We start from the raw sequence: 72,089 nt of genomic DNA, 5'->3' as shown, positions 1-72,089 counted from the left end.
ATATGCAGGTTCAAGTGCTGGAGAGGATTTTAAGTATGACTGTCACCTTATTCTAGGCGAGTCCAGGAGCAACCCAGCTAGAGGAAATAAGGTGAAATTGAAGTGCTAAGTGCAGGGGTGTGTGCCAAATCATCTTTTCAGAGTTTGGAGGGGTCCATGGAGTTGGGCAAGAGTTGTCTATTGTTAGTGAATAGATTTGTCCTTCTAAAATAACTATACAAATAAACTCAAAATACCTAGAATGAAGGACAAAAAGAACTAACAGTTGGATAGATTATTATTGAAGTGATAATCTTCCTCTGAATTGAGAGGTACAACTCCCTCTTAGAAGATTTACAAGGAATTAAATTGTTGATATGCTTTTAACCAGAAAGAAATAAAGGAAAATAACATTCATCCATAGCCATGAAAATGAATGCCAAAGATTTACAAAACAGATATAAATGAAGACCATTAAATCAAAGTTTAATTGTTTGCACTTATGGATAGAATTTGGACTAAAAACTAACAGAGAATGTTGTTGCTCCAATATGGCTTAATTTCAAGCACACAAACTTGTAATAAATCCACATACACAATTGATTATAGTAAAAAAGACATTAATAAACAACTGCAAAGGCTCAAAGTCCAGCTACAGTCATGAGAAGAATATCGACAACAAAAGATTGAAGATATCATCTGCATTCTATTCATGTCTGAAAATCAACTCAAAGATTGATATTTTCTGTACAAAATATTGCTTAGAAAAGATTCAACTCCTCCCTTACAAATAAAAATCTACTCCCTCTCACCCACAGGCTGCTGGAAGAAAAGAAAAGAAGAAGAACCCCAGCTCCCTCAATCCCCCCGCAATAAATAGCTACATGAGATCTTTATTCAGTTTTATAACTGAATCTTGAAAAACCTTTTAACTTATGCTTTTCACTTTCCCCATTACTCTTATTTATAACATCAAATATTTATAAACATTATAAATATAATTCTCTAAAGTTTATAAGAATATTCAGACAGGTGGCACTTGAATATTTTAACTCAAAATGAAAATATTCATTATGCTGGGCGGACTGAAAATATTTGTGACAGTCAAAATCTGTCTCGGTGCGGGGGCCATAACTTTTGTTTTCACCATTGGATCTTTCTCAATTTTGGATATGTTGGTTTTAACCTAGTTTTATGCAATCAGACTGGAGCGATTTTAAAAATAATTTCTGAGTAAAAATATATGTGCTACTGTGTGCGGGTCCATATAACTGTCATAAAATCAGACTTGTCAAAATAATGTTCTCAGTGATTTTCACATCTTCTGCTCTCAAACACACTGATTTCTTTGAAATTAGAATCAACCTTCTATAGATTCTAATAATTATAGATATAGTCGAGATGAACAATGATAATTTATATGGGATTTAAATCCATCTGAAGTATTTGAGTTGTCTTATCGTGACAACTTTTGAACCTGGCCCTGTCGAACCATCTGTACTTGGGGAACAATTGAACTGCTTGAACTTTGAACCTGCAGAGCTTGAACCTTGAACCTTGAACCTGCAAGGTTCAAAAACACAAACTGCACCCATATGCTTCATTGATTGCTTTGCCTTTCCATTTTGGTTGCACGTTGAACCTTTGAATTTCATTGAACATTTTGAACATCATTGAACTATTTGAACTAGGTTCAAACGGTTCATAGTTTGGAGAAAGAGTATATGAAACATCATCCGCGACCGTGAAATAGAGCTGCTGCAAAACACTTGATATGAATGTTAGCCTGAAAATGTCTTAGACACAACTTAGAACCTGCGGTACCTAGATGAACACTATGAACTCTTTTCAAGATAGTTCGAGGGGTTCATGAGGTTCAAATAGACCATTGAAACATAATGCCAAGGATTTAGAAATGATTTACAGGCGGATTAGGGATTGAACCAACGAATTTTTAACAAGATAAGGACTCAACTAAAAATTTTGCAAGGTGACTCACTCTTGTTATGAGGGACAAATGACAAGGTAACATCTATGTAGGGAGAAGCTTTGACAAAGCCTTTTGATACCAAAACCCCAATTTGTTCATTCACTGTCGGTTAAAGACCTGGTAAACCCTTCAAAACCCTCATTTTGGGATTCATACATTGTACGGTTAAACCATGGGCCAAAACCACAAAAATCCTTTAGGGATAGGTGTATATTTGAGGAAAATCCAAACTTATTTGGGGGTCCTTTGAATCATTTTCCCTCAAGCCCTAGAAAACCAGATTTGGAGGCCTAATTGGGGCTCATTCCTTGTAGCCCTTGTCTAGGCAAGATTTTGGAATCGGTAAGAAACCTAATAATTGCAAGCCACTAATGGACCCCAAATGCATAAAAAACATGTTATTATACACCTTGACACCTCTTCATCACCTCACAATAGCAGGAGGTCAGTTTGACAAGTTGAAGCCAAGAAGCCATAATTGAGCACTTGAGAAGCATTGGGAATTGGTAGGGTTCCTAACCAAAACACCTAAAGCATACACCTTAGAAAGGTCAAGAATCAATCCCTAGAAGATATTGAGAAGGACTTGGAGGTCTAGAGTGCAACTAGGTCTGGTGAGTTGGTGGAATTGAGCAACACCAGCTAGGTGAAATGTTGAGCAGGCTAGGTAAACCCCATCAGGAATTGATCTACAAAGACCCTTCTGACATAGTTAGACAACAGTTTAGGATCCTGATTGAAAGGTATGGTAAAGGTTTTACCCTAATGCAAAAGATGGGCTATGATGGCCATAGTGCATTGGGATTCCACAAGCAAGGTGTACAAGAGCCATTGCAACCCTTGTTACAACCACAAGATACAATTGGACTCGGATTCAACCCTAGTTCAGGTAGCTCTTCTAAGCTAAGGATTCCAAGAAAACATAAGAGGACCACTTCAAAGATCACCCCTTTTAGAAGCAGGACAATATCTATTTCCAATCAACCTCCCGGGTCTAAATTTTTAAGTTACAAAAATACTCCTCAATTTACTGTAAGTAAGAAAAGGAGTTATATTGCCCACCAAACTATCATTCCTGGGATAAGACTCTTGTCTACTTCAGACACCCAAGAAACATCAACAACCCTATCAGATAAAACCCCTACAACAACTACTGACAAACCTTTCACATCCGAACATCCCTATAACATATAGTGACAGAGTTCTACGGTGTGATTCCGAGACAAATTCACATGAATACAAATGGGATTCTTCATTTTCACAATCATCTGATGGGGACACTTTTGAGGTTAAGAAGGCTGAAGGAGATGCATCTATTAAAGCCTTTTGGGACCTAGTTAATGAGGATACTTCAAATAGGTCACCTCCCGAGCCTGGTTACGAAGAGGATAGTACTGACGGTGACCTTGGTTCCTTCGTACTTACCATAATTGATGCATCCTATGAACTTAACCTGATTGATGAAGCAATGCCAATTATTCACCTCGAACTCATTGAGTGGAACCCGCAAGATCCTCCACACCTTGACACCTTCCAAAACGATGACGTGATCATAGAGTTTCTAGAATTATGGGATGACATACCAAGCGGGGATCACAAATATTGATATGCTATCGAACTTAACAACGCGACTTACTTTGGAGAGAATGCCACACCTTTCAGTCGCAAAAATATTACAATCAAAATAGGATCCTCAAGTGAAAACTACACTATGTGGAAACAAAAAAGAGTAAAAACAAAAGATGTATTCAATCGTGAAAACCTCTCCAAGGCACCTGAGGATGGAAGGTGTGTCATTCTCCCCTTTAGCACTAATCACGAGAGATCCTCTATTCTCATAGAAGAAACAAAGGAGGTCAATTTGGGGACACCTGAAAATTTACACATACTACATCTAGCAGGATCATTGACTCCAGCAGAAGATCATGATTTCACAGAGTTCTTTCGCAAGAAACAAATCAATTTTGTGTGGTCCTATGCAGACATGCCAGGACTCGATCCAGAACTAGTAATGCATCACTTAACAGTAGCAGAAGGAGCCAGACCAGTAAAACAAAAGATTAGAAAGATGCATCCTCAGATTGCACTATTAGTAAAAGTTGAACTCAAAAAGCTATTAGATGTGGGTTTCATAAGACCCATTGACTATGCAGAATGGATCTCAAAGCTGGTACCAGTGGAAAAACAAACTGGGGGCATTCGTATCTATATAGATTTTAGAGATCTAAACAAAGCATGTCCTAAGGACGACTTCCCTCTTCCAAACATTGATATGATCATGGACCTCACAACAAGACATGCAATGCTATCACTCATGGATGGCTTTTCAAGATACAACCAAATTGAGATTGCCCCAGAGGATCAACACAAAACAACTTTTACATGCTCATGGGGTACATAATGTTGGAATGTAATGCCACTCGGTCTCAAGAATGCTGGTGCCACATATCAAAGGGCAATGACTACTATCTTCCACGATATGATGCATACATTGATAGAAGACTATGTGGATAATTTACTAGCTAAATCATTAACCAGTGAGGGTCACCTCGCTATACTGGACAAAATCTTCAACAGACTGGAGCAATAAAATGTACGCCTAAATCCAAAGAAGTGTGTCTTTGGGGCAACCTCTAGGAAGCTCCTGGGATATATTGTCTCAAACAAAGGAATTGAGGTTGATCTCGCAAAGGTCAAAGCAATTATGGAAATGCCACCTCTTAGGAACATCAATCAACTAAGAACATTACAAGGAAGGCTACAATCAATTCGACAGTTCATTGCACAATTGGTCGACAAATTTCATCCCTTCACACATTTGCTTCAAAAGAATGTTCATTTCAAATGGGAAGAGAATTGCCAACAAGCATTCCAGCAGCTAAAGGACTACCTAATGATGCCACCATCTCCAAACAAGCCCTTATTGTTATACATATTAGCTACAACTATGGCCTTAGGCGTCTTACTCACACAACGTAATGCAGAAGGCAAAGAATGTGCAGTATACTACATTTCCAGAACATTAGTAGGGTATGAACTTAATTATACCCCTATTGAATGAGCTTGTCTAGCAGTAATTTTGGTAGACACCAAATTGAGGCACTACATGTTGACACACAAGATACAACTCATTGCCAAGATAGATCCACTCAAGTATCTACTCAGTAAAGCAACACTAACCGATCGTTTGGCAAAGTGGGTTATGCTCGTCAGTGAATTTGACGTAGAATATGTGGAACACAAAGCCATCAAATGATAAGTCATTACAGATTAGCTAGCTGAAGCATCGCTCACAGGCGACCATCCTCTCATTTCTAATTTTCCAGATGAGGATATTTTCATAGTTATGCCAACACGACAATGGAAGATATATTTTGATGGTTCATACACCAGACATGGTTTAAGAGCTAGTATTCTCTTCATCACACCTCAAGGTGATAGCATTCCAAAATCATATCGGCTTACATTCCCATGCACCAACAACATAGCATAATATGAAGCCTTGATCACATGACTACACATGGTCATGCAGTGGAACTTAAAAGAGCTACAGGTCTATGGTGATTCACAACTGGTAATCTGACAGGTCAACGATGAATACCAAACTAAGGATGATAAGCTCATGCCTTACAAGAAAATGGTTGATAGCTTCAAAGAACTATTCACAACTATCACTTTTGAGCAGATTCCTCAAGACCAGAACAGAGCTGTAGATGCAATGGCTACAATAGCCTCTCTCCTTGATCTTCCACAAAACTCCACACGCTACAAGTTCTTAGTTGAACAACTTTGGATCTTCGCTTATGATATCCTAGAATTTGAGATAGTCTGTCAACTCATCGGTCCTGATTCCCCATGGTATGGTAAATTTATGCCTATCTACGTGATCAAATACTTCCCCCTAACCGATCCACCAATCAATGAAAAATATTCATACGCCAATCCTCTCGATACACCATCATTGCTGAAACCCTAACTGATGGGGTCTTGATGGTACTCTCCTTCTTTGTCTAGAGCAAGGTGAGGTGACCACAATGTTAAAAGAAGTACATGAAGGTATCTGTGGAGCTCATTCAAGTGGCCCCTCATTGGCTAAAAAGATCATGCGGGCAGGATACTATTGGCCCTCCATGAAAAAGGACTCCTACTACTTTGTCAGAAAGTGAAGGAAGTGCCAAGTTCACAGAGATCTGATACATGCCCCAACGCAAGAATTATAACCTATCACAACACCATGGCCCTTTTGTCAGTGGGGACTTTACCTTGTGGGTAAAATCCATCCATCTTCATCCAACGGTCATAAATTTATCATTACCACCACAAATTACTTCACCAAGTGGATCGAAGTCGTTCCACTCACCCAAGTCACCGACAAGCAGATTGCCTCATTCATCCTCAATTACATCATCTGCTAGTATGGTGTACCCATGTCCATCATCATAGATAACGGGCTCCCTTTGAAAAATCAAGATGTTTGTGAACTATGTGAGAAGTTTCATATCCAACATCGTTTTTCCACCCCATATTACCCACAAGGCAATGGTCAAGAAGAAGCATCAAATAAGAATATATTGAGGATCCTCAAAAAGCCAGTCAATGATGATGGGCGTGATTGACACATTCGTTTGAATTCAGCACTATAGGCATATCGAACTAGCATTCGAACCCCTACAGGCGCAACCCCCTACTCATTGGTTTATGGAGAAGAAGCCATCTTGCCTATTGAGGTTGAATTACCATCTCTACGGGTCTCCTTGCACAATCTAATAAATGATGAAGAATACCGAGTCTCACGTCTTCAGGACTTGGAACTGCTTGATGAAAAGCGACAAGCTGCCTACAATCACCTAAAAGCCTATCAACAACGCATGAGAAGAAGCTACAATCATAGGGTCAAACCTCACGCATTTGAAGTAGGAGATCTTGTTCTCAGAGAGAATCCTCGCAATCAACCAAATAGAGAACACCGAGGCAAATTTGAATCCAATTGGTTGGGTCCATATGTCATCACTATCGTCTTTGGGTCTAGGGCATATCAGTTAGCAACTTCAGAAGGAGAACCACTGGCAGATCCAATCAACAACATGCATCTCAAAAAGTTTCATACATAAGTTGTGCAGAGCATCAGGCTCATCTAATATCATAAAATACCAAAAAACTTCAGAAAAAAGTTCTGGACAAAATACAAAAAAATCAAAAAAATCAAGAAAATTGTAAAGAAAAATCATTCATCCAAACGGTGAAAACCACTATAGTGGCACCTTGGGTAAGTACGATGGGGAAAACCTGGTAAAAAGGCATCATTTGTAAAGGCTATGGCTCCATTGTCTTTTAGACTTGTTGCGATCACATCCATTGCATCCATTCATCCATAATTTATACCATGGCTTGTTATTGATCTACAATCAGAGTTATTGCCTCATGTGTCCCATGTCACGCTTTCATACCGACACTTAACTGGGGGCAATGTTCTTAACCTAATGATGGGAGTGGATTCTCCATGCTTGTAATTAGTTGAGTTACTCATTCAAAACGTCCTGAAATAATACCAAAAACATTCATAAAATCTCAGAAAATACCAAAAACATTTGAAAAATGTCCTAAAGAAAACACAAAAAAACATTCACAACATTCAAAAATCCAAAAACATGACAAAACTATCCAAAACAATAAAAAACATTGTAAATTTTTTTTTGTTCCTTGTACATAAACATCGCAAAAGACACAAAACAATATTTTGAGCTACTCAAACGATGACCACCTATTAAATCAACCAACAAATCAAACATCTGAGCACAACTGTCTTAACAAGGATTCATCCTTCCTTACAAATAAGACATTGTAACATCTTTCTTTGATAAGAAAATTATGTTTGGCTAATAGGCACTTGATCAATTTTTTTGCATTTATATCAGGTTCCTACGCTACTCTAGGATATCCACAAGTGATTAGAGTGGGTGGGATGGTTGATGATATCTTTTTTCTTTGTTTTTCTGTCTGTCGATTGTTCCAATGAAGTTCAGGGGCATGTACTAATGGTGTCTACGTGGGAAGTTCACTAAGCTACGCGATCCTATGCAAAAATATAGTCATGGATCACTATGGCTTACTGACTACAATGTATAGCTCGACCATTTGTATAGGAACTAGAATGGAAGGGAGCTTTCCTTGTCTATGATGTTTGCTTATAGGTGAAACACTCAACCTTGGTTTCTGATGCCTCAGCCAAGATTAGTACTACCATGCTCGATGAGGAAATAAAGCATTATGAATAAGCCATGGATCACCATTTCACCTCATCTGTTTATATTGCATTCTGTTGCATATCACTCTGTAATGGTGGGAAAATGATGAGTGATAGATCAAGAGGAAAACTACCCTTTCCCTCAAAGAGTGATGAGAGTTTCACTATTGATTATCCTTCAAGCACTTTTCACCATTACATTAGGAAGAAGAGGATGAGATAATTCACTAGATTCAATCTCTCCACGCAAAGATGATAGATTGAATTCTAAATGAATTGAGAATGTTAGGATGATCTCCCTTTTCCTAGTTTGAAATGGATAGGAAATTGATTGAATTATGTAGTGAAAAAGTGACAAAGAATCGATTATAGCTTGAGATCGGAATATGGGATGAAGTTGTGCTCCTAGATCTGGTAATAAAATGTCAAGACAAAGTCGTCTTGCGAATTTGAGGAAAAGTTGTCGGACTGTGGTGGGAATGTACATAGTCCTCTGAAAAATCCATGAAACGAAAAGGGTTTTTTCCGCCTCTGCAAATGAAGTCTGAATCCGAAAGTGCAGCTGCGCACCTATAACCTACACACAGAAAAGAGAGGAAAATGGGTTGGGATTGGGGTTTCGCCTTTAGGTCAAACCCTGGTTTTGGAATTAACCAAGTAATGAAAGAAAGTACTTGCAAGTAGATGTAAATGAACTGAATTGTAAATCACCTCAAGGGAGGTTGTAGTAGCAATGTTGATAGAAATGCTTGTGTAGAATTGTATGTTGAAATCAATCTCCTCTTCAATGGTTCAATCCTTGACTTGAATGCAACACCTAGCCTTGAAGGGAGACTTGAGAATGCTCAATGTTGGAAAAGAATGCTTGAATGCTTGATCACTTATGCAACATGACCTTATCGAAATTCCACTTATTGAACTTATGCAAATGAGAGAGAGAATTCCCCTAAAATACATGTTGGTGGATTTGAATTTCGTCATGGACCAACATCGAGGGAGTTTCCTACCTGAGGCACAACCCACAATGCATGCTCTAGGAAGGATCCTGCTCCAAAATAGGACAGGGACAGGCATGCCACACCCCTATCCAAGGGGGGACAGTGGTGCCACACCCCTGTCCTACCCCTTTTTCCAAGGCTGAATGCAGACAGGGTGATGCAGAGGCCAAGGAAGAAGTTGTTTTCGCAAGCTGAGCAATCTTTGATCTCCGATCAGGCTAGAGGATTTGAGTTTGCATGCATGAGGACCCTAATGCAGTCGAAAATTGCTAGGGTCACATTTTTATGACACTACATTTAGCCCCCACTTTAGAGGGAGTATAAGTGTACACAAATACTGTCAGTAAAGTACAAGGAAACAAGATTGAAAGACTTTTACCACGTCAAGGAGGCAAGATGCGCCAAGCCCCTAGTGGACTTAGGATCTTACAACTTCGATTGAAAAAGTAAAAGGGAGGATCGAGAAGGGGAGAACCATAACTTCAAGTACCAAAGTTCCCTTCACTATGAGTCATGAAAGCAAGGATACAAAAGATTACCAAGCAAAACAAAGTTCACTAGGTAATTCTAAGTATCACAAGAAGGAAAGTATGTGCGGAGTGTATGCCCCCATGTTAAAGCGATCACACGCGCCTTATCAGGAGTGATTGCTTTAAGGTAGGATATACCCAAGAGAGAGAAGGAAGGGAGCACATTATTGCAAGGATTTAGCCCCCAATCAAGGTATAAACCCAAGGATAATGAACACAAAACACGAGGTAGTGGTGCTTTCCTCGGGGTCAGTATGCTGTATGATAACTCATATATATATCATGTATGTATATGCATATAATAATCTTCATTCCCCAAAGAAGGACACTACCTTAGAAGAAAGGGAAGAAAGGATGTCTTTTGAGTCAACATGAAAAGAGACCAAGAAAAGATCTCAATGCTTTGCATCGTCCCCAAGTAGACATTAAGGGAACAATAGAAGAACAAGGATACACATAGAAGAATGGTCACAAAAGAGAAAGAACTAAGAGAGAGAAGATCTACAGTGCTAGTATTGCTAATCTAGCACGACATCCGCCTCCTGATCTTGCTGATCACTATTTCGGGAAGGCGAGCAACATGCCAGAGGAGAGATATCGAGCACAACAAGGATAAAGTTGTCGAAGTAATTGCCCCCTTGTGTCACACTGATTGGTTGATGAATAATATGAATACTCATGGAAGTCATAGGTAACAATGGAGGATTAGATTTAGAAGATGGATTGCCCCCATGACCTATGGTTGTAGGAATGACATTTTGAGTTGAAGTAGCCATGATGTTAGATGTGAAAGTAGGAATACTAGCCATGGGATTAGTCAAAGAAATAGAGGAATTGACTTGTGTTGAAGGTTGTGAATAACCTAGGGTTTAGACACAACTCTTGATAGGCATGACATTAGAAACATTAGTATGGGCAATGCCACACAATATATCAATTCCATTCTTATCACTTTGAAGCATGCACTTAAGACCTTCAATTAATGGAAGAGCTTCACTATTAGGGTATTCTTGGGACATCCATTGTTGAAAGCTATCAAATTGATTGTCCAATGTAGAAAGTTGATCTAAAAAAACCCTAGTTAAAGCTTCTTCTTCATCATGAGATCCATCAATAGGCACATGATTAGGATGGGAAAAATTGACACGATCCTCATTAAAGAAGTCACCCAAATTAGGCTTCATCTCCTCGGTAATTAAACCTTGGGAAGCCTTAATTCTAATACTTTGTCTAACGAGGATAGGATAGGTAGGACTAGTAATAGTTGTAAAACTCATGCACTAGAGGGAAAATTTTGAATTTTGAATTGTAGAACAAAGCTTACAAAATTGAGTAATGCAAAATGTAAGAAAATAATGATTACAAAATTTGAATTTTGTTGGGGGAAGAGGATGACACAATTTCCAAAAATGAAAGGAAATTGAAATTTTAAAATTAGGGCCAAGGGAATACCACTTAATTTTAAAATTATAATTATTAAAATCAGGGTAGACAATTATTAACCTCTTAATTTTTAAAAAAATTCTTGAAAGTTGAAATGTTGAATTTTGAAGGTATTTCCGATTCTAGAGGGATAAAAAATTGATAAAATCAGCCAATCTTCCGGATTTAGGCTATTAAATACAGTCATAACAGTCTCCCAAAATTTCGGGAAAAAAGTCGAGGACCGTGGCGGGAACGCACATGGTCCGACCAAATTTTTTCAAAATTTTTCAGGGATGGATATTACAATGATTTTAAAGCTAACCCCAAAAATTGGCGAATTTTACAATCTCTAGATGGACGAAATGAAAGCACAAAGGTGAAAATAGGACCCTATTAGGGTTTTGAAAAAAAGAAGAGGAATTCAATTGTAATTTAGGGACACCTTGGAAAATGTTTAGAAATCTGAATATAAATGAAATTGATTTGAAATTCACACAAAATTTAATTAATTTAAAAAAAATAGGGTTTGATGACCTAACTACTTAATTTTGAAATTTGAATTGTAAGATTGAAGACAAATCTGAGAACAATTAGAAATTTGAAAAAATGGAAATCCAATTTTTGCACAAGTTCAAGATGATTTTTGAAAATTAGGGTTTTAACAAGTAACCTCTTAATTTTGTAAATTTTAATTGCAAATTGAACAAGACAAAGAGGAAATTGAATTTGATAAACAAAGCAATTTTCAGATCTAAGATAACCACAAGAAATTTTTACAAATCACAATTTTAATTTTAAATTTAAAAATTAGGGTTTTAATTGATTTAACCACTAAGTTTGTAGAAAGTTGAAACTTGTAAATGAAAAACATGCAATGTTGTTCAAAGGAAAGCATGCAAGATGTCGAGTTCACCAAAATGTAATGGTGGGAAAATGATGAGTGATAGATCAAGAGGAAAACTATCCTTTCCCTCAAAGAGAGATGAGAGTTTCACTATTGATTATCCTTCAAGCACTTTTCACCATTACATTAGGAAGAAGGGGATGAGATAATTCACTAGATTCAATCTCTCCACACAAAGATGATAGATTGAATTCTGAATTAACTAAGAATGTTAGGATGATCCCCCTTTTCCTAGTTTGAAATGGAAAGGAATTGATTGAATTATGTAGTGCAAAAGTGACAAAGAATCAATTATAGCTTGAGATCGAAATATGGGATAAAGTTGTGCACCTGGATCTGGTAATAAAATGTCGAGACAAAGTCATCTTGCGAATTTGAACCGTGGCGGGAATGTACACGGTCCTCCAAAAAATCAGCGAAACAAAAAGGGTTTTTTCGTCTTTGCAAATGAAGCCCGAATCCAAAAGTACAGTTGCACACCTGCAGCCTACACACAGAAAAGAGAGGAAAATGGGTTGGGATTGGGGGTTTGCCTTTAGGTCAAACCCCAGTTTTGGAATTAACCAAGTGATGAAAGAAAGTACTTGCAAGTAGATGTAAATGAAAGACTGAATTGTAAATCACCTCAAGGGAGGTTGTATTAGCAATGTTGATAGAAATGCTTGTGTGGAATTGTATGTTGAAATCAATCTCCTCTTCAATGGTTGAGTCCTTGACTTGAATGCAACACCTAGCCTTTAAGGGAGACTTGAGAATGCTCAATGCTGGAAAAGAATGCTTGAATGCTTGATCTCTTATGCAATATGACCTTATCAAAATTTCACTTATTGAACTTATGCAAATGAGACAATGAATGCCCCTTAAATACATGTTGGTGGGTTTGAATTTCGTTTGGGCCGACATCGGGGGAGTTTCTCACCTGAGGCACAACCCACAATGCATGCTCTAGGAAGGGTCTTACCACAAAATAGGACAGGGACAGGGGTGCCACGCCCCTGTCCAGGGAGGACAAGGGCTCCACACCCCTATCCAAGGGGGGACACTAGTGCCACACCCCTGTCCTACCCCTTTCTCTAGGGTAGAATGCAGACGGGGTGATGCAGAGGCCAAAGAAGAAGTTGTTTTAGCAAGTTGAGAAATCTCCGATCTTCGATTAGGCTAGAGGATTCAAGTTCGCATGCATGAGGACCCTATTGCAATCAAAAATTTCTAGGGTTGCAATTTTATGACACTACACACTTATACATATGTTCATTCATACATTGTAAATATTTTGTATGCATGCATACACAAGGAATAAGGTTGCTATGAGAAAGCTATGTGTGAAGGACTATCCCTAAAATCATGACTGAGTACAATGATACACACCCCATTCATGTCAACGGATAACTCTATTTTGATCCTCTTCCATAGGAATGAGTCCTAGGTCCTCCATACCTTCTATCTAAAATTGACTTCCTCACCTCACCCTCCCCATCTCGATTATCAACATCACATACCCTACATCGTGTCTCATCAAACCAATCAAGCCACATTCATCACCGTCCATATCTAAATGAAGGGGCTGCGTAACCTATGTTACCTAGGTCATCCTACAAGCAAAGCAAGTTACTATGTGTACACAGGTACATCGACTCACGCACACCTAGACTACAACATGCATTTACATCAATTACCTAGTCTCAATAGGTACACTAAGTCCAATAAACGCCACAAACAACCTAAAATGCAAATACTCTCAATTGATCAACCAATCAAACACAATCAAAACTGACAATTACATCAATTATCTAAGTCTCAATGAGTAATTTGCCTCAAAAACCTTGACTTCATCAGGCAATTCAAGCAATTGTCTAAGTCACAACAGGTCACTTTAACTCAATTACTCAGACTTTATCTTGTTTGAGAGAACAAATGACATCAACTGTCACACTTTCACTAAAACTGGGGCAATTCAACCAATTGCACCAGACTGTCCACACAATATTGATCAATTGAACATCATCAATCAAATGCACCACAATACCGCATTTGCATCGTATCTCCTACATGACCTAAGGGTACTTACGGACTTCCCATTATTCGCTACTACTCATCATTCACTCGCATTCATTCCAAAACCCTCCATTCTATCCATGCGTAATTTTCTTAAATTTTTCGAGAGATTGCTCGAATTTTTGAAATTTCGTCTCATCTCTTGAGGGGGCATACCTAACCACCAACTTGGTGCATGCTGGGGCATGTACCATGCTACTTGTTTTTCTTTGAAACGATGTGATAAATCGCATCATCTTAAAGAGGGGCAAATGTAGACACCCAAATATGTCCACTTAATTAAATGAATACTTAGTATTTATTTGATTATTTAACCATCAATCAACAATTAATTTTCATCTTAACCCTCTTCTCCTATTAATTAAATAAATTCTTCAATTTATTTAATTTAATTCATTAAAACATATTTGACAATTAATTAAATAAATAAAGCATATTTGTTTAATTAACCCCTCTCCACATTTAAATAAATCAACATTTATTTAAATCCCTAAAATCCTCTCTCTCACATTTAAATAAATAAATATTTATTTAAAATCCCTAAAACCCTCCTATTTGCATTCTCCTACAAATGCAAGTTGCATAATTTTAGTTGAAATAAATGAATTTTATTTTAATTAAAATCCCCTTTTATCCTCACCCACTTGCTCACTAACTTCTTTCTAGATTCTTCTAAACCCTTCTAATTAGCCTAATCCCCCTCCTAATCATTTGCACATTCCTTAAGAAAAAGGCCACTTCTCAAAACATGAAAAGTCTTCGCAAACCATTAAAGGCTTTGTGTCTCCAACAATTTGCCCTCCAAAGTCTTCAATAACCATTTATGGTTAACTCAAACTCAACCCTTGGTTAGAGACTTTCTCTCTAACTCAACCATCCCTTTAACTCACGAGTCTCTTCAAGCATTCATTGCTTTGACCATGGTTACCCCTTTAACTCTCACACAAGAGTTTATCAATTGGATAAAAGAATTACCCTTGGATAAAAGCTTTATCCACTAACTCAAGCCTAACCAAACCCTCCTAGGGTAACCCTCATGTCATCTCAAGCATTTAATGCTTCTTCCCTCTCCTCTCAAGGCCTCTCATAGTGACACTTGTCATCACTACATTGGGTTGAAAACCATCACATGGATCACAAACCCATCAATCCTAGCCCTTCACAAGTTCACACAATCTTGACCACTCAATCAACATTTTTTCCTATAAAAGGACCTCATTCCTCAAGAAAAAAGGGAGGAAGCATTAGAGTATTGTTATTATACTTGCATAGCATTACTAAGTTTCTCATAACAACTCTAGTTTGTACCTTTACATAAGTCATAGAGGTACATTCTCAATCACACTCAATACTCCATTTGCCATCCATGATTTTATGCTAGAAGCTAAGAGCTACAATCAAGCAAGGCTTTTTGGATCTTGGAGAGGAGAGGAACAAGGAAGATCCAACATCATCAAGCATAGGGAGGAGCATTAGAGTTGTCTAGTTCTTTATTTTCCTATTTGCTTTGTTACTAATCTTTCTTGATATGCTTTTGAAATAGATTCATCTTCATGTTATGCTTATGGTTGAAAGTTTACTAACATGATTTCCTCGTGATTGTCCACTAATCCCATTTTCATTGCATCCGGAATGATAACATTGATAGTGCTATATTAATTATTTATCCATTCAAGCATTATTATGTGATGAGTGAATCATAATATAGTTTATGCAATATCACGTATCTAGCACTTTGTGATTAACAAAGTTTGTTGACTATTCTTGATGTCATTGCCATTAGATATGTCTTTTATGTTTGATTGTCTTTCTACAGTTTTGTTGTTCGATTGATGATCACTTGATTTTTTTCAATGCTTATATAAATTTGATCTATTGGCTATACTCAAAATATATATTTGTGTATATCAAATATATTTCCCATATCCCCCCTTTATGACAAATTCCTCTTACTTATATACCTCATCACATTCCTAAAGAGAGGCATCTCTTTGAAGAGTGGTCTCCCTTTGAAAGGTCATGACCTTTCGTTAAGAAACTAGACTTACTGAAACTTTAAGTGTTGTCTTTTCTAAGCATACTTTCTACCTTTGAACCTTTACTTGATCGTTGCTTATGAAGTGCCCACTGATAAACTTAAACATTGTTTTAACAAAATCTCTACATTGTAAACTTAAGCACTGCCTTTTATGAAATACGATCGTTGCTAAATGTTTTCCTTAATCACTCTTTTATTAATTATTAATAACATTTGCTCAACTTTAATTCATTCCTTAAACTTTTTATATATTTACTGCCCATAAATGATGTGTTATTTGTATATTATTTGGATGATTTAAATATGTATTGTCTTCATAAGGAAGTTGGCCAATATTTTATCTTTCATAATGCAAAAGGTCTTCAAAGGAAGTCAATCGGCATTAGGCATAAACTTTGTCTTGAACACCAAAGACTGGGGTCAGTCCAAATATGATTTGAATGTAATTTCCATAAAACTTTACCAGGTCTGCCCTTACCTTGTACACCACCATCATTATTTATAGAGGTTGCAATATGAGTCAGAGACATGACAATGTTGGATATGTGTCACATTAGGTCAAGTTTTAGTTCATTTGCCTTTGTAGTAGTACTAGTGAAGAAAAGGGATAGTACCATGAGGATTTGTATTGACTAACAAGCATTAAATAAAAAAACAATCAATAATAGATATCTTATACCGAGGATTGATGAACTAATAAATGAGTTGTATACTTCTCAAAGATTGATTTCTGCTTTGGATACCATCAAATCAAAATTAGGGATGATGTTCAAAAGATTTCTTTGAAGTGTCATTATACACACTTCGATTTCTAGTCATATCCTTTGGCTTGATTAATGCTCCAACAACATGAACAAGATATTCAATAAGCAATTAAGAAATTTTGCCCTAGTTTTCTTGGATGACATTTTGATACATAATAAAACTTGGGAGGAGCTCTTGAAGCATTTGAATGAAGTCTTGAGCATATTGGAGCAACACTCGTTCTTTTCCAAATAGTTTAAGCGTGAGTTTCAACTTAGAGAGTATTTGGAACATGTCATCAATGAACAAGGAATCCAAGCGAACCAACAGAAGATCCAATCCATTTGGAATTGGTCACTATAAGATTTAGTTGAAAAGTCACCCGAGAACGCAAATAAATAAAGGAAAGCAAAAACAAAAATCAAATATGAGCTAAATAAAGTATATTCAACTTAAGATAATGCAAAGCATATAATAAATGAGAATACCCATATGAGAGCAATAGGTGATTATATATAAGACTTACCACCAAAAGACTTAAAACACTAGCAATGTGGAATGGAATAAAGTGAAAAAGTCCCAAGTAAACGAGACAGAGACTTATAATATTCATGAGACTTATAGTATTCAAAATTCTAAAAGCGAGATTAACAGTAGCATTTGTTTATTTGGAGGCCCGTTAAAATTTGTAAAGGTACGTGAGAGCAAACATAAAACGTTTACATAGACGTTAATTTTAAACCGTGACATGAAGCAACTGTCTGCACTAAAGTATGGTCGACAATTAAGCTGGAAACAGTAGAGAAGTTAGTCCAAGGGCGTACGTTCGAATCCCGATACGAGACGAAACTTATATATAACTTGAAACCAGAGAAAATGAAAGCAGCTCTGCCAAGTTCCATTCATAATACATGGAATGGCATCCTCCGCCATTCTGCATTTACTCCATGCACACAGATCCTTTGTAAAATTCTCAGTAATCCTACTTTTTTTCATAGTCTCTCCACCACTTTATGCTGAAAGAAAACCCTATAACTCAATCTACAGTCGAAGGGCACTGGTAGAAGAGCACCAGACAAATGCCGCCGCCGCAACAAGCTCCGGTGCCAATTCCTCACAATGCGGCGGCAACGGTACCCGGGGGCCGCTCTTCAATTACGCTGCGCTGCACTACTGCTACCTCAAGGACTTTACGTCATTGTCAGTGACGATCCTGGTAGGTATCGTGGTTCTGCAGTTCTATGTTTTGGCTGCGGCCGCGGAGCTCCATTTCTCGCGCGTGGTGTCGCGCTTGGCCGCGCTGTTGCGGCTGTCGCCGAGCATGGGCGGCGTGACGGTGCTGGCCCTGGGCAACGGCGCTCCGGATCTTTTTGCTTCCATGGCGGCGCTGCGCTCCGACAATGCACGCATCGGGCTGGGGGCCATTCTTAGTGCTGGTGCCTTTGTCTCCGCCTTCGTCGTTGGCAATGTTGCGCTAACCGCCGCGCCGTTCTCCGTCAAGCCCTTCCCATTTGTCAGAGATGTGTTCTTCTACTTGACGGCCGCCACTACGCTGTTTTATGTCTACCTCACTGGTGTCATTTTCCTCTGGCAGGCCGTCGGGCTAGTTCTCTTCTATTTCTTCTTTGTTGCCGTGGTTTTCTGGACGGATCGCGTGGAGGAAATCGGGGGTGTCGGCGATTCTGTGGCGTATATTAGTGGCGGAGGGTTTGACTGTGCAACTAGGGTTAATGAGGGTTTAGACAAGCCACCGAATTGGAAGAAGGCGATGGCAAATGCGATTTCGTTTCAGGTGGATTCGGCAGAAGAGACGAAGGCCGGAACTCACAGCTCTTGTTGGATTTGCGGCAACGTGGCAAAGGTATGGTTTTGTGGAAAAGGAATTAAAATATCAGCACTGATTTTTCTAGATTTAAGTAGTCAAGTTTGTTTTGGTCTGCATTTTTAAAGCAATTTTCTTTCTGATTTAGTCATCTCAAACAAGTCCTACGTGCTTGACTCAATTATAGTAATTTATAATTTTGAGTGTTGATATTGTCAAGCAATTTTCTTTCAGCTTTGAAGAAACTGACGAAATGTAACCAAAAGTCCTTAACTATAAATTAAAATAAACCGACCAAATGGAATTTTACGGATTGACTTTCACAAGGTGATCCGAATTATGGATTCGGACGACAACACTCAAGTGAGAACCTGCGGTATTGTGGATGAACAAGATAGCACAATATTGAAGCAAGCCAAAAAGTGATCTATTCCATTCGAAAATCCAACACATAGTAGTTCATGAGATTCCAAGGGTCACAAAAACCCCTTGAGAATTGAAACCCAACAGCCACATTTGTTTATTACATAATAAAATCTAGAACTACGAAAATTTCAAAAAAGTATATGAAATTTTGTTCTAACTTTAACTAGGCATAACTTTCCGCTCGGGACTCGAAATTATGAGTCGTTTAACTCGTTGGAAAGGTCTCCAAGAGTTAGAAGCGAAGTCATGAAAGAACATGCCTATGGCAATGTTATAAAGTGTTAAATTCATGCCTTAGATCAATAATCAGATTTGTAACATTTAATCATGCCCTAGTTTATTAATCAGATTTGTAACATTTGATTATGCCCTAGTTTATTAATCAGATTTGTAATTTAGTAAACTATAATCAAGTAAATTCAAGAATGAAACAAGGAACCAAGAGACAAACACAAATACCCTGGGAAAACCTCCAAGGAGGAAAAATCGAGCATTAAAGACCCACAGGTCAGATTATGTATTCACTTCAGATTATGTATTCACTCTTTTGCACAAATACAATACTTAGCTTGCTTTTTTGAATCTGATCTTTATACATCAGATCTGCCCCTTTTGCATGCTTCAAGACTGCACCAAAATGCCCTATATCCTCTTGAATAAGTTCGCCCAATCCTTGGACAAGTTCGCACAATCCTTGGATAAATTCACACAACCTTCTTTAGTGATTTCGCACCTCTTGTTTGCAGAGCTAATTCGCTGATTTCATGGATGACTAAATTGTATTTGCAAGATGACTTTATTTATATGAGTCCTTAGCCATTATTAAATCCAAGTCGGCCTCCCTCTTTTGGCGCCAATTTATTTATTGTGGCGTGGAGGTATAGGGCTGGGCTCAATTTGGGGGTATGTTACCCTTTTAGGATAGGACCCAATCCTATATGAGTTTGGATGTTGCCTTAAGGCAATCCGAACCCATCTTTACCTAGTTACAAACAACATAAAGGACAGGTCAAACTTTCAAGGGCTGAAAATGCCTCGAAGACTTTCAAAAATGACAATTACTAACATATAGAAAAACTAAAAAAAATATATAAAAATATTTCAAATTTTCTTCTGATCATTACTCCCCCCTTGAAGAGCAATGGGCTCCATTGCATCAACACTCTGAATAAGATGAGGGAAACGGAGCTGAAGCTGCTCCTTGGTAAACCACTTTCCTTGTTGAGCGATCTGCCTTGCTCGAACCACTTTGTATAGATAGATCTGTTGTTGTTTGAGTGTTTTCACCATGGTGTCCACAATCTGATCACATTGGAATGGAGAAGCTGCACCTGGATTCAATTCTGTAGTGGAAATTGTTTCTGCTACATTTGCAACATCTAATAGTGGAGGAAAATATGGCTTCAAGAGTTCCACATCGAAGACTGGTTGAAGACCCAGAAATGGGGGTAAATTAAGCTCAAAAGCATTATCACCAACTTGCTTGATGATTGTGTATGGCCCATAACGCAGAGGGCGAAGCTTCCTATTGGCACCCTGCAATCGTTCCTTCTGAATATGCAGCCACACCTTGTCCCCAACTTGAAAATTATGAGGAGTACGATGCTCATCATGTCTCTCCTTATATTTCTTATTGGTATGCTCCAAGATTTCATGGACTTGTTGTTGCAGATGATGAATTCTATCAATGAACTGGGCTGCCTTATCTTCCTCCTTACCAACACGTGGAACCAGATCGGGTTGAATAAGTGGTATGGCAACATCCATGGGTGCAAGTGGCTGATAACCAAGACAAACCTCAAATGGACTATGACCAGTGGAACTGTGAATTGCCTTGTTGTAGCTATGTTGAACGTATGGAAGACTTTCATCCCATGTGCGGGGATGTTTTGAGTGATACATGCATAGGATGTGAATGATCATCCGGTTCACTACCTCTGTCTGGCCATTTGTTTGAGGATGGAAAGCAGTAGACTTTGTTAATTTTGTGTCCATCTTTTCTCATAATGTGGACCAGAACTTACTAAGAAACCTGTTGTCCCTATCTGAAATGATGGTATTCGACAAACCAAAATGAACCCAAATGTGTTCAAAGAAAAGCTTTGCAGTGTCCTCTGCAGAAATTGTTTTTGTACAAGCCACTATTACTGCCATTTTTGAGAACCTATCTACCACAACATGCACACAATCGTGGCCTCTTTTGGTGGTAGGAAGACCAGACATGAAGTCCATAGAAACTGAATGCCAAGGTTTTTCAGGAACAGGAAGTGGTGAATACAATCCAAGTTTACGATTGGCAAGCTTAGCAATAGCACATGCGGTACAAGCTCGAATATATGAAATGACATCATTTCTCAACTTTGGCCAATAAAAATACCTCTGAAGTATAGCAGTGTTCTTACCTATGCCAAAGTGACCAGCAACCTTACTATAGTGAGCTTCCCATATCAACTTTTTGCGTTCTGCATTGGGCACACAGATTTGGCCAAGGTGACAAAGCATTCCATCCTGCAAATAGAAATCATTCACTTGATGTCCCTTCACCAATTGATTATAAACATCTACAAATTCAACATCATTCTCATACAAGCAAGCCCGGGCTTCAGTTTGATGACCACATGAGTCCAATACCATACTGATAACTGCAATCAGAGGCTTGCTCAAATAGTCTGCTACTTTGTTAGTGCTTCCCTGGCGAATATTGAGATGAAATTGTTGAAGATAGGTTGACCATCGTTGATGTCGATCATTCTGCAACTTCCCTTGTGTTTGCAAGAATTGAAGAGGTTTGTGATATGTGTGGATGACAGTTTCCTTACCCAAAATATAATGTTTCCACTGCTTACAGGCTTCAACAATAGCATACAGTTCCTTGTCGTAAGTGGCATACCGACGCATTGTATCAGAAAAAGTTTGACTATGATATGCAACTGGGTGACCATGTTGCATAAGGACAACAAGGCATATTCTGATGCATCAGTTTGTATTTCAAATGACTGTTGCAGGTCAGGAAGAGATAAAACTGGTGCAGAACATAATCTTCGTTTTAACTCCTCGAATGCTTCCTGTTGAGCACCTATCCATTTAAACTTTGCCTGTGTTCCTCCCCGCAATGACTAATTTAGAGGCCAAGACCAATGGGAAAATCCCAACACAAATCTGCGATAAAAGTTTGCCAATCCAAGGAAACTTCGTAACTCTGTGAGATTTCTAGGAGATGGCTAATCCTTAATTACTTGTATCTTCTCCGGGTCAACATGGACACCCTCACTGTCAATAACATATCCTAAATATCTGATACTCTGCATACCAAAGGAGCACTTTCTTTGTTTGCATAAAGCCCATGATCTTGTAAAGTTGAGAGAATTTTTTCCACATGTTGCAAATGTTCATCCCAAGTTTTGCTGAAGATGAGTATGTCATCCAGAGATACCACCACGAAAGAATCAGTGAATGGCTTGAGTACATCATTCATCATTCTCATGAATGTCGCTGGGGCGTTTGTTAGACCGAAAGGCATCACTAGCCACTCAAACAATCCCTCTTTAGATTTGAAAGCTGTCTTCCACACATCAATTGAGTCAATTGGTACTTGATGGTATCCCGATTTCAAATCAATTTTTGTGAAGAATCGGGCCCCTCTGAGCTGGTCCAAGAGGTCATCTATTCGGGGAAGTGGATACCTATTTTTGACTGAAATTTTGTTCAAGGCCCTATAGTCAATACAAAGTCTCCAAGTTCCATCCTTTTTCTTTGCCAGAACAATGGGACTGCTACGAGGTGATGCACTTGGACGAATATGTCCTTTCTAAATCAATTCTTGTATTTGCTTCTTAATTTCATCATTTGCCACGAGGTGATGCACTTGGACGAATATGTCCTTTCTCAATCAATTCTTGTATTTGCTTCTTAATTTCATCATTTTCTAATACTGATCTACGATAGATTGGTTCATTAGGCAATGGAGTTCCTGGTATCAAATCAATAGTGTGTCTTACTCGACAGTGTGTAGGTACCCCAGTTGGCAACTTAAACAAATTCTCATATTTTATCAAAATTTGGCCCATTGATCTTTTCTGCTGTGTTGTGGTGTTTGTGATGGCATTGGAATTATATATAGACTTCCTTTCTTCTTTAGAACGAATCATTAATAATATGAATATTCCTGTTTTGGCAACCAACCTCCTACATTGTTTAGCACTAATCAAAGAGGTAGTGTATGCATGGCTTACCTCTGGTATTCGGTATTTCTGCTCACCTAATTTGATTGTCACGCTGCAAGGTCTGGACTCATAGACACCATGGCACTGGTACATATATGGTTGTCCCAACAAAACATCACAAACATCTAAAGGAGCCACATCACAGGTTACTTCATATTTGAAAGACTTTATAGAGTAGGAAATGTGACACTGCTGGTGCACTTGGATATCTCTCCCTTGACTTACCCATCCCATAGAATAGGGTTGCAGATGTGCTGTTGTTTTCAGATTCAATCTTTTCACAGTCTCTGCTGATATTAGGTTCTTTTGATTTCCACTATCAACAATAAAGTGCAGGGCTTTTCCGCTGACCCACATCTGTGAGTGAAACAATCTCTCCTCATCCTTCCGAGGCAATATCTTTGTAGTAGCTACCGTTGCATATGGATCGGCCTCAATAACTTGTTCATGACTTTCTTTTGGGCAAGATTCTGCCACTTGAGGTTCTTTTTATGGTTCTCCATCATTAAACTTTTTATAGTTCTGCAATCTTTTGTGTTGTGAGAGGGAGTCTTATGGAATTCACACCACATATTGTTCTCTTGTGTCTTCTTCATACCCCATGCCTTTTTCGTTGGTGAATTGGGAGAAGATTCCTTGGAGGTTTGTTTCCACGTAGTTTTGCTACCTTCACTCTTCCATCTGTTATTTGCGAAGTTATCCCTCCTTCCTTTTTGTTTGAATTTCTCCTCAATTTTGGTAGCAAATTTATATGCACTAGGTAAAGTCTCTATATTCAGGAATTCCATTTCAGTTTGAATATACCTATGGAGTCCACTCTGATATTTTAAAACTCGGTGCTTCTCACAATCTTTGATGCCAAGTTTTGCTGTTAAAGCATGAAACAGATTAGTAAATTCTTGAACAGTTTGGTCTTTTTTCTGTCGAAGCAATTGCCATTGCATATATTTCTGTTCATATGTATCTACAGGAAAATATTCTTCCTTTATGTGCTCCATGAATTCTCCCCATGTGGGTTTTTGATCAAAGATGAACGTAGTGCCAGTTTCTGCTGCCTTGGTTGCTAACTTCACTTCCCAAGAATCTTTCACATGATTTTCAGCTTTGAGAAGAGCGAAAGTTATTTTCTCTTCATCTGAGAACTGGTTGACAAAGAAATACCTTTCCAGTTTTGAAACCCAATCATCAACGGCATCTGCATCAATCTTTCCTTGAAATGTGGGTATATCGAAATTCACTTGCACCTTGAATGGTGTATACCCTGTGAATGGTGGGTTTGCAAGTGACCCACAACTTTCCAACATTTGCTTGAACTGCTCCATCATTTCTTCTCGTTGTTTTGTTAATGCATCTACAACCAACACTTTAATGTCATTGTCGGTCTGCAACTTAGCCACCTGCGATCTTGTGCGTCTCAAAGGAAGGTAGTATGAAGGATTCCTTGTTTCCAACCCCAATCTTTGATATGTTGATTGCGTGTGATATGACATACAAGAGCGAACTTGCTCTGATACCACTGATCTGAATTATGGATTCAGACGACAACACCTAAGTGAGAACCTGTGGTATTGTGGATGAACAAGATAGCACAGAATTGAAGCAAGCCAAAAAGTGATCTATTCTATTCGAAAATCCAACATATAGTATTTCATGAGATTCCAAGGGTCACAAAAACCCCTTGAGAATTGAAACTCAACAGTCACATTTGTTTATTACACAATAAAATCTGAAACTACGAAAATTTCAAAAAAACTATATGGAATTTTGTCCTAACTTTAACTAGGCATAACTTTCTGCTCAGGACTCGAAATTATGAGCCGTTTAACTTGTTGGAAAGGTCTCCAAGAGTTAGAAGCGAAGTCCTGAAAGAACCTGCTCTACGACAACGTTCTAAAGGACAGGCCAAACTTTCAAGGGCTAAAAATGCCCTGAAGGCCTTCAAAAATGACAATTACTAACATATAGAAAAACTAAAAAAAATATATAAAAATATTTCAAATTTTCTTCCGATCACAGGGTTCAAATCAGTTGGTAAGAAAGCTGCATTCTCAGAGAGCCCACCATGGTTCAATATGTGCTGCGTATAATTACGTTTGGATTTGATTCCGAAGTGGCTCTGACAAAACAGATTTGTTCCCATTGCAGCCACGCAGCAAAACAGGGAATGAAACATTGCAATCACCCTGTATGATGCCCCTTAATGAAAATATGTAGGACCACCAGCCTAATCGTATTTGGATTTTCCCTCTATTAGTCCTGGCAAGAAATTCACACCTTTCTGCCAATTTGGCTTCATCGAAGGAAGGCCATCAAATATTTAATCTTCACAAGAAATTCCTCTTCCTCCTCTCTTCAAAGAGGGCTGTAAAGAGGTCTGCCAGCATGTTGTCAGCATGTTTGGTGCAGAGATATATCTACGGAAACAGTGCAGTTTTACAGTTGAACATCTCTTTCTCAAAAAAGGAACTTTTGAGATTGCTGCTCACCAGTCCCGATCTCACATATTTGAGCTAGTTCTTAACTGAGTTTTCAACATTTTTTGCTTTCCACTTCATTTCTGCTCCTATGTGTGTGCTTTGTGTCTCATGTGGGGTTAAAAATTTATAGATATGATATTCTTTCCTCTTTGTTAGGCTGAATCTTCCTCACATACCTTTGATTTTTGTTATGAGAGGATTGAATTGAGTTTAATCCATTTCAACTCCATGGAAAGTCACACTTAAATCTATATCTATCCTAACAATATTTCTTAAAATTTTACGAAAAATTGGCAAAAAGGATATTGCAAAAATGTTATAATTTCCAATCAAATTGAGGGCCTAGTTGTACACTGCCCCAGTTTGGTCAAGTCTAACAGCTGATTCCTGGCCAATCCCTGGCAAGGTTATCTCATGTCCAACTCATCCTGTGGGCTTGTGACCACGTTGATAGGAAAGAAGAAAAGAAAACACATTTAAAGAAAATACAAAAGTGACAGTGTGGAATAGAAGATGAAATGAAGCGATTGTTGATAGTAGATTGCCAGAATGAAAGCCTTGTCTTCTTGGATTTATAGGGTCCAGTCTTGGAATATTGGTTGCGTTTTATACATCTTTGAGAATTGAGAGGAAAGTAAATTGTCAATGAGAACTAGTGGCATATGGAAACGAGAGCAGATTTTTTAGAAATTACTCAGAAAGAAAGAAAGTAGATAATTTCTGTTAAAACAAGCAAAGCGCTTTAGGACAACAAGAAAGAAGTATGCTTGGAGATCTTTGTGATCTTGAAAGACATGCTTTGAGATGCAAAAAAATTCTTGGTCTTGGAGGATGCAGAAATCTTTTTGTGCAGCAGGTTCCCAGAATGAAAGCCTTGTCTTCTTGTATTTATATGGTCCAGTCTTAGAATATTGGTTGAATTCTATACAATGTCTTTTAGAGGAAAGTAAATTGCAAATGAGAGCTTGTGGCAAATGGAAAGAGTAGATTTCTTAGAAGTTCATAGAAAGAAAGAAAGTAGATAATTTCTGACAAAACAAGGAAAGCAGCTTTAGGATAAGTTTCTTATAACAAGTAAGAAGTATGCTTGGAGATCTTCATGATCTTGAAAGACATGCTTTGAGATGCAAAAATTTCATGTTCTTGGAGGAATGCAAGAATTATTTTTGTTCCTCATGCTTGTTGGTCTTTAGTTTCTCTTTCTTTGCTAGTTTCCCTTTTTTCATCTACCTAAAATTATCTAAGTTACTGGGTTCTTTGTTTACCCTTGTGTATTGTAGGAATATGGTTTTGGTTTTGGTTTAGGGTTTAGGGTTTGGCCCAAGCATCATGGATCCCTTGTGGGTCCAAACTGCATGGAATAAACAATTTTGTCACCAAAAACTGTTGTGGGTAGTGGTGTCAATTTTTTCTTGGACATTTTGCCTTGCTCACATGATAAGCTGCGAAGTGCTGATTTCTTGGAACAACTTGGCATTGGCACTTGACATTTATTGCTTAAAATATTGTAGGATTTGGTGTGCCCTTATGAGGTTGTAAATATTGCTGGTGTTTGACATCAACGGTTATATGGAGGAAGGATGAATTGTCAAGGATATTGGAGTGATGATGGTGAATGTCTATCAAAGATGATGATGTTGAGTAGCTTTGTGAACTGCTTGGGTAAAGAGCTAGCAAAGTTGCTACAACGACCTTGGTTTATATCTTTTCTATTTATAATTTAATATTATAAATATAAACTAAATTATATTGTATTATTTATAGATTTTTTTTTAGATAAGTCTGCCAACAAGGGAGCAGTTCTCATTTATATTAACTCAAAAAAAGATTACATAGCCAGTAGGGACATCAATGGTAAAGATAACCAATGCTATCCCTTATCACTTTCAGCCTATCTACAATAACATCTGGGAGCAGGTCTTTATTCTCCTCCATGAAGATTGTAAACTTGTCTAGAGAATACAACTATCCAATGCCCTTCTTATACAGCTTCCATTCCTTTACCATTTTGGTCTTCTTTCCTTGAGCGTTCAAGTCGAAGAAGTCCATCATCACCCGTGTCTTTGGCATCGTCTCCAACTGATCGAAAGCAGTCATGACCGCTGAGACATTCTCGTCCTTGACCATGCGTCTCACCATCCCATAAGCGTTGAGTGCGTAGCCCAGAATTTGCACGATGGGGGCAAACAAATTTTCTATAAATATAAAATAATACAGTTCATATTATCTGTGGATTATTTATTACATATTTTATTATATAAAGATGAATATAATATTGTAGATTTATATCATATACATTATATAAATGTACTATATATATGTTTTTGCTAATATACCTAGGTTAGGCACCTAGGAGCCACAAAAAAGAGTGTTTAATCCTAGTTTTCAGTAACCAATGGGTTCTAATGAGAACCCATACAAAAATTAAAGTATTCTCTTGATTTTAATACTTACAATCTTGGCAAGAAAGGCATCGATATTCTCTCTTTGGGAGTTGAAACCACAAACATTGACAAAAATTCTTTTTGATTGTGATGAAAAATCCATAGATTGAAAAAATTCAAAATTTTACAGTGTAGAAAACGGTTCTAGCAGAGAACACCATTATATTAACTATGTTGTACCATTATATAAACTATGCTATGTAATGTCTCCTAAATTTTCCTTGTTTCCTTTAAGGATAATAAACCCTAACTCATAATAATAGTTGCATAATTAATAATAATTTTAAATTTAACTTAAAATTTGTGTTTTTAACAAGTATTATGTAATTCAAATTCACCATATTATAGGGGGAATGTGATGTCGGTGCTGCGTTTTACTCTTGGGCCTAGGGTTTTTCCACATCAGAGGCGATGTGATGAGTAGTGGTAGTGCCCCTCAGCTTTGTCGACTCCTATGAATAATAAGGTTGGATGGTATGGGTGGACTGCATGCTTTTTTGCAATGGCCAGAGATAGTGATGGTTCATCAACGGGTGGCGGGTTTTGGTATCTGTTAGAAATGTTGCATCATTAGGTTTGTTATATTTTTCTAAATATCATGTGTTACTTAATATGTAAAGTGTACGAATATTTGTTAGATTCACCATATCATAGGGGGAATGTGATGTCGGTGCTGCATTTTACTCTTGGGGCTAGGGTTTCCACAACAGAGGCGATGTGATGAGTAGTGGCAGTGCCCCTCAACTTTGTCGACTATGAATAATAAGGTTGGATGGTATGGGTGGACTGCATGCTTTTTTGCAATGGCCAGAGATAGTGATGGTTCATCAACGGGTGGCGGGTTTTGGTATCTATTAGAAATATTGCATCATTAGGTTTGTTATATTTTTCTAAATATCATGTGAAACTTAATATGTAAAATGTACGAATATTTGTTAGTATTGAGTTGTTTAATAACTCACAAATATAGAGTTAGAGGAGATAAAGAAACACCCCTATAAAATAGGGTATGCAAATCCTATTTATGCAAATGTATTGAACGAAATAGAAATAGATAAGCAGCACTATTTTGTTTGTAAATTTGTTAATGTTTGGCTTCTACCACTATCCATATTTCTTATATGGTATCAGAGCATATGGATCATTACTGTGCTTGTGGTGCAAGTTATGCATATGAGATTGAGTAGAAACGCCCATGTTGCATTCCTACGCATCATGCAAAAAATCTGCAAAAGATTGTGGTAGGAGTCAATATTATCACCTAGATTGGTTTTGGAGGTCCCATCGAGATGTTATGTTATCTCCTATTGAATTGGAAAATCAAAGAATTCACGCCTTTGGAGTATTGGTGGCTTCTTCTATGCTTGGAGGCTGCATCTACAATTGTTATTCCTAAGCGCATGCCTGCAAATTTGGTGTTTGACAATGGTGATTTGTTTTTAAACAGGGAGCAACTTATTTATTTATTTTATTGTGTTTCCTTTCTTGAGGTTTTTCTTGAGATGACTTGGAGGGAGATCTTTTCAAATTGGAGGAGAAAGTCCACTAGACGTTGAGAAAATAGAAAGCTAAGCTGCACAAGTTTTTAATTCTATGCATTCTTCATTTGGGCCATCATCATCACACTTTATTTTGGCAGATTCGTCTAGCTTGAGAAAATGTGCTACCATTGACAGGTGGCTTGCAGATCTCCTTATGGACATAGTTCAACAATCGGTTGTTTTAAATGAAATGATCTTCAATAGCTGTGGACTTACTCAACAAAAATATGGATCATTGTAAGTGCATCACCCAAGCCACAAAGAGCATCGATAAAGTTGTGATATATTTCCTTGCATTGCCGAATTGTTTAGAGCTCACAAGATCGAATCTTGTGGTTTCTCAAATTGGTGCACTGTGCTTAATTCTATGATAACTGCGAGAAAGTAAGAAGTGATTAATTTTGAGTGGTATTATGAAGAGCTTGATTATTGAAATTGTTTTGTGCTTATGGGCATTATGAGTGACATTGATATCTAGGGAAGTTTGGCCAATGCTCTACACATGGTCATTTCCAATTAGCGTTTCCATTCATTTCCAATTAGCGTTTCCATTCTAGTCTGTGAGTAAAGTGACTCATGTAAAGGAGGTGAGATTTTTTGGTGCAAGTTTGGTTTCATGTTTTCAATGTTGTGCTTTGGAAAAAGTAGGGGAAAGTTAAAAGCATTTATCAATGTATGGACTCAAGATTGGGTGGAATTGATGTCAAGAGGAAAAGTCTAAGATTAAAGTTAAGTTACAATTTTGTCTAGAATAAAATATATTTTCACAAGTAATTATTTGTGTCACATTCTAAACATCTTATAAAAATATTGTATTTAGTTAAAGTTTGTCAAGTATAAAAAGAAATCTAAAAAATAAAAAATTGTTTCAATTGTAATTGGAGTGCATGATTGGTAGTATCTAACACTCCTTAGAGCAAGTTCACATGAAGGGGGGAGGGGGAGGATATTTTCTTTCCTTACAACTCATGAAATAGCAACAAAAGAAAAATTTGCTAAGTAGCAAACTAATTGGAGGATGGAGGCATAAGAGGTTGGAGGATGTGCAACGACCTCTCATTAGTCACCAGCGACAAGGTCGTGAAATTGCGTTAGTGACATAACTATTTGTGCCAAAATGACTAAAGCCAAGATCGGTTTCCAGGTGGCAGCGACAACTATCTCATATCATCTGTGATCAAAGTGGCAATGATCTATAATGGTGGCTACATACGCGATAACGAGGACTTGGTTCTCAAGTGTTTCATGTTGTGGTTGGATGTGTTTGTTCCCAATCACATTTATTGGTTGTTTGTGATGGATGTGTTTGTCCACATTCAGAGGATGATGTAAGTGATTGGAAGTGTTTGTTTCTAGTCACAATTGTTGGTGATTATGATTGGATGTGCTTGTCCCCAATCATAAGTGTTGTGAGCAGATGTGTGTGTCTTTGTTCGTTACTTAGACATTGGATAGATGCGTTTGTCCCTATCTAAAATCGTTCTAAGATCTTGGATAGATGTGTTAGTCCCTATCCTTGGTTCCATGGGTAAGATATGTTTGTCCCTATCCTTGGATGAAGGCATGAAAAGTGTAGTGAGGCTAGTATCACTATTGCTTGTCAAGAGATAGTTCCACTCTTGCTTGTCAAGAGTAGATGTGTATGTCCCTACTCATATCATATGATGAACTATGAAACATGGTCATCAAGTATTGTTGGTTTATTTATCCCCATTTGGAGAATGATGCAATATGAGGGGGTGTTAGAAATATTGCATCATTAGGTTCATTAGGTTTGTTATAGTTTTTGAAATATCATGTGTAGCTTAATATGTAAAGGTTGTACGAATATTTGCTAGTATTGAGTTGTTTTAATAACTCACAAATATAGAGGGTTGGTTAGAGGAGATAAAGCAACCCTCCTACAAAATAGGGTATGCAAATCCTATATATGCAAATGTATTGAACAAAATAGAAATAGAGAAGCAGTACTATTTTGTTTGTAAATTTGTTAATGTTTGGCTTCTACCACTATCCATATTTCTTATAGTATTGTGGTGCAAGCTTGACGCCAATTTACCCATATATTAATGGAGAGGACTGCTTTAAATGGGAAGAAAGGCTCGCAGAGATTGGTGCAGCCAATTAGATAGGGGTGGGAAGGAACGGTATGCTGCACGAATGAAGTAGGCAAGAGAGAAATGGGGGTGTGGGTAGTGTGTAGAGGATGAATGGAGGGTGTGTATGAATGGCGGTGTAATGGGTAACAAACGGGCTGTGCCGTCAGTAGAAAGGCCAATGGTATGTTTGGAAGAGGAAATTGGTAAAGAGGTGATAGAAAATGAGAAGTATTTTATTGAGAGGGGCTTGATAGGGAGATTTAAGGGTTTTTGGCCAAGCCTCGGTGAACTGCATAAGTGGATATCAGAGTTTTGGAGCCCCATTTTGGAGGGGGATCTTAAGATTTACCTCGAGGCCTGAGGGTTCTATGTAGCAATTTTTGAAAATATAAAAGACTGGAAGAGAATCCTATGTGATTACCAATGGAGTTGGGAGGATAAGCACATTGTCTTGTTGAAACCTTGGTACTTGACTTTTAACCCTGCCATCGAACCCTTTGACAAAATACCATTACGGGTAAGACTTCCAAATCTTCTATTGCAGTATTGGTTTGAATTGTGTTTTGAAGTTGTTAGTAATACTCTAGGTAGAATTTTGGAGGGTGGATGAGGGTTCCTTAGTTTTCTTTTCATACTATGTATGCTCGCATTTTGGTTGAGATGGACATGATAAAAGCTCCATCGACAGATTTATCTCTGAAATTCACAAATTGCAGTTGGCTGCAACATGTGGATTATGAAATATTCCTATCAGATGTAGAAGTTGTTTTCATATAGGGCATGTGGCTGCAAATTGCACCAAGAGGAAATTGCACAAATAGGCTACTTGGAGGAGGGAGGTTTCCCCCCATCTTTATCTGGTGGATAAAGAAGATGTTGAAACACCAAAGGAAGTAAAGGGAAAGGAAGAAGAGGATTAGCAGGGTATGGATCTTGAAAACACAAAGGCCTTGGGAGGGGTAGAGAATATTATTAAAGATAGTGTTAATGTTGGATGCTGTTTGTAGCGAGGAAAGATGATTTACAAGTTTGTTTACAGAGTACAGTTGTGGGGGAGGGATCTTTTTGGGAGACTCTAAGGAGGAGACATAGAGTGTAGAAGGGCAGGAGGAAGGATGGAAAGTGGTGATGATGAAGAGGGACAAGAGAGTAAAGGAAGAAGGAACTTTCAATATGCTTCTTCGTTCACATGATAGGGGTGGAGTTGAAATGAAGAAATAATTTGTTGACTTGTTAATGTGTTTCCGCACTTTGGTGCTTTGTTTTTTCAGGGAGGTGGCTCCTCGGTTGTAGCCTTGCTTGGTTTGGGCCAGGTTTAAATTCCAATATCTTAGTATAAATAAACAATGTTTCACCGATCAAAAAAAGGTATTATATAATTCAGATTTAAAGCTTGTAATGTATCTCGGAAAACATAGAACTTATCCTTTTATCTCTGTTGTAATTCTCCTCCAACCTGCAGTGATCTCTCTCTTTTAAATGCATTTGAAGTATTTCTGAAGTATTCTTAAGTTATGGGTTTTCGTTCTCTAATTCAGCCCAAGTCACTGTGTTTGAGTTCGAATTCGCCAACATTAAAATTCGGATAAAATTTGACATGAGAAAAAAATTCGAAAAAAAATGTCATTAAATTCGTTTTATATAAATTTGACTTTTTTATAAAATATAAATAATATATTAAAAAATATGAAAATAAATAATATTAAATTTGTTTAATTAAATTTAAATATTTTAATGTAAATTTGTCAAATTTTATATATTAATAATTAAAATTAATATTCTAAAATATATAAAAATTAATATTCTAAAATATTAAAATTTTAATATATTAAATATTAAATTGAACAACTTTTAATCTCAATCACTTATAAGTTTCGATAGTGATCATAATAATGTTAATATAAATTCATGACCTTGAATTTTAAATAATGTTAATTTTAAATTTTAATATATTAAATATTAAATTGAACAACTTTTAATCTCAATCACTTATAAGTTTCGATAGTGATCATAATAATGTTAATATAAATTCACGACCTTGAATTTTAAATAATGTTAATATTAAAGTATTATTATGAATTTATGAAAAGGCCTTGTTGATAGCGTTAATATAAGTGATTGCCTTTTTAATATTAACATTTATATTCAATCTGCAACTTTTGCCGACGCGCCTCCAAAAGCTACCCGCGACAAAGCATCATGTTGGTCTGCAGCCCATCAGTGCCCCTCAAACCTCTCGGCTGCAACTGGTAATTGGTCATCCGCTGATGGAGAAAACTTCTGCCCATCATATTACGAATTTAAGACGAATTATTGCGAACTTACTACGTTTTTTTAAAGTTCGCCGAATTTCAAACTTGAAGCCGTAAATTCGGCGAACGTAGTGACTAAGAACTCAGCTATAGAAATTAAGGGGTTTATATTTTTTAATTTCAGGCCTAGGGGGTTTCATCCTCAGGTTGGTTAAACCTTGGTTCATATTCCACAAGGGAAATAATAAAATAATAACAAATATGTTTAAGGGGTATTCATTCTTTAATTTCAGGCCTAGAGGGGTTTCATCCTTAGGTTGGTTAATCCTTGGATCATATTCCACAAGGGAAATAATAAAATGATAATAAATGTGTTGTCACCAAAAGCCTTCTTCACCTTGCTTAACTCTCTTAAGTACAATCTTGCTCCAACAATCACCACTATTCCAATGCCCCTTGAAGAATAAACTTTAATTATAGCTTCATAAATTAGTCCAAGTGCTGTCTTTTTACTTTCTACAATTTCTTTTATTTGGCATCTTTTTTGTCTTTTAGTGCTGATGTGGCTTGTCTCATTCAGCATCTCTAATTCCTTTGGCAACTACTGAATTTAGTGGCAGTTTATAAAAAAGTAACCCTTCATTGTCTTGTATCAGCTGCTCCTAAATGAGGTCATATTTTAACTGCCTTAATAAATTAATGACTTAATTCAGATTTAATTTTTGAATCACAGGAATTACATGCTATTTCTTATCTTTTCATAATATTTTATTCTTCATTGATACCATAGAAACGGGATTTGGACTCAGCGCAGACTCGGCAAGGGTGACTCGACTTGGGACTCGGATCAGCCAGGACTCGGCAAAGTGAAAAACCCAAGAAATTTAGCGATTTTTAAGGATTTAAAACTTGTTTCATGCACCCTTTATTAAACAAACCTTAAATACACAATAACATCATCAAATAGAAGTTAATTTGATCACATACACAAGTATACATCGATCACATTAGTATAAACGCAAATTGTAGCTGAAGGAAATAGCAACCAATAACCATAGATATATAAATAGTGTCAAATGTAAAAATATTATAAAACTCATGGAATATGAAATCCATGACATCAAAATTCAAATGTTCCAGTTCCACACATATATCAAAAGTAAAACAACTACAAGTCTATGGCTCAGAGGAGCCTAGGTCCTTCCTACAAAGGCGTCTAATCCATGACTCGCCATGACTCGGCCAAAACTCGACATGACTCGCCATGACTCGCCAAAACTCGCCATGACTCGCCGAGTCCGGGTCTGAGCCACCCAGGACTCGCCGAGGGTCACTGTAGTGTTGTAAAAATAGAGAACAACTTGGATAGGCAAATGACACAGGCCCTCCAAACCCTAATCACCTTTGCATTTTTTACACATTTACCCCTACGTAGTAGGGACAATTTCCCCTAATTCATTCTTAGTATCCTCATCACAACAACAATGAGAAACATTGAATCTCGCCTTAGGCCTCGGTTTTACTTGAAGACACTTGGCTATGTCCTCCACCATGTGGTGTAGCCTACAATTGTCTTCTTTCACCTCATGGAAATGCTCCAAGGGACAATAATAGAAAGCTTCTCCTCAAGTCTCCAACCCCTCAGTGTCATCATCTAGCATGCAAGTTCTTGTTGCCATGGTCAACATTGAGGCACAAATCGAAGATTACACAGTGTTAAAAACCATTTCTCCTTCTAATCGATTGGCTGGGGACTAGTAGAAGCTTTGTCATTGCCTCCCTTATACCCAAACATGGTGTTTCATCCATATTATTGGCTAATTCCCAAATATAAAGAATCGAAAATTGTAGGTTAGGGTTCAAAATTTCTTTCTTGAACTATATAATGAAGTTTTCAATCATATTTTTTCCCCCAAGTTACTCTTTTTGCCTTCGCTCCTACTCTTGGCTTCCCTTTTCTCCTCTTGACATCTTCCTTTTCCTTTCCTAATGTTGGGGTTGGTCCCCATTTAGTTCAAGAAATTTAACTATAGGCAAAGCACCTTGTGAGAGCTTTATCTAGTTGTAAACATCCACTTTCTTTTGCAAAATCCTTTTTAATTCCAAATCTACTAATTGCATCACCATTAAACTCACTTGTGCGAATTGATTATTGCTATCGCCTTCCCTGCTTGAGCTATAGCAAATACTATTAAAGATTAACTTTCCTATGTGTAATCCATATGAAATCTCGCCTTTAAGCACATTATCTACATAAACTTGCTATCCTTACATTTGTCCATCATTAACCCTTATGTAGTCCTTTTATTGAATCAATGCCTCTTATTAGACTGAATTGATTTATAGATCCTTAATCATCAAAGTTCAAACTTCCTTTGGGAAACCAATTTCACATAGTCTTTTACTCTTCCCAAAAGTGGCAAGTGGATCAACGCCTTGAATTGCAACCGAATTTGCCACTACATTTCCTTTTCTTTAAATATAGTTGAAAGTGACGCTTTCAAACTTACTTGCCATCTCTTTAACCTTTGAGAGAATGGTGCCTAGCATCTAGGAGTTGTAGTTACCCATTCACATAAAGTCAGTTATGATCTTGTTGTCACCCTCCACTTTTAAGCATCTCCAGTTATGGTTCTACGTTGCCTTGAGATCCCACAACAAAGCCCTAGCTTTAACCAAGTTATTTATATCTAAATGGAAATCAAAAGGTTCAATATGCAATGATTGCCCTTTATCATCTTTGATTACCACTTCTTCATGTAGGTTCTGGGGGAAACATTGAATTGTCTTATCCTCCTTTATTTGCACTTGCATCTTATTTTATGGCTAGGCTTCTAACTAAAAGAAGTTCCTCTTCTTCAAATCCTCATCTCCTTACTTGCTTTCCCCAAGCCCTTGTATTGTGGATATTATTCTATCCTAGATCTGCTCCTAGTAAAACTTCCTTCTCCAAGAATATTCACCTATTTCTTTCTAGCCACATATTCTAGATTATAAGAGTTAGAAACAGATTTTCAATCAGGATCAAATTTGAGTATCTAATCTTGAGTAACCAATTTTGAGATCTTTCATATTCCTCGGGAGAGGCCCGATCATCCCCCATTTTTTGTGAAACTAATTCTAGATCTTCTTGCACATGGACAGTGAAAAACTATATGTGCATTAGATTCCTCTTCTTCATTGCAAAAACAAAACTAGGAGGGACCCACTTTTCTTGTTTTCCTTAGTTTATACTATGCCAGAGCCCTCCTGTTAGTTGCAATCCAAAGAAACTCATTAGCCTTCAGCTTAAGCCTTTATCAATCAAAGTTTTTCTATTAGGGAAATCACCCCCTCCCCTTTCTTTGTTGCAAAAAGAGGCCTCTTTGATTGTGATATCCCTTGATTTACTCTTACCCCAAATAAATTTGTCCTCTTTTAGCATGTGCAGATGGGCCATTTGTTGAGGAGAGCCTCTACTTGCTTACATGCTTTCTCCAATTTGGGGCATGGGGGGATGAGTCTAACCCACTCTTTAGCCTCTATTAAATGAGAAGCAAGAGGCTTTGGGGTTTTGTTGTTTATAAATGCCCATTTAACCTTGTCATCCTTCCCTATCCTCCATTTGATATCCCTAATGACCCAAGATCAATATATGCATAGGAAATTCAATAAACCTGAACCTCATGGAACCTTGTTCATGGGAAAAACTGTCCACACAATCCCCTTCGATATATTTACTGTTAGTTTTTAGTGGTCAGATTAACAATTAATGAACAGAAAACAGAATGCACAGAAAGAAGAACACACAACACAAATATACCCTGGGAAAACCTCCCTCTTGGAGGAAAAACCCAGCAACTAATGTCTCAGATCTGCCTTAGATTAATCACATAAATAGGTTACAACTTTGCCCAGCTAGGGCACAAACATAAGTGACACAACTTATCTGATTCTGGGACCTGAGATCAGACTTGAAGAAGTCTCCAAAATGCAGGTACTACTGCCTGTAGCAGGTTCAGCAGCCTCAGAACAGCCTAGGGTGATGTTCGCTCAGCTGGTAATGAAGTTTTCCCAGCTAAGAAGAGATTCGCTAGGGCTCAGACTGAGATCACAGACCTTCAAATATATATTCGCTTGATCTTCAAGTATATTCGCTGATGTATCACAGTTATTCGCTGTTGTAGAATGAATACTAATTTATTTTATGAGGCGTCAACTTGCCTTCAATAGATATGAGTACATTGCCTTAACTTTACCAGGTCGGCCATCTCCAAGTTGCCGCCAAAATACAAATACATATTTTCATTTTACAAGTTTCATTAATCTTGAGCGCCCAATTGGGCCCAACCCTAAATCAAGTTACATAATATCCCAAATAGGCCCATACACAATAAATTTTTAAGGCCGAAGGCCACATTAAAAGTTTACCAAGCTAGGTCGGCCCAATCATGGGATTCGACCTAGCTACATTTTCAACACTCCCTCTTAGCTAGGGAGGATCCCTTGATCAATCAAGTCATATCGTGACTACTACCATGGCTACGCCCATGGATGAAACACATGATACGTTCACCATGGCTACTCCCAGAGGATGAACGAACTCATCATGGAATTTCATCCATGATACCCATCATACCTACTCGCAGAGGGTGGAATGAGGGCTCTAACCTTAGACTTCTCCCAGAGAAGAATACAACACCACCATGCCTACTTGCAGAGGGTGGAACGAAGGCTTTCACCTCAACTTTCTCCCGGAAGATTGCCTTAACCGAGGGCTTTCACCTCAATCTTCTCTTGGAAGATTGCCTTAACCGAGGGCTATGGCTTCCTCTGAAGCTGAAACAACAAACAAGCTCCCTTTGAAGCTGAATACAACAAACTCCCTCTGAAGGTGAACTTGATCGTAGTATCACCAACTAAGCTATGTCTCTTAGTCTTTAGCCTGTGATGCTTCCTCACAGGATGTCTCAAAACCTTCCTCTCTTGAATACAATCATCATCTTTATGCTCCTCAGTCTGTCCTAAAAGCATTTAAGAGAGGTTACTAATAGTTCAAGACTATCATACATGATTCACTATCCAATGAATTGATAACAACATGAAAATTTCAAAAAATTCTTCTCTTATAAGTTAGTTTTCAACATAACCATCCACTTAGATCACACTGAATCATTTGATGATGGCTGCGTGGCCTTCGGCCCTCGCCATCACTCAGAATCCATTCTCATCTATAAGCACTTCATAAATACCCTTGCCACAGGAGTGTGAATTTAGTTTGAAGTCTAGACATTGCATGACATTAGCAATCAATAGTTGTGAATCGTTTCCCAGTTTGTATGAGTAGAGCGATAAGCTTGATAGAATTGCATTCATGCTAGTCTTCTTCAACACTTCTCTGTGCTACATGCTCTGATTTCTCAGTCTGAAAAAGAAAAAAAAGGATATAGGATCTACCTTCAAGCTGTTAGGCTTTATAGAAGGAACCCGTTCTGATACCATGTTAGTTTTTAGTGGTCAGATTAACAATTAATGAGCAGAAAACAGAATGCACAGAAAGAAGAACACACAACACAATAATACCCTGGGAAAACCTCCCTCTTGGAGGAGAAACACAGCAACTAATGTCTCAGATCTGCCTTAGATTAATGACAGAAATAGGTTACAACTTTGCCCAGCTAGGGCATAAACATAAGTGACACAACTTAACTGATCTCGGGACCTGAGATCAGTGTTGAAGAAGTCTCCAAAATGCAGGTACTACTGCCTGTAGCAGGTTCGGCAGCCTCAAAACAGCCTAGGGTGATGTTCGCTCAGCTGGTAATGAAGTTTGCCCAGCTAAGAAGAGATTCGCTAGGGCTCAGATTGAGATCACAGACCTTCAAATAAATGTTCACTTGATCTTCAAGTATATTTGCTGATGTATCAGAGTTATTCGCTGTTGTAGAATGAATACTAATTTATGTTATGAGGCGTCAACTTGCCTTCAATATATATGAGTACATTGCCTTAACTTTACTAGGTCGGCCATCTCCAAGTTGCCGCCAAAATACAAATACATATTTTCATTTTACAAGTTTCATTAATCTTGAGCGCCCAATTGGGCCCAACCCTAAATCAAGTTACATAATATCCCAAATAGGCCCATACACAATAAATTTTTAAGGCCGAAGGCCACATTAAAAGTTTACCAAGCTAGGTCGGCCCAATCAAGGGATGCGACCTAGCTACATTTTCAACATTTACATCATAGGACTTGGCTCCAAAGTCTTGTTTCCTTGTACATCCACTAAAGGAGTTTCTATCCAAGTGCTCTATTCATCAATTTGCAATCTCAAAAATCCATTTGATCCTCCTTTCTTTTGGCATAGACCTTCAACCATTGGATTAAGTTATATTTCTTTTGTACACTAGGAGCACTCTAGGAGAAAGTTCTTTGTGCATCTGCAATTTCCTTTGCTACCTTTCTTGGGATACTAAAATAAGACATTATATAGATTGGATGGTGGAGAGCAATGCCTCGATTAATGTAATTTTGTTAGCAAGAGAGCCATTTCCCTTTCCAAGAGGCAAGCTTATATCATAAACTATCCAACAAAGATTTCCATTCATTATTTGAGGCTTTTTTGTCTATAAGAGGCACTCCAAGATACAAGCTTGTAACTCAAATTAAGAAACTTTTTGATACCATACCCTTACTTGAACCCAGGGGGAGGGAAAAGGCTCTGAGTTTTAGAGACTGAGACAAGTGGGTCAAGTGGAACATCCCAGCCAGCTATGAGTCTAGCATCCATAACTATCCAATTATCAATATCCTCTAATGAGAAATATCCTATAATTAGAATTCTAACTAGCCTCTCATGAGAACTCTCCTCTAATGATAATTATAACTAGCCATATTTTTATAGATCTATATATCTAGATATCTATCTATCCATAATTATAGAGATATACATAATTTTCTATAGCTAGATATGACCCCATCATTAGGAGATGGAACTTCCCCGAGGAGATGTCACTTCCTGATATCCATCATTAGGAGGAGTTGACCCCGATGCTGAACTCTACTGCTGCGCAGATGTTACACTCCACTTCGTTCACTATTTAGTGCCAGGCATCTAATCCTTCTTCCAATGTTCAAAAAAAAAATTGATCACTTAATGTGCAATGCTGATACCATCCATAATCTATGCACTACAAGATCAAGCTTGCAACTCAAATTAAGAAACTCTTTGATACCATACCCTTATTCGATTTCAAGAGCATCTAATCCTTTTTCCAATGTTTTATTGAATTGATCACTTCATGTGCAATGATGATACCATCCAATAATCTATCTTTTCCATAGAAATCTTTGTTTTTCCAAGATTATCTTTGCAACAACCTTCTTGAATCTGAAAGCTATTGCTTTTGTTACAATTTTATATATGGAACTGCATAATGGAATGGGCTTGAAACCATCAAAGTACTCAAGAAGTAGAAATTGCGAAAAAATTGTGATTAATCATAAAAATCAGAAATCAATAGGTTTGCTGATTTTATCCCTCATTAAATCACGCTTTTTCATGAAAATCGTTGACCCACAACTTGTAGAGAGTTTTTGGCATTGTAATGTGCTAAAAATCAGAAAACAATTGAGTAAAAAATAGTGAAATAATCACTAGGGCAATGTGTCCAAGGTTTCAGGAAAATTTGTGGGTTTGAGAAAGCTCTTGGAATGTGATGAACTATTGTAGGATGTGGTGGGGAACAGGTCAGGTCACACGCAAAAGGGCATTGTTGTCTACTCTAGGCACCGAGCACACATGAAAGGGTGTGCACTGTTGTTTTCTCCAAGCACCTAGTCGGGACTAGGGTTTTTTCACTTAATTTTTTCTTAATTTTGTTTTCTTTCTTTTTTCTTTTTTAATTTATATTATAAGTATAATATAATATTCAGACCAGGAGTAAAGGCTTTGCTACTCAATTGCTTGTCCATTTGGGTCGATCCAGAGATCGAGGATAGGTGACTCTCTCTATATTTATAATAATATAATCTACTGGTTATATATTATATACTATATAATTTATTAATTACTATAATATCAATTATTTATTATATAATATAATAATATAAATTATAATTATACAAAAATTATAAGTATTATATTATATAATAAAATAATTAATGATTATAATAATTTATAATAATATAATTATTAATTATGTTAAAATATTATAATGATAGAATAATTATTCGTAAATATAATTATAATAATATAATATGATAATATTTAATAATTTACAATATATTATTGTAATTATATTATAATATTATATATTTTAAATCTGATTTTTTGACATTTAAATTCCGTATTTTAAATTCTGTAAAATATCTTATGCGTTTTATTTGCCGATCTTTTCTCCAAATGAATTTTGCTGCTATGCTCTAGACAATGGTACCAACAGCCTAGATTTGGGGACAATAGCAAGATGGTGGTGCAATTATATAGTACTTAAAAATTGTTATAAAAAATGTACAAGGAATAACATATGAAACTTTGAAATACTCAAACATATTGCATTTAACAATGAAAATGCCAAATATCCACATATCTATATTATATTCAAGATTTCAAAATGACTACATTCTTAATCCAAATAAACTGGCCAATGCCTAATGCCTCAAATAAAAGGGGCATGTGGTCAGTTAGTTAGGTTTGCAATGGACTGGAATAAGGTGGTTGGTAAACTGTTTGGTTTCTTCATTGATTGAGTGTGGCTTTGACAGTTGAATGTGTAGTTAACCACCTTTGGTTGAGAGATATATTTTCTATTTACTGTCGTTGATTTAGGGATGGCTTGGAAGTCAACTGCCATGAATTGAGGATTGGTCAACTGCCATCATTTGAGGAATGGCTGCCTATGATTTAGGATCACCAGGGGACGGATTATAAAAAGGCACAAGGCAAAAAGAGTAGACGCTTTTGAAAATTGCAAACAAATTCAATTTCTTTCATAGTAATGTGACACTGCTTTTGGCAGTTTTGAACACTCGAAGGCAGAAATCTACAGGTGGGTAAGTCTAATCCTTGGGGAAAGAAACCCTCAGGGCAGTCCATGGTATAGAATTGCAGCAGGATCATGCAAAATATCCAGGATGGCCAAGTGTCCAGTTTTGCAGACTGTTGAGAGTTTAGAGGCTTCAAAGGCATTTGGATTTGCTTGCTGGGTGCACCCAGTAAGCTGCATTAGTTTAACGTATTTCAATTTGCACATGAATGCATGAACCAAATAAAAATAAAATTATTTGTTGCTGGAATATACTTGGGTCTGTTTGGTTTGGTTTTTTTATGCATTTAGTTTGGGTCTTTATATTTTTACCAAGCAGATAGGAAATTGAAATACAAGATGTTTTTGAAGTTGCCAGGATAGCTTAGTTTGTTGTGACTGATTGAGGGTTGGCAGTAAAATAAACTGGAATGTGTTATTGATGCTGAAAATGTCAAGAATGTTGCTATAGGATCTACAGCAGAGGAATTGGATTAAAGTTTAATTTAATACAGCAGTAGCAAGACAGATTTAGGGTAGAAGAAGCAGGTTTAGCAATAAGATAAATGCACCATGTATGTCAAGAGCAATGTGTGCTTGACATTTGAAGCAGAAGACACTGGTAGAAAGGTATAAGGAAGTTGAAAAATTGAATTGATTGGTGTAACTCTAAATTGAGGTATATTTCATAGGACAGACCGTAGTTTTGAAACTTGGCATGTAACTTGCTGACTCATCAGTGCTCATGTGCTAAATGGGCCTTGTGAGTTATTGCCTACTAACTCATCGCCAAGTTATTGGTAAGTAGTTGCTGAAAAACTTGTCAAAAAATTGCCAAAGCTCGCGAGTCTTATATTAAAACTTGCTAGATGGGAAAAAAGACCATTCTTGTTTTTCATTTTCTCATTTTTGCTGTTGTTCCTCCGACAATGGTGCTTTGTGACAAATTTAGGAAAATGACACCCACCATGAAGGCTTGGGTCGTCTTGAAGGCTTTAATTTGGGTTTGGTGGCAGGGGCTCTGCCCCTTGACCCCACCCCATATAGCAATACAGAATGTGTAAGGGGTACTGTCCCCAAACCCTGTTGGAGGCCCTGCCCCTAGATATCCTTGAGGGGCACTGCAGCTTGACCTCACTGGGACTGCCACACCAAACTCTGGCTCTGGTTTTGACAAGGAAAAATAAAATTTGTTTTGGGCTTATCTTTTCCATGGGTGAAACTTGTAAAAGTATTAATAAGGATTTTTAATTAGTAAAATAAATTTGACTCTATGATGTGCATTGAATAAATAAAAGAAAAACTACTTATGACTTCTGCAAATTCAGTTATATGTGTGTTTTAAAAGATTTTCTACAGTCCTATGTGATGTTTAAAGTTCAGAACTTTTGCCAAGTTTTTCTCAAGTCCCAAGTCTGAATTCAAATTTAAGGCCTGCAGAGTATTTTGCAAAGTCTGAGTTTTTAAACTATGGGACAGACATTGGATGAGATGCTTCAAGTGGTGAAGGCAACAATATTATAAAGAAGGTGGTTAGAATGATCATATATATGTGTTGCATGCATAGGGGATTAATTCACTGGTGATTAGCATGGTTATGTAGATGGTGGGTTTGAGATATATAGGTGTCATTTGCATTACATTGCAAGTAGAAAACAACTATATATGGGGAAATTGTCATGCAAATGAATGTTGATAGTCCATGTGTTAGTCAAAAGTGCAATGACATTTTTTCATTGGTCTCTCAGCACATTATTTCTTGTTTGTACGGTTTGTATCTTAGTTCTCATATTGTTGCTCAATTCTACAACTCTACCATATCATGCCCGCATTAGTTGTGTTGATTAATTACCGCTTCTCTTCCAAAAATCTTAATTTCTATTGAGAAAGAAACTAGATTCTTTAGGGGCTTGTTGCACCATATATTAAATAAAGGTGATTAATTACCTCGGCTCTTTCTAAAATCTAAATTTCTATTGAGAAAGAAACTATATTCTTTGGGGGTTTGTTCAACCATGCATCATACAAACGTGATTTGAAGATTGATCTTGGGTTAAAATAATTAAGTGTATATGGCATCAAATATCGAGCATATTCAATTAATGTTGTAGATGAAGAATATTATCATCACAATCCTTGTTACTCAATTCATACTAATAAGTAATATGCACACAAGTATTTTGAAATTTCATGCATATACTCGTAACCCAGTGTCAAAGTTACAATAGGTTTACTTCATTCAAATAAATTCATAATCAACCCTGACTTTATATAGTGGATCAAAATTATTATAAAGCACTGCTGTAGGTGTTGATTCAATATACTTCATTTGATGTGTAGCTGACATATGGGCACACAGAATTGTTTCCTGATAATGGCTTTTGTGATTATTGTCATTAGTCATGAAATAATAACTGACAATGCATTTAAATTTATTATACTTGAAGTCATTGAGGAAGCATTTGTCACTATTTTTTTTTTGTTGTGCACTTACTCTTTATTTCTGCTTTAATATTGCCCTTGTTGATTATTGTCATTGGTCAGTTATAATAGAAGAGATCATGGCATTAGGGTTAGGTCCCATGGGAGGGCTTCAAGATCTATTTTCATGGAGCAGGAGGTTCCATGAATCAAAAAAATTAACGCTATAGGATTATTTTGAATCTTTTCCTGAAAAATAGTAGCCCCTACTTTTTAGGACTGCATATTTCAGTGGGTGCAATTTGGGTGGGGCTGGAAATTGTCCCACCAGCTTAGGAATTTTTTCTGCCAGTTGTCAATTAGCTGCCATTTTAAATTCCTGCTAAAAAAGAAATAGAAGGAAAATGGTGTTTATTTATAAATTTTTTATTTGCAGCGTTCTTCATGAGATCACTAGCTTCCCTAAATATCAGAGCATAAACTTTTAAGCTAAACTGCACTACCAAATCAGATTTAAAATATTTCTATACCCAATGAAATTTTTAGGAAGCCCCCTCCATCAGACTCTTACCCTTATTAACATCATTATATGAACAAGATTTTTAATCGAATAGTTATTGTATCTTTTGTTGTGTCCCCTTAACTTTTTTAATCTCATATTTAACATAGCCCTTGTGATCTGTCCTTTTTTGGTGAGTAGCTGGTTCAGGTTCAGATTTGCAGGTTCAATACATGGATTTAGCTAATTTTTTGGGGCTGGGTTCATTTTTAGTTTCTGTACAAAAACATATAAAAATTATTATTACTAGATTATTTTTTTAACCCAAAACATGGATAACCACATAACACATGTAATAAACAAAACGAGTGTTAAAAAGTTATATATTTGAATGTGGCTAATATTAAAAGCTTAACTTGCTTTGTGTAGACCCCATTAAGAGCATAACAATAAAATATTAAAAAATAAAGCTCACTATTACAGCATTGGACACTTAAAAGCAGTAAAAAGAAAAGAATATCTTGGTGTTAATAACACGAATTTAGAACAGTGGTGGCACCAGATAATAAAAACATCTCCAAAACTCACATTCACAAACATACTCATCGGCCATTATTGGACAGAGAAGTAAGTAGGAGGAGAAGCTTTGGGATGGCTCCATCAACAGATAAATGATCGTATTGCTGCAGTAGCACCGTTTGTACAAGCCCCTTGCTATTAATAGAGAAATAGCAAGATGCGGGAGTGTTTTTTATAATTTTTGGTTTGTAAAATGTGATGGAAAAAAGTCATTTGAAAAATGATAAAATAATTAAAAAAGAAACATTTTTCTGCGTGAGTTCATTCAGAATCATTATTGGTCTGTTTGGGATGAACCTGCGGGTGTTGATACCCAGGTCATATCCCATTGCATACAAGACCTAGGTCCAGACTGGGTATGAACCAGACCCAGATCTGGGCATGCCCCCTGATGAGTCGCTTAGCTTTTTGGATAAGTTAATTTGAGTGGAATGCTTATGGAAACTCACATCTGTTTAATTTGTATTAAACATCCACAGTTTTTTCAGAACCATTTTGCTCAATTCCCATGAACTGTGAAAACCTCATGTACATCAAGTTAATTTGTACTTCTATGATCTAACAGTAGTACCCTTTTCAATATATCAAGGTGCTGACATTCACATTAGAAGTTTTCTTAATATGTGTTTTGAACTGGTGATATTCTGAATTTTGCTATACATGTAAGATTATCATGGACTTTTTGCTCTTAGAATTCATCTTCATTTGGTATATCGTGCTTATTTGATTTTGCTCTAGAGCTTTTCAAATTAAAAAATAAATCCCTATTTGCATCTCAAGCTAAAAAATAAAACCCTATTTGCATCTCCTCCAGAAAAAAAACCCCTATTTGTATCTCAAGTGCAGAGAACTTGTGAAAAAGTGCCCTTCTTTTTGTCCTTTCCTTCTTTGCTTACCATTAATGATATCTGTCTCTGACATGTCATTCGTTGCTCTGTACATCTTTTGATTGATTTTTCTCAGTATACCATTTATATTTTGAGATACAGGTTGGCTGATACGATGTTTTTTCTTTTGTACCAGTTTACTCAATTGTGGGAGTTGCCAGTTAAGCTGGTGCTGAAGCTTTTAATCCCGTCCATATGTTCTTCAGAATGGAGCCGATTTTACTCATCTGCCAACATTGTATTATGTCCACTTGTATTGTTGTACTTTTGTAGCTCGTTTGTCCCTTTTGACTATCCATTGGTGTTTATAATACCAAATTTTTATTTCCCTTTGTGGATGGTGGTTCTAGAACTAAGTAGTTGTATAGGATTGGCGCATTATTTAATTATTGATGAACCACCAGATAAAGAGCAGATATTATCAATAGTGGTGGCATTTGTGATGAGTGTTTGTTCAATCTCCTTTGTAGCTGGAGAGCTTCTAGGTTGCTTGGCAGCGCTTGGTATCATATTAAAGTTGCCGCCAGCTTTATTGGGTTTAACAGTGCTGGCATGGGGAAATTCTGTGGGGGATCTAGTGGCAGATGTTGCAGTTGCAAAGGCTGGACAGCCAGCCATGGCAATGGCTGGTTGTTATGCAGGACCTATGTTTAACATGCTTATTGGATTTGGGCTTGCACTTGTGATTCGCACAGCCCATGCATATCCTTCTGGCTATTATCTTCACTTTCATGTTAGTATTGTTGTAGCATTTTGTTTTTTATTCATGAGCTTGCTTGGCTCACTACTAGTTATCACTTGGTCAAGATTTCAAGTCACTCGATTATGGGGATCTTGCCTCATCGCTTTGTACATTATCTTTATTGTTGTAAGTTTAATGATTGCAAAAATGATATGAAAACGCACTCCTACCAACTTTTACATCCCAACTTTTAGTTCCTTCATTGCTGTTGCAATTTGGTAACCCTCTAGGTGCTTGGCATTACATCCCGTCTTTATATTCTCGATCGACCAGCCTTGTTTTGTTTAATGGCATGTAAGAAAACCTTTTGAGGATTCTCCATTTCTAACTTGCATCCTGCTTTTCTTGGATTTTATATCGACTAGTTAATATCATAATTCACAACACTACTTTATTTTTGCCCTTTTGAAGAGTCAGACTTGAGGGTCACTTGAATGTCTTATCTTTGAAATATATGAATCTATGATCTTATTTCATACTCTGTGGGTTGATCGAATACAATTTTGGTGGCTGTGTTTTGGTATGCTCTGTATGGCAAGCAATATTTAGTTTGTAACCTGGGCATGTTAAATCCGTGGCAAAATCCTGATAAAACATCTTATACCTAGGCATGTTTTCATTGTTGCATTTGAATGCCTAACTGGTGGATCATATAGTTGCTAAAAGGTTAGATTCCTCAGAAAGAACAGATATGCGGTAATCTGAATCATTTGATATGCATGCCAGGGTTAAAATGTGCAAAAGATGATTAAATGGCAATAATGCAAAATAGGGTGAGGAAATTGGAAAACATTCTTAACAGGATAAGAGATTTTTCAAAAATGTTCATCATGAATGCTGAACTGGTACTTTTATTTTTAAGACCATGTGTGTACATTTGGAAATCTTACCAGGATATATATTCAACAATGTGGATTTTTGTATGGTAATGCTGCATTTTTGCACGTATTTCTTTTTAGTAAATAATGAGAAAGAATACACTGGGTGTTGAGTTGAGGTTGGTGGGGGTCCCATGTTTAAGAATATTACTAATATACGAGTGAAAGGTCATATAGAAGAAATGGTTACTATTTGAAAGATAGTTGCCGAAAGTGGTGACCATTAGTTCTAAAAATTTCTTCACAAACTGATATTCCACAGAAATTCAATATCTAAACAGGAGTTTCCATATGGACTCTTACTATGCTGCCACTAAAGGGTATTGTAAATTCAGAAGTTGTTTACATGGACAGCTTCGCATATTTTGCTGTGGTGTTAAATAAATGACGAATGAAACTAAGCGTGGAGAGAATTACTTTATTAATGTGCTAGGGTGCCGAAAAATTAAAATTTATATCTTTCATCTCGATATCTTAATGCGATTAAGTGCATGCTAATTGAAAAAAATACCATCAACCTGAAATGTGTTAACCTCATCTCATACAAGGAGTCTAAAACAAATTGAAATCACATGATATAGCATGATTTTGAATGGTGGAAATATTTCCTTTTGAAAAAATGTTACATGACGATTTACAAGAATGGTTATGAATAGCCTTCCAGGAAAGTAGGATCTTATTCATAACCAGGAAATAGAGGAATTATATTGAAACAATAAATTGTGAATTTAAAACGTACGAATTTCCAGTCCACGATAGCAATATAGTAGTATTTCTAAATTTTGACTTTTAACATATTTTATCATCAAATTTCAGTTTATCTTCCGACATTCTCTTCGAGGATGCATCATCATAATCCTTTCTGGGTTTAACTCAACTTGATAATGGATCATGAAGTTTGATCTGAAAATTTGATGGTAAAAAATGTTATACAGTCAAAATCTAAAAATATTACTATTATAAATTTTTTAGATACTTTTAAGGGTCATGGATTGCTGACGATCTTAACACAAATAAGTGGCATGGCCAGAACACCAAGCCCAAAAATGAGAGTAATGGGAACAGAGGATGTTTCACTCCAATTGTTATAGATTTAGAAATGGTCGAGCAGCTCAAACTCTATTAGCACCTAATAATTTATTCATTCATGATTGTGTATACATGGATTAGTTAAGCTTGAGTTATACAGCTTAATCTCTAGGGTTTTTAATTATTTCCAATGTTCATGTTAATAGATTTATGTAGCAATTCTTAATAAATTGAGTGCTTGAACTCATCATGGCAGACGTTGCCAAAACAAATTGAATGCTTAAACTCATCATTGCAGGTGTTGCGAAACTTAAAACTCTTCCCAAGAAGTTATATCTGAATGTTTCCTCTGATCAGCTAGAAATTCCATTTTCTTTGGGCAAACCCCCCCTTTCTTTTTTTTTTTTCCTTTTAAGTTTGTATGTACCTTATCGCAAAACAACTCCCGATAGGTTTTCTTTCTCTAAAGATCTGTACTAGTCCATTATACATTCCCGAAAGCTCTAATTCTGGGGGTTCAATGCAATTTGATTCTCGTCTTTTTAAATTATCATGGCTTTCAAGTCTACTATGTGGAGATGGATTAGAGTATTCAGTTTTGGCAATATTTTGTAAATTTTGGTGTGTATTTTCTGTGTTTAATCTATTAGTGTATTTTTTATTGGCATATTGTTGGCATAACTGATGAAGACAATAATGGAGAGATTATTGACATATGGAGATGATGAGATGAGAAGATTACCGATAAAGTTATTGTTGGCATAACTTGTAAAGTTGATGGAGATTGTTGGCTAGATGATGGTGATATATTTGTAAGTTGTTTGATGACTTTATTTGTGTTGTCATTGATGACAACCATGTTTGTTGAGTCATCTAAGTCATCTAGGCCTACTGGTAAAGTCTAACCGGTAGTGGAACTGGTTTACAACAAGGTAAATATGAACAATATGATGATCAAGATACCTGTATAGACGATTGGTAAAGAGTTAAATGTTGTGGTTTTTCATGAGTGTTGAAGTCGAGAACATGCATCTATGTTCCACACCACATCAACAAATTTAGTATATTGAGTGAGTTATGATTTACTATCATAAACTCTGTGAAGAAGAACGTATACCGGTAACAAATATTTGATCGGTAATGATTTTTCATTTGGCGATGGATCTTATCATGTTCATAACTTAGTGATGACGTGTCAGAAATCGTGTGTAATGATAAGATGGTGTTTGAGCGTGTACAAGGATCAGATTTCTTGGGAAACATTGAAGTGCTTAGCAGAATGTGACAAGGGTTTGATTGCTTATCAAATCGATGTACGATAATCATTCAACGATAGAAATTGTTTTGAAATTTGTTGTAATGATCTGTAATGTATTTTTGACGGATTGTTTTGTTGCGCTTATTTGTAAATTCATTGCATTTTGAATGTACTTAGGGTTATGTAACCGACCTAGTTGAAAAGAGTATTTAGGTTGAGTTTGAGATGAGATTTTGTGTTGGTGGTTTGAGAAGAGTGTGCCGAACCAGATTGAAGAGTCTGCATGTGCATGTGTGAAGCAGAGATTGAGTTGAAATGGATCTGTACTAGCAAGCAAGAAAGTGCTGTGATTAGATCATTTGCCTTCTTGTTCCCTAAGAGTTGCAACAGTATTGAAATCCCTTAATCAGGTAGATCCTAACAGGTTTTATTTGTAAATCCGTTCATCGGGTGGCTCATTAGCTTGAGTTTAAAATCCTCTAACAAGGTTACTCCTAATAGGGTAGAGCTCCTAATAGGGCTAAGGTGAAATCCCTTAACCGGGTGACCCCTAACATGGTCTGCTCTTAACCGGGCATATTGTAAGCTCCTAACCGGGCTAGGCCTTTAACCAATCGCATTTCGAAAGAGTGCAAATATTTTGTGGGTGCTAATTTCCACTGTGGTTTTTCCCATTTGGGTTTCCACATGAAAAATCTCTGTGTTCATATGGTGATTGCATTATTGGTTTGAGCATTTGATATCTTTACATAGTTTGCATGTTGATGAACATTTGAGTGAATGGTTTGGTAAATCTGCTAATCGGATATGTTTGAGTAGTTACCGATATTGGTTTTTGGAGTGTTTTTAAAGTATTGCAGATTTGTTTAACTATTGATTCACCCCCCCTTTTAGTAGTTACCAGATCCTTACAATAACAATTGGTATTAGAGCACTAGGTCCTCTTTGTGCAAAAGCTTAACCGCTTGAGGTAAAGATCCGAGATTATGGAGGAGGGTCCTAAGTTCACAAAGGATAACTACATAATTTGGAGCAACATAATGAAGATCTACATCAAAGGAATGGGGTCACAGTTCCGGGAGCATGTGATTAATCAGTATTCACCTCCTACCGGTACTCTGACTGCAGATTAGCTTAAGGAACATCAGGAGAATATTCAAGCATTGGAAGCCATTGTAAGTACACTTTTTTGATTCTGAGTATATTGATGTTCATGGTCTTGAAACAACTTATGAAGTTTGAGAAAAGTTGAAGTTGATTTATGGTGGAGATGAGCATATTCAAAAAGCTAAAGAAGAAAGCCTAAGAGGCAAGTTTGATGACATGAAGATGATGGAAGGTGAGAACATCACCCAGGATGGACAGAGGATAAAAGAAGTAGTTGGAGGAATTAAAAGCGCGGGTGGAACCATAACAGAAGACATAGTAGTAAGTAAAATGCTAAGAACCTTACTGCTTGCTTATGCTATTAGAGTATATGCTATCCAAGAATTGAGGTCAATAAGCTTACTGCTTTTGAGTTGAATAGCTTTGACAATAGTGTATCTAAAGTAGAATTTGCTTTCAAAGCATCAGTATCTAATGCACCGGCAAGAAAATAAAAGAATGAATATAGGTCAAGTCATCCCTATGGTGGTAATGGAGAAGTGGATGGTGAAGATAACTTGATGGAAATTGAGGCTTTATTGACAAAGAAACTTCCTAGAGGCACCGGTAAGTACAAAGGCAAGCTTCCTCTTAAGTGCTTCTCATGTAACAAAATAAGACATATTGCTGCTAATTGTCCTAACAGTGATCAGAAGGAAAAGTTCAAAAGGTTTAAAGGAAAATGTAAGAAACAATGTTATGTTGCAGTTGATGAAGGTGTTATCGATGAGGAATTAGAGGATGAAGACAATGATGAAATTGCTTTTGTAGCAGTTAAGGAAGATCTCTTTGACAAGAAAGATTTAGTATTTCATATTGACAACAGTGATGAGTGGGTCATTGATAGTGGTTGCTCACATCACATGACTGGTGACAAGAACAAGTTCATATCACTTGAGGAATTTGATGGCGGAGTAGTGAGATTTGACAACAATTCACCATGTATGGTAAAAGGTAAAGGTTCTATTTCTTTAAATGGAAAAAGTAATGCTGATGATGTGTATTGGGTTGAAGGATTGAAGCATAACTTGTTGAGTGTTGGTCAGCTAAATGATAAAGGTTATCTTCTTGAGTTTAAGAATGAAGTGTGTAGGATTTTAGGATGCAAAGGAGAACTGATTGCTACCGGTAAACAAACAAAAGGTAAGTTATTCCATCTGAATACTAATGCTAACAGTTGTTTGGTTGCAAAAGTTGGGGACAATTGGTTATGGCATAGAAGATGTTGTCATGTAAATTTAGATAATTTGGTTAAGGTTAGAAGTCAAGTATGGTTAGAGGTATGCCACAACTAGTCAAACCAGACAATGTGATTTGTAAATAGTGTCAGTTGGGTAAGATGACTACTTCCTCTTTCAAGGGCAAATCATTTTCTTCTGAAGATATTTTAGATTTGGTGCACACTGATTTATGTAGTCCTATGAGGACTAGGAGTTTTTATGGTGACAAATATTTCATGATATTTCATGATGATCATTCAAGAATGATGTGGGTTACATTTTTGAAGGAGAAGTTTGACGCTTTGAGCAAGTTTAAGGCATTCAAAGCCCTAGTGGAGAAAGAAATTGGTAAGAACCTAAAGTGCCTGAGATCTAATCGGGGTGGAGAATTCACATCAGCTGAATTTGTGAAATACTCTGATGAGGATGGAATCAAGAGACAACTATCTGCACCAAGCACACCACAACAGAATGAAATTGCAGAAAGGAGGAATCAGACCATAGTTGAAGCAACTAGAACAATGTTGATACAAGGAGATGTACCTAAAATATTTTGGAGAGAAGCAGTCAACACTGCAATATACAAAATGAACCGGGTATTGGTCAAGAAAGGTAGTGACAAAAGTCTCTATGAATTATGGTATGGTTGTACTCCTAATGTTAGTTATTTCAAAGTCTTTGGCAGCAAGTGTTGCATAAAGAGAGATGAGTATACCAGAAAGTTTGATCCTAAGAGTGATGAAGGAACTTCCCTTGGCTACTCAACTAAGAGCAAAGCATTCAAGTGCTTTAACAAAAGAACCAAGAAGATTGTGGAAAGTGTTAATGTGAAAGTTGACGAGTATTCTGACAAATCTGATGATACCAACAAGTCTGATACAGTTGACGAACAAAAACTAGTGATTATTGAACCAAAAGTTCAAAATGATGTAGAGCAAAACGGTGTGGAAGATACCGCTCAACTGGTAAGAAGAAGAAGAAGAAGAAGAAGAAGAAGAAGAAGAAGAAGAAGAATAAACTTCTATACTGGAACCGATTATTATATCTAGATATGTAAAGTTAAATCACTCAACAGATTAGATAATTGGAGACAAGAATGCTGGAGTACAAACAAGACGAAAGATCAGAGAAAGTGCTTGTCTGATTTCCACAATTGAACTGAAGACAATGAGAGAAGCTCTCAAAGATGATGATTGGATAAAGGCTATGAATGAAGAGCTTGATCAAATAGAGAAGAACAACACTTGGTCACTTGTCCCCAGACTAGCTGATAAAAATGTGATTCGTACTAAGTGGGTGTTTAGAAACAAGTTGAATGAAGATGGTGAAGTGATTAGGAACAAGGCTAGACTAGTTTGCAAAGGATATGCACAAGAAGAAGGTGAAGACTATGGAGAAACCTTTGCACCAGTTGCTAGACTTTAAGGAGTAAGAATGCTATTTGCATTTGCTGCATTCAAGGGATTCAAGGTTTACCAAATGGATGTTAAGTTTGCATTTTGAATGGAATTCTAGAAGAAGAGATTATTTAAATAAATTAATTCTCAATTTTTATTTCAATCCTATCATCATCTAATCATTCAACCCTTTTCTAAATATTAATTATTTAATTAATTGTGATTTAATTCCTTTAAATTAAATAATCTTTATTATTTAATTAAATTCTATTTCTAACTAATTAAATAGTTTCTTTAAATTATTTAATTAACTAATTAATTCTTCCATTTTCAAATCCCTAAATTCTAATTTCATTTAATTAATTCTTCTAATTTCTTCCAAATTCAAATTCATGTATTTAATGTACAAACAATCTCTCGAGGGGGCATTCAACCCTAAGTATCACCGGGGCATACTGGGGCATAATTTTTTGTTTTATTTGAAACAATGCCGTTTTGACATTGTCTCAAATAGGGGCAAATGTAGACACCTAAAAATGTCTCATTGATCATGTACTAATTATTTTTCTAATTGATTAAATAATTCTTTAATTCTTTAATTAAGTTAATTAATCTTATTCTTCTAATTTCATATTTCCTCATAATCGTACTAATTATTCTATTTTCTATTTCTATCATCATTTAATCATTTTAACCATTTTCTAAATATTAATTAAATGTTTATTATTTAATTAATTCTGATTAATTCCCCAATTTAAATAATCTTTATTATTTAAATTAATTAATTCTCAGTTTCTATCTCAACCCTATCATCATCTAATCATTAACCCTTTTATTAATTAAATATTTATTATTTAATTAATTGTGATTATTTATTATTTAATTAAATTCTATTTCTAACTAATTAAATAGTTTCTTTAAATTATTTAATTAACTAATTAATTCTTCCATTTTCAAATCCCCAAATTCTAATTTCATTTAATTTCTTATTTCTTCTAATTTCTTCCAAATTCAAATACATGTGCATGATTTCAAAAACCAAATTGAAAATCAAAGTCAAGTTCTAAATATATTCAAGTACCCCATAGATACCCTTCATGTACCTTACACTATGATACATAAATCCCTCGGCTATAAGATTTTCGGATCTTCGAGGTAAGAGAGTCTGGTATGCCCGAAAAGTGTGTGCCGTGGAGTGGAGCCAGTGCTGTCAGACTTTCTATCTATTCATTTTGTTTCGGTATTTTATTGTAAGGTCCCCATTTGAATGGTGTCCACTATCTAGCCTAAGATTGTATTCCGTGTTTTTTTATGTATCGTTGTGCTAGACCAGTATTGAGTTAGTCCCTTGGGCTATCTCAAACCCTATCCCACGTATCTCCGAATTTTCCGAGATTGTATGAAAATTGAGTCAATTAGCTATACATACCTACCAGCAATTGTTCTCGGATTTGGAAAACTACAAAGCATTGTCCCACACACGAAGTTACAGAAAACAAAGTCCATTTTGAAACCAAAACTCAAAAGTCCTTACATACTTGTGACCCTAGGCAGTCTTTTACATAGTCCCACTTACGTCCTCATTATCATCCTACGTCTTTTGCATAGTCCCACTTACGTCCTCATTATCGTCCTAAGTCCTTGCATAGTCCTCACTTACGTCCTCATTGTCCTAAAGTCCTTGCATAGTCCTCATTCACGTCTTCATTATCATTCTTAGTCGTTGCATAGTCCTAATTTTGAGTCCACATTATCATATACGTCCTTGTTTGGACTTCATATACGTCTGTCTTAATTCATCATCATTTGCATAATCATCCTAGAAAGTCATACCCCAAACATCCAAAACACAATTAGAGGATCTATCAAACTCAACCTCATCTCAAACAAGTTGGTCAAGTTCAATCAAACATTGTCACATCCAGAGAAATGGAGAAAACATCTTACATGTTTTGATCCTAGGTCCAAACCAAACAAGAAAACATCATGGATTGGCATTATACATTTCATAGAGAAGGTGGAGGATTTATCCCTTCCATTCCTATTCCATCACCATCCATAGAAATATTAGCTCAACAAATCAAAACTTTGCAACAACAAGTGATAGACATGGCTAGTCTTAGACAACCATAGGGGTTGGTTAGAAAATATGATGAGAGAAGTGATGACCACAAGGAGATCAATATCAGACCAACCTTCTTCTTCTTCTTGTGAGACCATTCAAACATGCCAACCTTAATTCTTCAATAAAATCGTTCCTACCTCAGTTCAACCAACATTAGAGTCATGTAAACCTTCTTTTTCTTTTGACACACTACATCAATCATACGAATCGCATCAACCCAACATTCAAACCTTGTTCAACCAAAATCAAACCCCATTCAACCAAAGTCCAAATCAAAATTCATATCAACCCAACATTCAAACCTCGTTCAACCAAAATCAAACCCCATTCAACCAAATTCCAAATCAAAATTCATATCAACCCAACATTCAAACCTTGTCAACCAAAATCACACCCCTTTCAACCAAAGTCCAAATCAAAATTCATTCAACCAAAATCAAACCTTTTTCAACCAAAATCAAACCCCTTTCACCCAAAATCATACTCCTTTCAACCAAAATCAAATCCCTTTCAACCAAATCCTAAATCAACCACATCTATCCACCATTTCATCACCTCCTGAAGTCACACAAGACCAATCCATTCCATCTCTATCTAATAACACAACCTCCCAAGAGCTATCCATTGTACAAATCCAATCTAATTCAAGTCATGATTCAGAGGATCTCATTCAAAATCCTTCTTCATCAAGCCAAAATATTGAAACATTCCAACAATCTCCCATGCATTTCCAAATTCTTACCCCGTGTCAAGAGAATGATCCAAAATCAGAAAAAAATGAGTCTTGAAACAAATAAAGATCAAGAACAACCACTTCCATCCTACCCAATTTTTTATCAAGATCCCACCGACCAAGAGTCTTATCATGATTCCCTCGCTCTTTTCTATTCCATTCATAATCAAACCCTTCCATCTCAAGAACAAAGTGTCATTTCAAGTCCCATCCAACATCCACCTCCTAAACAAGATCAGGACATCTCTTCCATCCTTCATAATCATTTTCCAAGATCAAAGCATACCTTTACCTTCATGTCCTAAACAGGAGCCCATTATTTCTCCAAATCTTGATCAAGATCCTTCCATCCCTTCATCTCCATGTCATAATCCTCCATGTTCTTCACAGTATTCCCTCTCAAATGAATTTGCCATTTCTCCTCATGATCCCAATCCCTCTACACAAGTTGTTCATGAACCCCTTATCAAGGAAATCACCAATCCAGATTATACTACACAGAGCATCTTGTCAACAATTGTATGTGAGCCATCATCACATGCCAAAGTGGTGACAAAAACAAGCATAACACCAACTAATGAGATCAACGTCTGGTTGACTTCATCATCCTCTTCAAGTGCATCAATAAAAACAGGCATAACACCCACTCATGTCACAACTTTAGAACTAAAATCAATTTACCTCATACACCCACACTTGATCGATTGGGGGCAAGAGAATCTACCACAGTTGGATTGCTTTGAAAATGATAATGCTATAACTGAATTCATGGGTTCTAGAGCTAGATTTCCATCTGATGATCCACAAAATCCAAAAAATAAGAAAATCAACATTGGAGATGCTGAATGTGTACACTTAGCTGAGTCCTTATATCCTATTGGAAAACACATCTTTATCCGACTCTTTAAACAAAGACCAATGAACTACTTACACAAATATTATACCTAAAGGTTGGGTTAGTTTAGGTTTTACTTTCTGCATTGCATATCATTTTATACAAAGCACTGCACTGCATATAGTTTCTTTCTAAGCACATCATATTCAGAAGTCGCATTCGCAAAATTTCTGCATTTTCATATAGCAACATCAATAAAACAAGGCATCTGTTCAAGTTTGTCATTCGTTTGCATTTAAGAGAAGCAAGGGTCATCTCCTTTCTTAGATATTCAGACATGAAGTCTTTGAGGTCCTAAGGTCATTCATTTTCAACATTACCCTGTGATGACACTTTACTTATGGTTGGGTAGCAATTTCACTATTTGAGACTTGTTAACCAAAAATCTATCAATTGCTATATCTCAAACACAATAAATCTCTAATTCACTCGAGACACCTAGTTGATCATATGACTAGTGAAAATCTAAAATTCTACTTCAACGTCGCTGTAATTGTCACACCCAAGTAGGTTTCATTACTTACAAGTCAAGGCAAGAAAATAAAAATAAAAATAGCTATGCCAAATATCCATCTCAAGGCAAAAGAGCAATGATATATAACTGAAATATCATGTATACAAATGTGATAAAAAGCTTGACCATGGAAACATACAAGTAACTCCATCAGGGCTATGAACACCTACTGGCAATGGAACAATATTTGAGAAATTACAGTCTATAACCTTGTTGGAGCTCTCAAGGCTTGCTGGCAGCGAGACTCTATTCGAGATGCTTTTGAAGTTAGAATAATCCATGTAGCTAGTCATATAGGATGCTAAAGATCTTTAATGAACACAAGAGCAGGAATTAACTCATTTGCACACACATGGGCAAAATAAGATCAAAGTTTCAAAAACCAATGGGGAAGTTTTCTGCGTCTCCATTTTTAAATCCAAGTCACTAAGTGTGTTGATTTGAATGTTCCAAAGGGCCTTAGGGATCGATTGACCATTTATCTATGAAATGTTTTGCACCTCCATGTCAATTGGTGTATTACAAATGCTAAAACAAACATAGTTAACCTTGTTCAAATAGGAAATGCATCTTCATCATGCATATTGCATTAACATAGGTCATGTCAAAAATTCATTTGTCTCCACATACATTCTGCAGATCATCATGTCATACAGGTCTGTACACTGGGGGCATAATTGAAAAAATCCTAAAAATCATATTAAGTCCTGAAAAAAAATAAAAATCCAAAAAATCATATAAAGTCTTGAAAAAAAATAAAAATCCAAAAAATCATATAAAGTCCTTAAAAAATCCAAAAACATTGAAAAACTCAAAATCCAAAAACAATGAAAAAAACACAAAATCCAAAAAACATTCAAATATGGAAAACATAACAACCAAACACATCTGAAAAATGTCTTGAAAAATCATCCAAAAACATTCAAATATCGATCCACATAATCCAAAAACATTGACAACAACTCTTGGAAAAGAACTAAAAATCGAAAATCAATCAATCAAAAACTTGCAATAAAATGTCTTGTGAGAAACAAGTACCCTAGCAGATATCCAACAAACACTTCGGATGAAGTTAACAAAAGATACGACTATCCATTCAAACATTTGCAATCAATTGATCAACTTGTCTTATCAATCGTATCATATCGATATCAAAGTGACCATTATCTTGTCTTAAACAGAGGATACACTCGAAATCAGACAGGTTAGTCTTAAACAGGGTCCGCAACTTTCTGAGATCAAACATTATCAACCATCACATCAAGCAACTGAGAACGAAGGCACAAGGTCAGTATAGCTGCTGAATTTTGTCTAGGTCAGTCTTTATCTTTTATCATTTGGTGACAGATTATGTTCCTATGCTACTCAAGGATGTCCACAAGTGACTAGAGGAGCCATGATGGGCATTACCATTTTCTTTGTTTGCTCCTTGTCTGCTACGTGTTTGTTTCTTCAAAGAGATATCTTTGTATCTTGGTTCCTTATACCCTGATGTGCTAAGCTTCATTGTTCAATAAGGCCCAGTGATGAATATATATTGACGCAATAAATAATGACACAGGTTCGTGAATCATTCATTCTCATTTCATCTCATTTGCTTATTGCTAGTTTGCTGATTCTTTTCCCATCATCTCTTTCTAAATCATTTTCTATCATCTAACATATATGAAGGTTGTGAGAAATGTTTTGTTGATATGGGTGACAAATCATAAAATCATATTCTTTGTGTACCCTTCTGGACCTCTAATCTCCTTTCAATTTATCAAATTACTCTTGGTGCAAAAGGTAAGATAGTAGAGTTGACTCCTGATCATGTATACATTAGAGATATGGAGACTAGAGATATCATTGCTATAGGTGTGATGGATCATGCATCTCAATTGTATTCCTTTTCTCATTTTTCTCCTAATGATGATGCTCATTTGGTTGATGTTCACACCCATCCGTCAAGGGTAAATCATTTTTGTGAGGAGAATATTTGGTCATTTGAACATTGGTGTTGTTGAGACTAGTGTTGAGCTTCCTATTCCTCCATTGCTCGCTTCTTCAGATTTGGAGATCACTTCAATTCAACAAGTTGTTGATGGTTTTTCAGATCTTTCTTTGTTAGATGAGTACTTGGCAAGTATTTCATATTTGTTTGTTGAGTCTCATCTTGCAGATTTGGTTTGATATACTTGAGGGGATTTATCTCCTCTTTGATGATAGTCTCAACACTATTTATAACTCATCTTTTGAGATTGATATTGACAAGTTTCCTCATTCACTTGATTTGTCATATTTCTTGATTGAGCTTGATCATGATCATGTGGTGGATTATTCGTGGTTGGAAACTCCTATTTAGTTCTCAAAGATTTCTATTTGGAGACTCCCTTCTTGCTGCATTCAATTGGACATATAGTGGCTTTTTCATCATTGAGTGTACTTGTTTCTTCCTAAGAGGAGATGTGTTGCTTGTAGGCATTGGATTATCTTTTGTTTTCAGGTATACTTCATCACCAATAGAGCTTCTTCATTTTGGGAGGATATCTTGTCTCTCTTTTTCCTTCCTATGGGGAGATTCTTGATTGTATATACATGATGTATGTAGTACTTGGGGGTGTAATGAAGTCCTCCATGTGTCATCATCTTGTTTCTTTTTCTCTCTTTTGGAGAGGAGTTTTGTCCCACAAGATTTTGTCCTTTTCTTTGTTTGTGAGAAATATCTTTTCATTGAATTGCATTTGCATTGTACATGGGTAACTAACATGGTTTTGTAGCCAAGACCCACATTGCGTCTTTCTTATATTGTATAATAATACTCTCCCTAATTTACACGTAAGGGGGGAGGGGGGTGGGAGAGGAGGATGATGGAGTAAATGAGTTTTTTACCATTTACTCATGCTTAAGTTTGCATAGGTATTATTAGTTTTTAGTTCTTAGTGCATTTAGTTTTGGTAGTTGTTTGTTAATTGTCTACTAGCTCTCTCTCCTTGGCTTTATAAGCAAGGCTTTGTAAAATATTTTTGCATCTCAATATACCATTTATTCTCATTGGTGAAATAACTTATGTTTCTCTCTTATCGTGAAGGTAGTTATTTGTAGTTTGTGCTCCTGGGTTGGTTGATTTCACCAACATCCTGATTGAACAAAAATCCATTATGAAGTGACAAAATATGTTTGTTGAGTGATATGCATGTTGAGATGAATTCATTTTCTAAGAAATGTAGCTTCTTTCTTTGTATGTTTGGGTTTATGATTCTAGGTGGGTGTCAAAAATTGAGCAACAAAGAAGGATGGTCCTCTTTTCGAAAAAAAATTGTGTTTTCAAAATTTCTTTGGCCAAAGCCCCCTGATCATTGAAATACATGGATTGCCCAATAAAATTTATTAATATGTTTCTTTGCCATGTTTTGATAGTAAGACATTACATTCCATAATTAGGAGTGCACGTAGATGTATTAGGTTGCACTAGGATTCTGTCCTACCTATTTTTATTCTAGGTAGCTAGGCATTGCAGGATTGAGTATTCTTCAGGGTAAAAAGAATCTTGAAGAATGTAAGCTTCATGGTTGGGTGGAAAAACACCTAAGTGATGTCTTTTCTCTCAATCTTTGCAGATGATCATGTGGGTTGATGGTGGCCAGAGACTTTATTGATTATGTTCTTAGATATTACTTGTATGTTATTTGTGTTTATATAACATTATTGTATTGATATGGATTTCAAGGCATGAGAGCTTAAGTTATAGTATTTATATTTCATGTGCTAATAGTTGGATTAGGCACTTTTATATATAAGTGAAAATTTGTTGAAGTTATTTCATTACATATCTATATTTATGCAAATTTGAGTATTTGCTTATTTTGTGAGATGATTTTTGAGATAGTATTTTGTGAGATAGTTAAGTGTAACATACTTTACATTTTTATTTTGTGCAAAATCGAACTAATGTTTCTCTTTGAAAAATTGTTGTGACGAGATGGGCATGGGAGCCCAGGTCACATAAATGGCTAGATGGATCCACTAACATTTAAGGTGATTGTGAGTATGAATGAACACCCTAATTACTATGTGAGAAATGGTACATATGAATGTATTATTTGTTAATATTTTTATATATATGTGATCAAGGTTTGATCTAGCTTAAAGCTATTTTTGGATGGAAGTTGTAGTTCCTAAATGATCATTTTGACTCAAATACTAAACATTCAGATGATTTGTCTATATGTAATATTGAAATTCGTGAATGAGCCAAAAATTCATACAAGTGTGTATAAGGACATACCAAGAATGTTGATAAGAAGTACCTAGTAACTTGGTCAACTCATCAGCCAACTAAGGTTTGGTAAGCTCAGGTATGAATATGCATCAATGTGATTTTTAAGTTATAAAAAATTACAAAATATTTCTATTGATTTAAGAATCAGGGCAAGTAAATATTGTTGAATAGGAAGAATGTTTCTTATAATCTTGATTTTTCGATTTTGAGAGCTAACATTAACTAATGTTCTAATGTTGTGTCAATGAGTTCTCAACAGGGAAACACCTTTGCAAGGAAGAGAACATTGTTGGGAAAGAGGTAGCCTAGCCTTGTAAAAATTGAATGGTAGTAGTGAGATTCACACACACTCACATAAGAATTACTCTTAAGAATCATTATTTGATGAATATGTGTGTTTGTGAAAATAAAAGCACATACTTGCATTATTTTTGAGTATTTACAAAATGAAAATTTGATCTCATTTAGTTGATGAGAATACTTAATAACCTTGGTGTAAATTTTGTTGCTCATGCTCTTAGATATTATTAAATTAATTTTACTTTTAAGCTAAATTATTTTAAATAATATATATTAAACTTGTGAGATAATATTAGCATTTTAGAAATAAGACGACGTTAAAATAAATAAATTTTATTTACAATAATGATGAATATCTTCAGAATCATTTAATTATTTAGCAAAATATCTTATTAGTAACCAAACAAAGTAGATGTTGCATGAATTTATGAGGCAGGATGTAAGTCCCACTCAACATAATAATGACCCATCAGTTGAGTTTTACACAAGTGATGTTTATATTATTATTTTTTTTCTTACAAAAGCTTGAAGGCCAATTATTTCAATAATAAACATAACATACAATATTGTAAAAGTAATATTGTTGTTATATATTACTCTTACAATAGTACATGTATGATGCTATCTTATATTACTTAGAGCACTACTATGTAATGTCTGCATTCGAATGTTGCTTATAATGTGTAATATGTGGTAACATAGTGAATGAAAAATTATATAGCATCAAATGCTTATTAAAAATCAAATTCACAAAGGTTATTGCTAGTGAAAACTTGCATATTTTAATACTATTGTGCCATCTTTAGAGGGGTCAATGATATTAACAATAAACCATGAAAGAAAACTGCCTTTAGTGTGCCATAAAGAAATGTAGTATGTAAGGGCTACCTTGGCCAAAGACAATGCTCCACTTAAGTGCGTGATAGGCAGAAAATAGTTAAAACTTTATTATTAGAACATATGCAATTGTGGGATGGGTGAGAAGAGGAAAATACACTAGTTATTTTTCTATTTTTAAAAATTGATGTGTTGCAATTAACACATGTGAATCATTTTGAGCATCATATTTTCATCTGCATAAAGTTTTTCTTGAAAAAGGCAGTTGCATTCCATTTTCCAATCAGATTTTAGAAGGGGGTGGGTGGGTTGAGTACATAGATAGAGAGGATATTAAGTGAACTAGATCAACTTTTTTATGTTTAGAATATAAAAAACAAGTAGGTTAATTTTTTTTTTTTATTATCAAATTTGTATGTTCGGTTATATATTAAATATTTTTGAGTTATTTGATATAGAGAACTTGAATATTTTGAGATCAAAGAATGAATATCAAACATACAAAGATCAGAGAATAGACATTATTTTATCATTCATTATTATGATAGGCATAAGTAAAAAATAAGAATAAGATAGATCAACATTAGTAAATGAAAAACATAGTAGATATATCTTTCCTAGAAGTGAAATTAACATTGCAATATCAGATACAACTTGTAGCAAACTTTATTTAATTCTTATCCACAAATAAAATCATAGAGATAGTTAACCAAAATGACCATTAAAACATAGATATACAAAGTTAGATCATATTGCATATAAATTGATTTTTTATTTTCATACTAAACTAAAACAAAGATCGTTAATATAGATACAATACAAAGACATCGAAATATAGGCAACTGTAACTTCATGATCATTTAAAACTTACAAGTTATGTGAGTGAAATAAGCTTGTAGTTCAATATATTTGAGAATGTATACACCTATGCACAATATATCACATATATGTATAGTTCCAATACACATACATGCAATATACCCTCTCTAATTTTAATGCCTTATTTTAATAATTCTTAATGTTATTGACTTCTATTATAAATTTGCATTTGTTTCTTATGAATTGAAATGTTTAGAGGAAAATTACTCGTAACCATGTATATATCCAATTTCTTTCTATCATGTCTATTATAAGAACGTATGCTGACACATACACACACACACACATATGTGTAGACAACAATTTCTATGTTTTTATAATTGAATAATTTCTTTAAATTATTAAATTAACTAATGATGTCCTCTTAATTAAATTAATTTTCATTTTTTTTTTAATTTGATTTATCCCTCATTCAAAATAAATTTCATTTTCCTCCAAATTCAGATCAATTTCATTTCCCTCTCAGTCTAATTTCAATTTCATGTTTTCGAAAACCCAAATTTTTCCCAAATGAAATTTCATTTCAAATTTCCTACATCACACATGTGGAAATTCGTAACTGGCATTGACTCTCAGTTAGTCATCAATCACCTAATTTTGAGTAATTAGTCAACCCGCTCTTTCCCAAATTACCTTTTTTGACTAACTCATCTAATCACTTGTCGTGTCAGTCAAATGAGTGAATTTCTCAAAGTCAGCCATTGATCAACTCTCTTCTCAAATCAATCTCGACTATCAAATCAAATTTTTTAAAATCTATAAATTCAACATCAATCCTCTATTTTAAACAACCACTATCTTCATATTATTATGCATCTATATTGCATGTTTTTCATAAGTAAAACTTTGAGAGCCATTATACAACACAAGGAGAAGAAGAGCAATGGAGGCCAAGTGCTTGAGCATCAAAAGTGAGTTTGATTGTTTTATATTTGTTTTGTTTTGTTGATTTCTCTTAAACATTACTTCTTTGTGTTATTAATGGGATTTGTTATTGGACTCAAGGTTTAGTGGCTACCTTATTTAGTCTAATTAGCATGTCAATTTTATCCTCGTACATATCTGGTGAACTCAACATGAATGAACAATAAACTAATCTTTTTTATTTTGTGCAATTCTGAAAAATGTGCAGCTATAGGTTTTGAATTATGTAATTGACAGAGGATTTGTGCAATTGGATGCCTGGATTCTTGCAATTGACTATAATCTCTTACAAAATTGATTAAGTATTCACACATTTTACAGGTTCCAGGATTCACATAATCACTAAGTAGATTTACACAATTGCCTATTGAATTTTAGTAGGTAAAATTTTCTGTTTTTCGTTTCTATTCACATTTTGTGTTTCTATTTTTTTGTTTCCTTGATTGCCTAGGTTAGGATTTTTGATACTAATCTTCAATTTTTAGCATGTGGTGATTGTGGACTGAAGATATAAACCATTAAAACTACTAACATGTGCTTTGCAGGAACCTTGGAGATCGATTTGATTTCATAAATTATTTTTTGTGTGTATTTTTTAGTTAGAATATATTTGTATTTCTAAGGGACAATTAACCATTGATTGTCTGTTTGGTGCTTCAACACGTTTCCCCTCGCCTTCATTAAGATTGAGTGTAAGATAAAATCATAGGATTCTAGTAGGAGAGGCTTCCTTGTGGATTTCATCAACCCTTGGCTTGACCTCGAGTGGTATTTCATTCGGGCTACTATACAAAAAGGGTGAGAGAAAAAGTTTTATCCCATCTTGTGATCAATATGCCGATGGTGTCAATTTGGGGGTAGACAAAGCCACATGGGTTTGATTAGAGATTTAAGTGTCTCACCACCAAATGTGTATGCACTATTTTCCTCAAGTATTGATTAAAAACCATTGTGTTTAGAGACCAACCTTATGATCGATAGTTCAGGAAGTGCAAATTGTATCTTGTAGATACTCTCCATGTACCTCACATAGTAAAACATGAACTCCTCGATTCATAAGGTCTTCGAACCTTCAGGGTAAGAGGGAAGGAAAATATTTTGTAGGCCTCAATCTTTGTTTATATGGTATATATAAGTATTTATTATTGTGGGAGCTCTATCAAGTAGTATCCTTTGTTGCCTTGTGTAGGACAAGTGCTTTCTTCTAAAGTGTTTGCTAAAATCAACATGTTTATGCCAGTAGAGTTAGTCCAAATTTTAGGCTAATTTAGGCCCTTAATGCAAAACCCTAAATTTCAAAGTAGTTTGAGTTAGCAGCCAAAATATATTCATTACTTTATGATTGCTTAATAATTTGGTTTGAAAAAAATTCACAGACTTGTAAAAAACCTTAGTCATGCATCTGCTAAAATCTGTCACATGATTGCTTTTTAATTTATGCATCTACTAAAATTTGTTGTGCAACTACCTATAAATATTGACGCATTTGACAATAGATTCATGCAATTGATACCAATTTGTCATGCACACGTCAATCCCAATCATGCAATTGTCTACCAAAATTAAAACTTTAATCAGGTCACAAATTGTCAAATTGGGATCCAAAATCTACTTCAACTCTATGATTTACAAGGTCATTAGGATTAGTAGGTTCAACTTGTTTTATTTTGGCAACAGTAGTTCTCTTTAGGGTCCTCTTAGATAAAAAACCAGGTTTGCAAACATTAGTATCCTTAGACAAATTGCATCATAGGAATAAGTTATTCCCAAGGAGATTAGAAAATTAGGTTTTAGGGTTGAACCTTAGTTATTGTCAAGATACCAAGAGCTCATCAAAATTTCATTATCATTAAGTTCAACCTTTACGCTCATCAGTCTAGCATAGGGTCACAACTTTTATCAAATCTTCGATTAACCATCATCCTATTTTCAAGTCAAGGTGTTTCTTTCAATTTCTTAGATGAACCTCCATAGGTTTGTGCTCATAAATTTCCTAGGAATCAAGCTTATAAAATTGCACAGTCTTTTATTAAGTTAATCATCATATCATCATCTAAAAAATCTCAAAATCCAAAAAACTATAGTTACATTTTAGTCATTATCACCCAAGTTAGTACCTCAAAAATCCAAAACCATCATCATTCTTTAGATGCATTAGCCTCAAAATTTAAAAAGAGACCAAAAACATAGTTTTCATCCTTATCATCCCTAGTGCAGTTTTAGGCATCCTCCATGATGTATACCCAGTCAGAAAGAGTTAGGCTTTCAATGAATCCCAATAGTGACCTAGATTTCAATCCCACGAGCACTATGGAAATTGCATCACATTCTCGTAAAGAACATCAAAAAGTGGCTACCTTAATAGATCATGCTATAAATTCTAGTCCTAATGATCCATATTTAGTATTGAGCATTCAAAAGAGGTTAACCACTGAAGAAATTGACGATGCCCAAAAAGACCCTCAAATCCTTGTAGTCATAAATGTGCTTTTGAACGATGAACCGAATAGGTGTTTCCTATTGTTAGTGCAAAATGGTGCCAAGTTGCCCCTCAAATTTGACATTTCCACAATAATGCAACCAAGTTCTCAAACTTATAAAAGCAAGGCGTCTTTACAAGGGTCATATTTGCAACAAGTTTCCACAAGTCTACCTTTGGTGAGAACTACCCAAAATTCCACACAAAGTATTGTAATCCTACAACAATTCTGTTTAAAATGCCCCACTGGTTAGTCAAACCAATGTTGCTTCAACACAAGCTCTTGTATCTTGCAATGTTAACACCCAAAGTTAGAGCTTAACTAAAAATGCATCCTACTCAAATTTTCAAGCAAACACTAATGCTTCATCTCAAGCGAATATCAATGCTCCCTCTTAAGCAATGACTAGCATATCTCAAATCTTTAGTTTAGTCCTAGTGGGATTCACATTTAGTCATAAAAAAATTCCACCATACAACCAAAACTTACAAAACCCCTAGACTAGAACACAATAGAACACAAATACCCATTACACTTCACCCCATCAAGTGCTTCAGTTAATTCTCTCCTCTTAAAGAATTTTACATTTTAGCAACCACCCACATATCCCAATACCAATCCATTCATTGATCACAATCTTAACATCCAAGCTCCCTTAACAAAACCGATATAGTCATGCAACAAGTGCAGAGATTACAATGCCAAATATCTAGTCTTCAAGTTGGGGATACAAAGAAAAGTTATACCATGGAAGATTTATGCCCATATCCCTTTGATAAAACATTGTACATGCCACCTTTCTTTCTAAAGTTTGAAGCTCCAAAATTTGAAAAGTATAAGGGAAAATGTGACCCTTGAGACCATATCCATGAATTTTTTTATTGGTTGTACAGAGATTGTTGACAATGACACTTATCTAATGCGTCTCTTCACTCATAGTCTAGGAGGAAAAGCAATGAAATGATTTTCTAACCTCCTACCCAAATACACTCATGGGGTGAACTAGCAGAACAATCTATGGAAATTTTTTCACATAATATTGAGAATCCTGTAATGCTAATGGATCTATGTGCTACCAAACAAAAAGACAAAGTCTTTCGCTACTTTCTTACAATGTTGGCGATCACTTGCTAGAAAGAGTTCATGCCACATACAAAAGTAGGAGAAAATCAACATGTTCATCGAGAACTTGGTTTCACAATGAAATACCCACTAGAAATACAATGTTTGGATACATTTCACCAAGTAATAAAAAAGGGGATAAAATGCGAAAGAAGCCTTATCACTCAAGGTGTCCTAGAAATATTTAAAGAGGGTAACCAAACCAATAATGTGTCTAATGAGAAAACCAAAATTTGGTCAATAAATAAAAATCTTACGAACGATGAAGTAGTGTATGCAAAAGTGGTCAATAGGGCCCAACCTACAATTTTTCTTCAAGGTCCTACCAATACAAACACACCACCTTCTAGTAATGGTCAATCACTTAATAATGACTATTTAGAAAGCGTGGTTCAACCCAATCCATAATATGGTCCAAGGACTAATAATTTGAGGTGAACTTACACTCCACTTGAAGAACCAATTGAGTGAACACTTAAGAAATTGATCCAAGCTCATGTAATAACATTGTCAAAAGTCAAACCATATGAACCGGTGTTAGGGGTAAATAACTTATGTTAGTAAGAATAATAATTATAGTTGTGCTTATGTTGTGTTGCATCGCCGAGAGGTTACCTTCGGGTAGTTCGAAGTTGGTGATGGTTGGCAACTTGGCCAATCATCGAGTCTATATATTGTTTGGACGGAACCTCGACAAGGGAGATTATGTATGGATATATTATGGATAAATCAATAAAGATATAACTTTTCTAGTCTAAGTTGTTTATCATTATTACTTATGCTATGACATATGAATTTACTGTACATGAATAATTGGTACATGTGGAAAACACTGTGTTATCTATGAGTTTTACCAACCTTACATTAAGGACTAAAAATTTTGGGACTGTTGCCTGAACGAACCTAGAGATAACTATGGCGACAGGCGAAAGGAATTAATGGGACGACCATTCAACCAACAATTAATTATTGTGGACAACGACACACACGAAGAGAGTACCGCAGAAGAGGCACGAGAGGATCAGTTGATGGAAGACTTGGTAGAGTTGTGGGATGTGTCGGTCACGCAGTACATGCAGAGAGAGGCTCGGGAGAGAGCCGTCTCAGAAGGCACGGTACGTGGTGAACTCACCGTCAGCACTCCCATCTTTGACTTGCTTGGAAGTATTCCAAGGTTACTCGCCAGAAATTTGATTACACTTCAAGACCGAAGGGAGGAAACTACACGAGAACTCCATTGGCAACAAGTACTCCGAAGGTATGAGAAGTAGAGTCGTAGGGAGGAAGAGGAGAGGGAGGCTATTCGATGTCGTACCTCTGGCACTTGATGCCCCTATGACCAAACAAAGACAAACGTACCATTGCCACCGAAGGAGTAGACGAGGGAACGGTACAAAGATCTCTCCACATAAAAGAATAGGCCAAAAGGAGACGACGACTAAGGGAGGTTTCTACCTCGAAGAGATTGAAGAAACACAACAAAAGTTAGAGTGTGAGTCAGAGTCGTAGTCGGGAAAGACAAAGGCCGTGTACATGGAAGGAGTTGGCCGAGGTCGCCAGGAGCTTGCCACTTCCAAATGTAGCAGAGGAAGATCTCACCGACCAGGCCCCACACTCGACGTCAAGTGAAGAGGACTCCGGAGCTGAGTCGCAAAGCAACCCGTCAGAATATTCTAAACAAGGAAAGGAGGCGGTACGAGACCTGCATGAAGAGATCACCACTATTTTTGAAGCAACATTATCTGGCATCAGAAATTTGTCCT

General features: G+C 36.1%; 1 protein-coding gene across 2 annotated transcripts; it reads left to right on the top strand.

The window, feature by feature from the left end:
* Window positions 1-17,564: 17,564 nt before the first annotated feature.
* On the top strand, window positions 17,565-48,515 carry LOC131070757 (cation/calcium exchanger 5). Of its 2 annotated transcripts, XM_058006399.2 has the most exons (3): window positions 17,565-18,768; window positions 47,723-47,824; window positions 48,057-48,222. In XM_058006399.2, exons 1-3 carry the CDS (start codon window positions 17,824-17,826, stop codon window positions 48,069-48,071), a joined length of 1,062 nt encoding a protein of 353 aa, XP_057862382.1. In that variant the 5' UTR covers window positions 17,565-17,823; the 3' UTR covers window positions 48,072-48,222. The 2 variants fall into 2 exon arrangements, with proteins under 2 accessions (XP_057862382.1, XP_057862381.1); XM_058006398.1 differs by having other exon boundaries at window positions 47,723-48,515.
* Window positions 48,516-72,089: the final 23,574 nt, after the last annotated feature.

This window comes from Cryptomeria japonica, chromosome 2 (genome assembly GCF_030272615.1).
Source record: "Cryptomeria japonica chromosome 2, Sugi_1.0, whole genome shotgun sequence".
NCBI classification, from domain to species: Eukaryota; Viridiplantae; Streptophyta; class Pinopsida; order Cupressales; family Cupressaceae; genus Cryptomeria; species Cryptomeria japonica.
This window is presented reverse-complemented; position numbering and strand designations above follow the sequence as displayed.

Bases quoted from the DNA above. Each gene is read 5' to 3' on its own strand.
- LOC131070757 (XM_058006398.1), top strand. From the start codon at position 17,824: ATGGCATCCTCCGCCATTCTGCATTTACTCCATGCACACAGATCCTTT. The intron at 18,769-47,722 runs GTATGGTTTTGT...CTTTTGTACCAG, and splicing joins TTTGCGGCAACGTGGCAAAG to TTTACTCAATTGTGGGAGTT.